At 34.3% G+C, this 71,629-nt stretch overlaps 5 protein-coding genes across 8 annotated transcripts in view; 1 reads left to right on the top strand and 4 right to left on the bottom strand.

The window, feature by feature from the left end:
- The first annotated feature begins 22,569 nt into the window (after positions 1 to 22,569).
- Positions 22,570 to 24,033, top strand: LOC133298888 (cyclin-D5-1-like). Its single transcript, XM_061498274.1, has 5 exons — positions 22,570 to 22,812; positions 22,945 to 23,031; positions 23,146 to 23,437; positions 23,573 to 23,706; positions 23,800 to 24,033. Exons 1-5 carry the CDS (start codon positions 22,570 to 22,572, stop codon positions 24,031 to 24,033), a joined length of 990 nt encoding a protein of 329 aa, XP_061354258.1.
- A 2,475-nt stretch (positions 24,034 to 26,508) lies between these two features.
- LOC133298883 (calcium-transporting ATPase 1) lies at positions 26,509 to 39,332 on the bottom strand. Of its 3 annotated transcripts, none has more exons than XM_061498268.1 (8): positions 38,863 to 39,332; positions 32,579 to 32,633; positions 30,547 to 32,495; positions 30,019 to 30,177; positions 29,383 to 29,554; positions 28,993 to 29,291; positions 28,249 to 28,519; positions 26,509 to 27,704 (listed from the first exon to the last, which is right to left on the bottom strand). In XM_061498268.1, exons 1-7 carry the CDS (start codon positions 39,037 to 39,039, stop codon positions 28,280 to 28,282), a joined length of 3,051 nt encoding a protein of 1,016 aa, XP_061354252.1. In that variant the 5' UTR covers positions 39,040 to 39,332; the 3' UTR covers positions 26,509 to 27,704; positions 28,249 to 28,279. The 3 variants fall into 3 exon arrangements, with proteins under 3 accessions (XP_061354252.1, XP_061354253.1, XP_061354251.1); XM_061498269.1 differs by having other exon boundaries at positions 26,509 to 28,519; positions 30,547 to 30,605; positions 30,825 to 32,495; XM_061498267.1 differs by having other exon boundaries at positions 26,509 to 28,519.
- A 22,065-nt stretch (positions 39,333 to 61,397) lies between these two features.
- Positions 61,398 to 63,840, bottom strand: LOC133298897 (U-box domain-containing protein 4-like). The gene is made up of 2 exons (XM_061498284.1): positions 62,416 to 63,840; positions 61,398 to 61,739 (listed from the first exon to the last, which is right to left on the bottom strand). Exons 1-2 carry the CDS (start codon positions 63,382 to 63,384, stop codon positions 61,662 to 61,664), a joined length of 1,047 nt encoding a protein of 348 aa, XP_061354268.1. The 5' UTR covers positions 63,385 to 63,840; the 3' UTR covers positions 61,398 to 61,661.
- A 3,000-nt stretch (positions 63,841 to 66,840) lies between these two features.
- LOC133298887 (transcription factor RSL2-like) lies at positions 66,841 to 68,487 on the bottom strand. The gene is made up of 5 exons (XM_061498273.1): positions 67,920 to 68,487; positions 67,662 to 67,795; positions 67,482 to 67,547; positions 67,052 to 67,117; positions 66,841 to 66,939 (listed from the first exon to the last, which is right to left on the bottom strand). The coding sequence occupies exons 1-5, from the start codon at positions 68,485 to 68,487 to the stop codon at positions 66,841 to 66,843; spliced, it is 933 nt and encodes a 310-aa protein (XP_061354257.1).
- A 2,968-nt stretch (positions 68,488 to 71,455) lies between these two features.
- Positions 71,456 to 71,629, bottom strand: part of LOC133298889 (uncharacterized) — a 12,389-nt gene continuing 12,215 nt past the window's right edge. For both annotated transcript variants that reach the window (XM_061498275.1, XM_061498276.1), the window contains one exon: positions 71,456 to 71,629. This exon is cut by the window's right edge and continues 1,554 nt beyond it. The gene's annotated coding sequence lies outside the window, so the exon portion shown is untranslated.

The raw sequence follows: 71,629 nt of genomic DNA, 5'->3' as shown, positions 1-71,629 counted from the left end.
TAAAGGCATTGATTCTCATTTTTATATCATATATGTGCTAATTTTATTAATTAAAGATATTATTCACGGTAACGTAATAATTTTAAATATGCGAGAGTGAAAGTTCAAATTTAGGAGATATTTTATTTTATATATACACATTACAAAAAAACTATATAAACTCTATAAATAATATTCTTAATTAATAAATCTAACACACATATACATATACTAGGAAACACGGACACGTAATTCTACTAATAGTGATGAACACAGGCCCACCCTAGTGGGCCAAAACTTTTCGCGGGATCCGACCATGTTGCATGTAGAAATAAAATCTTTAATAAATATAACTATTGTTAATATAAATATTGTTAATATTAATAGAAGAATATTCGTATGAAACATATCTGTGTTAATTTAGGAATTGATTCTCATTTTTATATCAAATATATGTGCTAATTTTATTAATTAAAGATATTATTCACGGTAACTTAATAATTTAAAATATGTGAAAGTGAAAGTTTAAATTTAGGAGATATTTTATTGTATATATACACATTACAAAAAACTATATAAACTCTATAAATAATATTCTTAATTAATAAAGTTAACATATATATATATATATATGTTAAATTTATTCATTGGGAATATTATTTACGGTAATTTAATGATTTAAAATATGCCAAAATGAAAGTTAAAAAATTTTATTAATTGATTAAGGATATTATTTACGTAACCTGTGACAACTGATCGAAAGTTCAAATTTAAGCGATACATATATTATATATACTAATGAAAAAAAAAACAAAGCTATATATGTTCAAGCCCAGTCTGACCACATGTGATGTATATGCTTACAACTTTGATCTGGTGATGCTAAAACAGTTAGAAGTATTAGAGCTAAATCTTAAGCTCCAAAGTAAAGGACCATAGTCTCCACTTACATGAAGAAAGATGACTTATAACCAATCCCTAACCCCTCTTGTCACACAAAAATCCTATCAGGAAGCATAGAATTATAAAATTAAGTTTCACCACAGCGATGTGCTAAAGTGGAACAAAGAGTTAATTATGGAAATAGAAAAAGATCAAAATTTGACCTGTGATCCCTGGAACAAAGAAGCTACTATACCAAGTCAATCATCAGTTGAAAATTAGAAATATAGATTAATTTGTCAAACTCTGAAAGAAACTATATTCCCTCACAAACCGAAAAGAGAACCAAAAAAAAAAAAAAACCAGCAACTTCCATATAAAATTAAAAAAAATAAATCAAAAGGAGTTTCTTTTCTGTGTGTGTATAATAAGGAGGGAACTAGTCCAGATAAAAAAAAAAAAGTCTAAGAAGGATTAGCCTTATGAAAGCTTAGCATTACATCTTTATTTAAAAAGGAAATTAAACCCTAAAGGAGGAGTTTGAAAAAATATGATGATTGTTTCCTATCTTTGAAACTAGTTTAGCTAAGCAATGAGCACATGAATTGTCTGATCGCTCAATGAAAGAGCCTTGAATATATCAATCCTTTTCTAGCCACTAATCAAAATTAATAGATAATTTAATTTTAAAAAGGGAAAGAAAAGAAACCTGAACAAAAGATGATGGTGGAGGAAGGTGCTTGCAGAGAACAGAAGAGAAGAGCTTGTTCCTTCGAGGGATCGAAGTGATTTGAGAGAGAAACTGTCGTTCTAGCTAGGGTTTCTCAAAAGCCAAACGTACAACATCATTTAGGTTCTCCGAAAAGCTCATTGTCAGATCTCGCTGAACACTCACAGCACCACCTTCGTAAGGAGAGAGAACGGTAAATAGATAAAACGGTTGCGTTTCAAATTCAAGAGAAAATGGAAGAAAGCCCACAAACTTAGGGTTTTGATTGAGAGAGAAAAAGAGAAAGAACAGAAACGGAATATGAATGGGTAGGGAGCTTGATTGAAAAAACTGAAATAAAAAAGATCGCAAAAATCGGGATTTGATTCAGGATATGCAATAACTTATACGTTCTTTTGTTGCTTTGGACGTTTGGAGTTCCTGCATTGACAACGACACCATTAATGTGGTTAAATGATTGTGGTTAAATCCCGCGTTTTCTGTAATGGGGATATGATTATTATTTTTTTGTAAGCGTAATGGGGCTATGATTTTATTAATTAAGGATATTACCGATTATATTTCAATACATTTTATTTATTATATATAATTATATAAGTAATTATAATTGGGCCTAGCTTAAGTTGACCCTAACTAAAATTGTAACAATAGTAACAGACGAAGATTTAGAGCTGTTTTGCGTGTATGACCATATAACAAATTGCTTTCTTTTTTCATTTTTTTTCTTCTTATTTGCACTCACAACCCAGAACCCAACCATTCTGCGATAAGGTACGATGTTTTGTTCCTTTCTCAAGATTTTAGGAATACATGTTCTTGAAATATGCATTGGTAATTATATTGTCCGCTTGGGAAAAAAATGATATATATATTTTTTAAACCTTGTAAAAGAGAAATTCTTTGTCTTTGCTGACCATAGTTGTTTATTGGGTGTTTTTAACATGAGTGAAATTCATGTCCTTTTTTTTAACAACTTTTTTTTTGTGTGGTTGTATTTATTGATTTTACATTTATCTTTTTTTAAAAAAATTATTTTAATGTAGAGCTACGGTTGCTATTTGTAATGGAATTGAATTATTTCTTGGTGTTATTTGTATTTGATTTCATAACAGGAATGAGAATTTTGGCGATTAATAATTGAAAATTGTTAAAGAAAAAAAATCAATGAAGATATATGTATATATATGGAGTATGAAAATTTCTTGTACATATTCATTAGCAACTTCTTTATTTTTTTGTATTTTTAAAATTTTTAAAATATCTAAACACTGATTAAATAATTTACGTGGAACGAATGTCATTTAAATGATTTTAGACATCTGTCGCTGATTGTTTCATGTTTCTTTTTAATTGTGAAGTTTGTTGTCCCTCTACGTTGATGTTCTTCACAGATCAGGATTAGGGGTATAAATGGGCCAAGTTACGCTAGACTTTCGCTTTGCTAGCCTAAATCTATCTAAAATTATTTTACATTGTTTTTTAGTTTTTTTCTTGAAATAAAATGATTTGATTTGATTTTAAATGATTGAGTAATTGTTAGTGTTAATTTCCATATATTATGATGTGTTCATTTTTTCTTATGTTACATGAAAACATGAGAGAACAAAAGTAGAGACAAATTAAATGTGAGTCTCATATTTTATATTAAAAGAAAAATTAATTGGCACGGAATTGTGTAGGAAAATTTTTTGCTCTCGTATTGCATGAGAGTATGATTTCCCTATTATGATACTGATTGAGTAATCGGTCTTGATTTGATTAACAGATTAACGGCTATAACATGTCTTCTACCCTTGATTTATTAAGCGGCAATATTTTTCTTTTTTTCAAATTTTACCTCCAACTTCATAAGTTTAAATCATGTAGCCATTACCTTGGAAATAACAGTACTTAACCGTCATCCCCCTTCCAATATTTTGAGCAGTTGATTATGAACCCAAAATCAAATATGTACAAATATGTTTTTTAAATTATATATATAATACAAAATAGGAATTAGATCAAATCATAAGAGAAGAATTTATAATGTATTCTTATAAAAATAGAATAAGATAAAAGCATCGAATAAATCATATATTACCAATAAATCATAATGGTTGATTGACGAAAATCAAAACGGTTAAGATTTAAAATGATATAAAGTTAGATCATTTAAAAGAACTAATATTTTTTCCTAAAAAAAAATAACAAACAGCCAAACAATGATGGAAAGAGAGAGAATAATAAAAATAAAAAATTTAAGAGCATAGCTTGGCCAAATAATTTGGAAAATTGAGGAGGAATAAGGAACAAAGACACAGAGAAATGAAGGGTAGAACAGTGGAAGAGTGCGAGTTTGCAAAGGGGAACAACCAAAAAGTTAAAGAAATCAATAGGAATTGGGATTTAAAAAAAAAAAAGGATTATCCTGTCTTTGCCCATTCAAATCCCTTATAACTCATATTTTTTACAAGGCCAATTAGGTGGGGCTGGTAGATTAATTTTATAACCAACCTATGTATTTCCAAAAATAAAAAAAAATTTCTTTCCTTGCTATCCAAAAAAAATAAAAATAAAAATAAAAATAAATAACCATTCTATTAAATGTAACAGGTTAAACGAGATAATTCCACCGGTCAAACCCGTCTTCTCATCCCTATTTGCATGATATATAAATACAATACCCCATTATAAGGATTTTGGATTTTGTTGAATAGTTTCTTGCACTTCCCCCCATTTCATATCAATGTTGATGCAATAAGACTACTCAATTACTTCTCACCATTTTTTAATTAAATATCAAATTTATTTAATCATTTCATTAACTATTTAATTATCTATGTTTAAACACAACTTTTACCATAAAATCCTTAGTTATAAATTTAATATTTGTTGAGGAGAACTAAATATGGAATGTGTGTTATGAAAAGCGTGGTCATACATAATTACGTACAAAGAACTTTATCATCTTTGTAGTCTTATCCAATGTTGTTAAAATCAAAATCTTAAGAAAAATTGGAAGAGAGTTAAAAAATTGTAAAATATAAAAACGTAATGTAAAAAAATCGTAAAAAGTCATAAAAACATAAAAGCGTTTGGAATATTAGTAAAATCGTTTTGATGAAAAAAATCATAAAAATATAAAATCGTGGTGATAAATCGAGACTTTAACAATAATAATCTTATCATCGAATTAATTGAGTAATTTATGAACGAGTGATAAAATTTAAAATAAAAGTGTACCTACTACCTAGTATTAGAGAGAAAAAGACAATTGGTCACAACTTACTATTCAATATGTTTGAACTATGGATAATAAATATTTAAGTAAAAAGCATTCAAAATTTGTTTTTTCTTCCCCTCCACTATTGTATTAAGTCATACGTGCAGTAAGCACATTAATGTATGGGAACAATTTTTAAGAACATGACATTTTCATTTTTCATTGTTTTAAAATTGGATAAGAGCAACCGACGAGGAACAAATCTTTGGTGCTATTGTAGTCTCAAAGATTCAGTATATCCTACCAATAAAAATATTACATGTCAGCTAAAGTTTTATTTTTCCTGACAAATTTTTTCTATGATATGTAATGTTCTCATTGGTAAGATGTACTGAATCTTGGAGCAACAGTAGCACCAAAAATTTATTCACCGACGAGGTGGCAGCAGACTTAAATAAACATCACACGGGTGACGGATTGAAGACAATAGGGATGTCATTCTCAGGGACTCAGTCCCTCATGCTATTGGTCTCCATTACGGCTCTTCTTTCCCCTCAATTCTATTAAATTTTTAAAAACTTAAATGAATTGTATTTCCTTAATTTTGGAAAAAGAACCTAAACTTCACGTGCTTGAAAATGAACAGTTAAACTGTGTCTTTTTTTCATCTAAAAAGGAATAGTAGACAATTACGTACTCACATACAATGTCTCGTCAATTTTACATGCCAAGAAAATTAAAGAGTGTTTCTGGTGCCTAACCTTAATAAAAGGAATTTTTCAAAATACAGCTTTTAAAAAAAGTATTGTAATTTATCCCTCCTTTAAAATAATTAAAAAATATTACTTTTATCTTTTACTTTTATCCTTCTCTCTGAAAGTTCTCATTAAATAAAATGTAGAAGAGAAAAAATGAAGAAGTTATAATATTCCAAATATTCCAAAACATAGATATAAATTGTTATCTCTAAATCCAAAGCCAAAAGTGCCATCTTCTGATACATTCTCAATCACATCAATTATGAACATAGAGCTATAATTATGACTCTAATTAAAAGAGAAAAAAAATCGAAAATAAAAATCTAGAACTGACCTTTGGGCCAATTGGAGACAACCCTTTGCTTAAGCATATCGACGGTGGCTGTGGATGAGTATCTAAAGGGTCCCATATCGGAGCCATCGTAAAGACTGAACTTTATCTCACTTCTTTTTTACCTCAATTCCTAAAATTTTAATTGAAGTGGATTTGTTTCCATGAGACAAAAATCACAAAATCTTCAGAGATTTAAAATTGGATCATCCATGTCAATATTTTAAAGAGTAATTAAACCAAATAATAGGAACATAAAAAAAAAAAAAAAAAAAAATTGAACAGTAACTTCTAAGATGTGAAATTCCCAAAATTTCTTTCGTTCTAAACAAGCTCTGTCTTTTGGGAAATCGAGTTGTGGACAGTGAGGTTTTGGAGGAAGTAGATTTTTCCATACCTCGTATATAACCTTTTTAATTTTTATGTAACACTCATTTTTATTTTATTTTCAACTATTTCAGCTTATTGCGTTGTACCAACCAACTAAAACAAAACGATTTTTCATTTGAACAAACTCCAATCAAAATTATAAGGATTTCATCCCAAAATTATTAGAGATAAAGATAATGACGTGAAAATCAAATCCTATCATATTACGGGTAAGCTTCGTATTAGGGCTTGAATCTTGATGACCAAATCATTCTAAATCGTATTTCTTTTCTTTCTTGTTATTATCATATCAAACTTTGCTAGATCCTTTTTTTTTTTTGTAACCCTTACACGTTACAAGAGTTAAAAAGAGTAGACCTACTTTATTATCCTTTACCAAACGGCACAAATTCATAAATATCTTGTTACCAAACGGCTCAGACTTATTTTTAGTTTGAGCTTTAAAATAATTTTAAGATAAAATATTCATATAGTCCATGACAACCAAGCCTGCGAAGAATGGGCCTTTTTTGAATCACAAGTCATGGTCTGGATAAGTGGTTATTCTATTGGGATAGTTATTGGGCTCCCTTCCAAAATTTTCTATTCACTGCATCTGCCAGTTCGATCGAATAAACCGAAAAAAGAATTTCAACTTCAAGTCACAGAAGCAGCTTGATGTGAAGAAAAGAGGAATCGATTATTAATTACCTCAGAAAATAGAGGGAGAGATAGGAAGAAAGAAAGTTTGGAGGCATAGTTTTGCCTTCTGGTTATGACATATAAAATCACAAAGTTTTAATTTTGATCTTAGATATAAAGTAGTTACTCTATTATTACTAAAACTAGACAAGAGAAAGGGGTGTTCATCAACCGATTCAAACTGCGGTGACCGAACCGAAAAATCGATAACCGAATAAACCGAAAACTGAAAAAAAAAAACCGCAAATTTTAATTGGATTGGATCGATTTTTTTATTTTTTATTTTTGATAACAAGATTGGATCGATTTTCGAATTGGTAGATGAATACCGATCCAATATATTAATTTCCTTCTACCTACCCAATCATAACCCAATCCAAACAGATAAACCCAAGACCCATTAACCCATCAACTAAACTCAAGAAAAATCTAGTCACATCTCATCAACAAAATTTCATCTATGTAGAGCTTTATGTCTCATTGTCCAAAAAAAAATTATATTATCGATTATTGATGATTTTGTATTTAAAAAAGAATTACAAAGTCAATATATACAAAAGATGTTATTTGCACAATAATCATGAAACAAATTTTAGGATTTTCAAAACACCCAAAACCGATCCAATTCAAACCGACAAAAAAAAATTAGATTGAATTGGATCGGATCGGATTTGAAAAAAAATCTAAATCGAATGGATAATTACATTATCAAACCGAAAGGATTGGATCAGATGATTTTTCTTTCAAAATCGATCCAATCCAAACCGCGAACACCCTTAAAAGAAACTACATGTCATTAAAACAATAAATTTTGTTCACGTATAACTAGAGATGGCAAAACGGGTTCAGCCTACCAAATGGGGCGGGGTGAGCTGAGTTTTTCAAACCCGCTGCCCACCAAGCCCGCCCGGGCTGGATTTTTAAATTTAATTTTTATTTTTTTAGTGTAAAATCTGACAGGCTTGGTTGGCAGCTAGTCCCGTCTGTCTAAACGGGGCAGGGCGGACTGAGTTTTCTTACCCACTTTCAAAGGCGGGGCAGGACGGGCCAGCACGTTTTTTGGCGGGTTTATAGCGGGTTGGGGCGAGGCAGGCAGCCCGCTTTGCCAACAAGAAAGTTTGGAAACATAATTTTGCCTTCTAGTTATGTCATATAAAATCACAAAGTTTTAAATTTGATCTTGGTATAAAGTATTTAGTCTATTATTACTGAAACTAAACAAGAGAAACGTCATGTCATTAAAACAATATATTTTGTTCACGTAAAATTTATTTTTTAATAATTTCTTTGAATAGTCTATATTTCCAGGCCGGATTATTCAAGGAATACATGTGAAAAAGTGGGGAAAAGGGTAGGCTAGTTCACATCCCAGTGAAAATCTTTGGTGCAATTGTTGTAGGTACATTCATACTAAAAGGGGGGAAATTTTGAGACTTAAAAGGAATTATACAAAAAGTATGGATTAAAATGAAAAAAAAAAATTCCATTTTAATAAAAGGGAGTAGTATTAAAGAAATTTCACACATCCCAAACCATTGAACTTACGTTTTCTCACTATACATTTTTCATTGAATGATCATATCACACTAGATTAAACAAAAAAAGTTGTCCCTATCTAAAAAAAAGAAAAAGAAAAAGAAAGAAAGGTGACTATATTAGACACGGGTAGATGAATTATAACTAAATCATATGGTATGGGGACTTATTAGAGGGATTTGTACTTTCTCTTATCCGTGTTCAAAAGGCCCTAAGCGTTTGGAAATGATGCTGTTGTCACAACGTGGTTGTTTTGGGGTGTGACAAAAGGTGCAAACACGTTAAAATATAAAGGCCCAGGTGTTGCAGTTGGACCTGAAAAGGCCAAGCCCTGTGGCTCCAGGAAATGATTTTATTTGGAGGAAATGGCATGAGGGGATGGTCATGGTGGGTGGGGGGGTACTCGCTGGTTCTAAGTTAGCCATGTGAGCACACTGCCCGGTGGGTTTTGGGAGTGGCAAATTTGAATATGAAGAGAAGGAATAGGGACAGTCAAAGCATTGGGATTTGTGAAATACCAAACTCCTATACCTTCTGACTACCCTGTGAAATACAAGTAAGATGAACAGGCACTTTTGTTGAATGAAATGGCATGGGACTTACTGGCTGTGGGGCTTAACCCCCTTTGTGTGTCAGAAAATTTATAAGGCACCCACCACAATCATGCTTGCTTATCCTTCCCATATTCACTGCTGCCCCTACCCCTACCCCCCGGCCCAAAAACAAAAAAATTTATGCATCATTGAGTTTTGGATGTCATTTTACCCCCTGCATGCCAGCTCTTTCCACCTTCAATTCTACATAGCTGGTTCACCAAACTCCTAGTTGGAATCTCTAGCCTTTATTCTTTTTTATTTTATTTTTCTCCAACAAGTTTATTTTTGTGTAAAAGATTCGTGACGTTACTACTGTCACCAATGTGACTTTGGGCGCATAAAATCAGTTGTAAGATGTGCAACGTGATACATATGTTATAATATCTTGAATATCTAAATGAAAATTTATCTTTTAAGATTAACTTTTTGTATTTTAAGCATTTTTTTTAATTTCTTCATTAATTATTTGATTAGTCTAATTGAATTAGGCAAAATCATAAGAACAATAAAATTCTCCTTATTTATTTTTTAACCGTATTTTTTGCAGTTACTGCAGATAAGTTATCTGTATTTATTCTCAAAATGACGTCGTTTTGAGATTGAAATATTAAATAATTATAATTATAAAGACTATAATAATCCTAAAATAAATTAAAATTACAAAAATACTATAATTTCGGTTCTAAAACGACGTCGTATTGGACTTACTGCAGATAACTTATATGCAATAACTACACAAAAAACGAACCTTTTTTAACACATCTATATATTCATAACTTGAACTCAAAATTAGGAATTAACCTAAAACCACCCTCTTGTAGTTGATTTAGATCCTTGGTGGTGAGCTTATATATTAATATATAACGAAGTCTTTCGACTCTTTATAAATAAGGATTCTATACTTTAAATGATAGGGTTTACATTCATCATGCAATAAAAAAAATTTCTTACACACACAATATTTTATGGATCTCTATAATATGACAATTTTATTTTTTCTACAACATAACTTTTATAAAATCTTTAAATGATAACACAATATAATTTTTATATTATATTATATCATGTAAATACCTTAAATATTATATTCTGACAATAAATTAAAGTAATTTACTACATCCTTTGCGGCAATCAATCTCCTCTCATAACTTGGTCAATTAATTTATCATTATCTCTTTTTTTATTTTCCTTCTGAAATCGTCCAACCAGCGTCATTGATAAGACAATGGGAGTAATTTAAAATTTGAAATATTTAATGTGTATTTTTCGCAATCTGACAGATTTATACGTGCTGCTGCTTTCCTCAGGAGAGTAATTCCAAATTGGGCTGTTTGTTTTGGGCTTGCAATCAACTTTTTCTGCAGCGTTAATATCTGCTCGAAATCCAAGTTTGCTTTTGTAAAATAATTAACTTAGGTAGTGTTTGGTTGAAGGTTTATTTTAGGATTGATGGGAAAGTGTAGGTGGATATTGGAAAATACCACGTTTGGTTCAAGTTTTTTCAAGAAATACCAGACAAATAGGATAGATGAGAAAATGACTTTTGTGTTGATTTTTGGATGAAATTCACTGTTACAGAATACCACTTGAGATGTGGTATTGTGAGATGACTGAAGAAGTGAAAAAACAGGTGCAAAGTTTCTCCCGAACATAGATTTTGCATATTTAAATAAATTTCCCTGGTAATATTTGGGTCAACCAAACAACTTTTTTTATATTTTCCTATCAAACTCACTTTTCAACTATTTTCCTATCAATTACATTTCCCTAGTAAAAAAAATTTCTCCCGAACCAAACACTACTTAAGAATAAAAGAGAACAATTCTTTATTGCACAGCGTAGGAATTGAAATGAATAAAATTACAAAGAGTGGCATGTTTTTCGAAATCAGCACCTGCACTCACTAGTAGCCCCTTTCCATAATTCAACTTCAGTCTATTGTGACTTTTTTTTTTTTTTCCTTTTTACATGAATTATATATGTGCTTATCTGCTTCATCATCAACTAGATTAGTTCTATATAGATGATTAGCCATGCTGTAACCCCAATTCTCTTGCTTTCTGGAAATTCCACCAAATCATTGTGGTCAAAGGACTTAACTTTTTACGGTATCACTTCTTCAGAACAATTATTATACTCTACTACCAATAAAAAAAAAAAGATTATTTTCTAAACATTCACATGTGATAATTAGGGGAAAAAAACTCAAACTAATGGGGTGGAAAACATATTTTCACTACACATGATATTGATGAGTGAAGTCAATGAAAGGAGAAATAGGCGAAATGGCATGGGCCAGGTATGTAAAGTTGGCAAGATGCTATATGCTGCTCCATCGATCCGTACCTAATGCATTTCCTTTTATGAGGGTGACTTACAGACATGTCATCAGTCCCATATATGTTCTCAGAGTCAGAGTATCGTGCATGCCTTTCCTTTTCAAAGCGTACGTAAATCTTCTAATGTTCACTATCATCACCTCTATGCTGTGCCCGGTCACTTCATATCAGGCATATAATGTTGCTTAACTTACTTGGTGGCTTCGCTAAAATTAGCTACAATAATGATACATAATATTAATAGGTAATATACCTTCATATATATGTACGTAGTATATGCTGCTTTTTTATTTTTCTTGTTTATTCTTCAGGTGTGAAGCTGTTAATTACTCTATTCAACTTTGTATTTTTTCGCTAGATTATTCCTTGAAATTTTCATTTTAGAAATCACCTCTTGAATTTTAAGTGTTTAGCTATTTACAATTTTTATCATTCATTTTTTACATGTTCATGTCAAATGTGTTATTATGCATATTTTTTCATTTTCCTAACTAAATACTTTCTAGTATCGAAAATAAAAATGGTATGAAAATCAATTATAATTTTTTTTCTTAAATATGTGACTTTGGTAACAGTTACGGAGCCACTTGAGAGGTAAATGTTCTCTTGGCACCACCTAATTTTTTAAAATATAGTACAATTTTTTTTAAAATTTTTTTTGATACAGTAGTCTTAATATTAGTTAAATTTTTAAAAATGATATAACATTAGTACCACCTGATTCTATCTATCTTTTAGCACTATTTGACTTTTTTCTATTGCTTCGCCACTGCTTGTTAAGTGCTTAAAGATCAAGTAGGTAAATTGTAAATTTTTTAAAATTTAAAATTTCGAAGGATAATTTAACTTTTTTTTAACATTTATAAATTATTAATGTAAATTATCAGCTAAGTTACTGGCAGATGTCTACTTACAAAATACAGTAATATATTACCAATAGAAACATTTGTATACATTTCATACACCCTCAGAAGAGAGGTGTGTGCGTATATCTTGGCATGTGCTATCCTTTAAGGATTTTAATTTTTATTGTTGAGTATTGAATAAAACCGCACTGTGAACTTATTAGATGTTGAATTGTAAATAATACGCATTCTTCATCTTATTATATCGAGTTCTAATTTGTTATTAAGTTAAAAAAAGTAAGACTTTCAAAATTGGCTATAAATCTATTGTAAGCAATCCTGCTTACACCGATTAGAAGAGTGAAGTTACTTTTAGCCGCAATAAGGACTAGAAACAATATAATTTGATCAAATAAGGTATAACCAAGAAAGAGAAGGGAAAAAACACAAATAGCAAAATTCAAATACTATACGACAATGATGGATTCGATCTCCACATATTATATTTGTGAACAGTCTTTATTTCTAACTCGTCCCGCACTCCGGATTAATTTTATAATCAGCTTAAAGAGTCGAAACTTGTAGAGATACTGGAGGAAGCCTACTCGCCTCAAACAAATAATTAGGGTATGTTTCAAAATAAAAATAAAAAACTATATGACAATGATGCTATTTATCATAATACAAATGGGATCAGAAAGAATGCGTAAAATATATAATATAGCTGTCCCTTTCTCTGCTCATTGAAGCTAATTTTGCTTAACATAAGTTTTTCACGCCTATCAATTGTTTCTCATTAATTAGTCTTCACTTTAGCTCAGGTTTTCATAGTCCAAAATGCGACCATATCAATGGATTAGCTCGTTTATTAAAAATTTTTTACATTTGTTTTTTACTATTTGATAAATTTTATGATAACTCCAGGAACCAACTTAATTAGTGGGACTCCATATTAGAGAGATATTTGTAAGTATTCTTCACAAAAAAGTAAGGCAAGAGACTTCTGATGTTGTTACAGAAGAATATTTTTGCAGCAATACATAGAAAGTTAATATATGCATATGAATTTTGGCTTCTTCTTTTTTTAAATATCGGAATCCACGTGTGGATTGTAGTGTAAATGTGATTGCTGCAAAAATTTTCATCTGCAACAACAATAAACTTAAGAGAAATGTTATACTTATAACTTTTTTTTTACAACCTCTTACAACCATATTTTAACACCGTTGATTTTCGCCAATCAAATGTTATCATTTATTGAGAATTAATAATTAATTAATGAGTTTAATTTGCGAAAATCATAACCGTTGATTGGCGGAAATCAACGAACGATGTTAAAATATGGTTGTAAGAGGTTGTAAAAAAAAAAAGTTGTAAGTATAACCTTCCACTAAACTTAATCCAAAAAGTAATTGTGATAATAATATGAGAGATACTAATAAGTAGTAACTCATTCCTAGACACTCTTTTTTAACATCCCCTTTGGACAAAATCTCGTGTTAACTTTACTAATAAAGGGTGAGCCCAAATTATTCAGTGAATTTATCAGTATTAAATTTCATCCAATAAAAAATATTGAAAAAAATGTTAAATAAAATATTGATAACGTCGCTTAAATGATATTAGTGTAAAGCATTGAATTAATCTCTCCCTGAAAAAGAAAACCAAAACCAAAAAATAAAAATAAAAATCAAGTATTAATTTTTTAAGAGTTGGGATATATAACTCAAAAGCACATCAGGTTGTGAGGCAAGTCGTGTAAAACATTTTCCAATTTCACCATGCTGTTATGTATTATCAGTGTCACATTCACATTAATTCGTAATTATTTTTTCCATATATGTATATGACTCCATTTTGGACTTATTTTGTTTCCAGCTGTTATTTGAAAAAGAACAAAGAAAAGTAAGAGCACGTTAAATATTGCAGATAGCTAGACTTTATTGTCATTATTAATTGCAGAAAAAGCTCATCACATAACATCAATGGGTACCCAACCATCCTAGCTGTTTTAAAATACATTGAAATAAAAAGGTATACGTTTTAATTTATCGTTTTCTTTGCATTGCTTCCGGCCTGGGAACAAAATGCATGTGGGTGCTTATAATTTCAATTTTTGCTATCTCTGGGTGGTAATATCCCACCAAGAACTGGGAAACAGACGAGGAAGGATAGCAACATAACATAGCATGACCAGAACACTGTACGTTTCCGCAGAGAGGGAGGAGTTATATAATTAAGTTTTGTAGTTAAGTGAACGAAGCCCCCACTTGACAGTGACAAAAACTTATCTATCACATTTCACAAAGCTCAGTATGGACCATTCTGGCTGGTAGTTTCTCATCATTAAATTATTCTTCCAAACTATACCCAGCTAGCTAGCTGCACGTTAACAATACTAATGGAGTAGCATGATTACTTCAACATATATTTCCATATTTAGTTTTTTTTTTTTTTTTTTAATAAACCACGTGTATTCTACACCGGAGTCAATCTTGTTCGGGACAGATCTAAGATTAAGACTTTAAACCCCTTCCAAATATGGTACTAATGAGGATAAAACACATGCTCTCACCCCCACATGCTCACCTCTCGTGCGCCAACTGAACTACTATCATTTAGTTATATTTAGAAAAAATTATAAATGAAGATCAAATTGTAAGTGTATTATATTTTATAAATTATAATTATTTATGTCACAAAAATAAAAAATAAAACTAAAAGTTTATACGAATTTAAAAGTGAGACGATAGATATGTATAAGGCTTGCTACGTAGTAAAGTTTTGAATACAATATTGCTTCTCATTTGCTATAACACAAGCAATTAGTTATTTAGTAAAAACAACGTAATTAACAGAAGAACAATTTAGTAAAATACAAATATTTTGCTCCTGTTTTTAATAATAACACTAAATTTATACTCAACAATAAAAACGCACGATTGAAAAGAAGTTGAGAAAAAATTAATAATTATATTACAATTGTGTTATAAGTACCAACAGATTTTTCGACTGCCCGCATTGTATATGATCGGTGCAATTGGATACATATTGCATTGTTACAATAATGCAATATGGAACTAATTAGACGGCACTTCAGTCGAACTACTGTCTTCATGCCACGAGAGTCCAGAGGAGCGATCACATGCTTATACATTTACATTTTTATGTTAAATATACATTATACTCATATTTAAGTCCTCCAGATATATAAATCTTAACATGTTACTTTTATAAAGAATTCTAACATTAATTTAGCATTTAAATCATTGAATGTGATATCAAAATCGTCTTTTTATATACAGATTACATGATTAATTAATAGACTGAATGATATTATTTTTTATCATTAAACTGTTAAATTGATGCTAAGTTTTTTAAGAATCAAACTAATGTCAATGTTTTATTTCTAAATAATTAAATTGATGCCAAAGCTATTTGAATGATAATTTTGATGATCATATTTATATCTTTAAAAATTAAAATAAGAGTTTAGTCTTCAATCTGTTGACATTTTACTCTCTTTTCTGTTAATGTGTTTTTTCTGATTTTTTTTTAAATTATAAATACCTCTAATGTAATAAAACAAATAATGTTTGTTGGTGTTTGTTGGTACTGTTCACATGAACAGTACCACTACGCAAAAATCGCCCGAAAATGGTGCAAGATGCGCCAGGAACAGAAAACTACAATTTAGTATAAATTTTGATGCTGTTATCGAAAAATAACAATAAAATTAAAAATAAATAGTAATAATATTATAAGAATAAATCAATAGATATTAAAATATTAAAATAATATATATGTATATATATATTTGGGTAGGAATAAATATATATATATGTAAGTAACAAACTAAAAATAAATAAATAAAATAATATATATTTATATGATAATAATAAGTCAATAACACGTGTAGGCACCCCAACAATTTAGATGACGATTATATATATATATATATATATATATATATATATATATATATATATATATAGCACCTGATAAAAAAAAAAAAAAAAGGAAACAAAGAGTAGAAAGAAAAGGAAAAAGAGAGTAAACCGATAAGAGAAAAGAGATGAGAAGAGGAAACAAAAGAACGTGGAGAGAAAAATAAAATAAGAAGATAATATTGAAAAAAAATCTCATTATCATAATGTTATTCTTCTTATTTATTTTATATTTATTGTTGGTATTTTGAAGTTATTTCGATACTGTTATTCCGCCAAATTATTTTCTTACGGATTTATTCTTCTCTTTTGTTTTATCTTCTATCTTTGTTATTATGTATTTGTTGAATATGCACATATTGATTATAAGAATGATGAGAATCAAGACTACGTACAGAACTAAATAATTATTTTGGTACCAAATAAATATTATTAAATATGTAATCTTTTACTGAATAATTCTAATGTGACTGACCCCTTAGGGGATCATAATAATTATAAGATAAGGGACGTCTTGTCATGGCTTGAGCTCCGCCATACAAAATCTTTCACATTCAGAAACCTATAGAATTTGAACAGTTTAGTTAAATATTACACAATTTATTATTATAAGTATTTTATTTTTATGAAATTACTTGAAAGAATGATATTTTTCGTTATTATGGTTATAATTAGAAAACCTAAATATTACTGAGATTTTTTTCACGTATGTTTGTGTTTATGCTAACCTTTTTTAAAAGTAAGCATGACATTATGTGTGTAACATTGGAGTAGGATAAAGCATTATGGTTCAAGAGTTTGAAAACTGTACGAAGCTCAGTGGAGCAACTGATAGAATAAAATAATATATTTATTTTGATTTTAGATTATGATGTATTTCAAATGTAATAGTGAATTTGACTTCAGTCTAATGTATAATTAAATTTTAAAAATATTTTATTATATGCCTTATTTTATATCTGCTACGTTTGAATCTTATATTCTTTAATTTAAAATAAGAATTAAGGATGTTACACCTAATATTTTTTTTAAAATAAAAAAAATGCCCCTAACAATTTTTTTAATCAACAATGTTCCTAACATTTAAAACACTCATACCCCTATGTTAATTTCAAATAACATTATTAAATTTTAATATATTGTGATTATTTTGTCCTCTAATTGTCTCAAAATACAAATAAACATAGTTTGACTTCTACCTTAGTTTTCCCTCAAATATTAGGGTTCTTCTATGCAACAGTTTCTACATTCATTTGTTCCCAGGTAATTTATACTCTCTTCAGACTTCTGTACGCATAGAGAATGAAGAAGATGACCATACACGAGCCAGATTAATGATACTCTTTATTAAATTAGGATTTTGCTTCTTCTTTTTTTGGCTTCTCATGTGTGAGAAGACAGGTAAAGGAAAAATTCCATGATAAAGCTCTGGCTTTACTTTATTTTTTCATAGAATGGTACCAAAATGAAAATTTCTCTTTCTAAGAATCACATCTTATATATCTTTCATTGATTAATCGTAAATGTATTTTGTTTATTGAGTTTAGTATAAATTTTGCTTTTTTATTTTTTATTTTAATTTTTTTAAAGGGGGGAAAGGGGTAGTTCCTCAAGTTTTTAGTAATTGATTTTGAACTCTTATTGACAAACAACTAGAGGATAAAACAGTCGCAATATTATAAAATTTAACCGTGTAATTAATTTAAAGTTAATTTAGGGGTAGGAGTGTTTTAAAACATTAGGGATATTATTGATTAAAAGAAAAAAGTTATGATTTTTTTTTTTTCACATTCATCAAACTTAATTTTTAAGTCACTAGAATTGGTCTAGTGTTGAGAAATTATAGTAGGTTATATTAGATTATGTATTTAATTTCTATCAATGTGTCCAACAAAAAAAAACTTAATTTTCCCCCCCTTTAAATGGGAGAGGAAAGAGGAATTTTCCAAGTTGCAAAATAAAAGCAGGTTGGAATGCATTTACTAATTTGACCATGGGTCTTCAACTGTATATCTCTACATGTTCTTTTCTTTTTTTGAATTCAACTCTATATGTTCTTTAAATCACCACTTAAGCACTTACCAGTATTTTTATCCTTCCGGTCAATGGACTTCAGTTCTTTATTCTGCTCTCATTGTCATCATTAAATGCTTTGTGTAGAAGAGGCTAAAGATATGAAAAGGCGGGAGGGGGTTTAATTCATGCTGCTAAGTTATCTATTTGTATCACTCTTATTGTTAAACACTGAAGCGTACAATTGTTGGTTTTTAGACTTGCATCACTTAATATCACTTTGTATGTCTGAGACAGTCTTTCTATCATTAAAACTTGAATAGAAAATATTGAGATAGTAATTAAGTATATAGAACTTCTGACATGAAGACCCTATCATTAAAACTTCTGAAGAAAAAAAAATTGAGACATAACGAGGTATAGTAATTTTTCTGTTGATTTTTAGACATGGATTTCATTCTTAAATATAGGTGTAAGGGTGAATACAAAATTAAATTGTAAGGTCACTAGTATTTTCACATTTTTTAAATGTGATCAATCTTTTTAGAGGTTGAATTGACCCTAATTTTAAAGATAACTTGTAATATATTTCAAATTCTTACAATATAAATAAAATTTTCCCATATAAAGTTCGTGATAAACTGGGTTTCAAATTATTCGGCAAATAATGTCTGTCCGCGTGAAGCTCATTTAAAACTCGCGATAAATAAGTACCACGGTTGGTGACTCGGCATGGTTACTTTTATGGCGCAGACTTCGTTCAAGTCTTTGCTTTAATTATTTCTTTACAGTCTTGATTTTTGAAAACCGATTACCTGATACGATTTTCTTATCTGAATATTTTTGTTTTAATAATTAACGGCTAGCTTTTTTGTCTCATGTTTCTCACAGGCGTATGATGGTACCATCACCGGTACAAGTGTTTAATTATGAGATTCAAACTCTTAAAAAGTGTAGGTAAAGTTTGCCAGTCAATATTTAATATATATATATATATATATATATATATATATATATATATATATATATATATATATATCCTTGCTGATATTAGAATCTGAGGAAATAATTACATTTTTTTTATAACTTTTTGAGAAACCTTTTAAGAAAATTCCACAGAAATAGTGGTATAATTATTTTATTTTTTAAGCTTTCTCCAAAAGTAATTAAAAATTATTATTTATTAGACTGAACAAACAAATCCCGTTTCTTAGTAAACGGTAAGATGTGTGTAACGAACTTTGGGATACACCACTTCAAAGTTAGCTCAAAAGGTGAAAGTGTTCAAGGCCTTATAAAGGCCACTATGAGACTAAACACGCCCCCTCACGCAAGAGCCCTATGGGCTAGAAGCGTGGAATTGCATATGCTCAATTTTTGGTTTACCTTTTTGTGCTTTTATATATTTATTTTAATTCCACTTTTAAAGTGGGAGGCGGTGAGGATTGAACTTGTGATCTTATAGTTACTCAAAAGCTAGCTCAAAGAGTGTAAGTGCCCAAAGCCTTATAAAGGCCACATTAGTCATTTAGTTACTCATACAATCAATATGAGACTATATATCTCAACAATATCATTAAATTTCCACAGAAATAGTGGCATAATTGGATCTTGCGCCATCAGCCATGTATCTTAAATTAGCTATCCTTTAGAGTCCACTTTTTAAATGAGTATAAAACGAAAGAGTTGATAAGTTTGTGACTATGTTGTAAAATGTTAGCTGCTACCCATAAAATATACAATGTGCTGCTAAATATTAGTTGCAAAATTTCCATCTTTGTCAAATAAAATTGCATGGTTTACAATATATTAATCTACGGCATCCGCCACTAACCATTGTTCTATTTTTGTGACAAAAAAACAGAGGAAGCCAGTTTATGATTAATCAAAGGTAAGTATATATTACTTCAACTGTTTTTTATGAGTAATTAAATTGCTTTGAATTTATTTAAAAACCAGTCAAATTTTTCTTTTGATAGAGAAGTTTATTGAAAAAAAAATTGAAGAGATTTTCAATGCATGATGTTACAACTTAAAGGAAAGTTGTATATATTTTCAAAAGAATTAAAGTTTACACGATTAGAATAAAAAGAATAATCAATGGATTCTTCTTAAATTGTCCTCTTCTTAGCAAGGTATGAATGTAAGATTAGATTAGATCCTAGGTTCTTATACTCACTATAAAGGACTGTCAAGTGAGTAGAACAATATTTATTTTTTTTTTATTTTTTTTTGGGATAACAGACGAAGATAAGTAGAACAATATTTTTATATAGAATGTTATATTTAGTGGATAAATTTTTAACTCCTGTACTATTAATTTCCTTCTAAATTTGTTGAGATGAACTGAACTACAAAATTTAGTTAAAGGTGAACTGAACTATACCCTAATATTATATACTAATTTATTGATTGCATTACGTGTTTGTTTATTCACATTTTATAAATTAAAGATAACAAGTAAACAAAAACATAATTTTTTTGAAGTAAATTATTATAATTGTATAATAAAAAACTGAGAAAAGTTTTGAAGGCATTTGCTATTTTCAATTCGATCGACGGTTTATCAGATATTTCTTTAATAATATAAACAGAGTGTAAAAAGCAAAGCAAAATAAAATGTTTAAAATTAACTATAAAAAAAGTTTAAAATTAATTACACCCCCTCCCTCTTTTCTTTATGCTCTTAATTTGTTTGACCATTATCTTTTGTAGATTGAATATTTTCAAAATTTTGGTTGAATCATAAAATACATGCCTCTATAGTAGGGTAGGGTGTTAGGCACGTATGAATCTGTTGCTACGAATCAGTTTCGCACGGTATAAACGGGTAGAGCTGTCAAAATGGGCTTAATTCGGCGTACCAACTCGCTCAACCTGTCAAATGAGGCGGGACAGACTGAGTTTTTCAACCTATCTCAAAAGTGGAGCGGGCTCATTTTTTGGCATGTTGACGGCGGACATAGGCGGGCCGAGGCGGATCAGTGTAAAATAGGCTCGAGCTGGCGGGCCAACCCGTCAAACGGGGCAGGACGAGATTAGTTTTTCAACCCACTTTCAAAAGGGCGGGACAGACTGACTCATTTTTTGGCGAGTTGATCGTCCCGCCCATTTTGCCACCTCTAGTCACATGGCATAAATGATATAAAAGGGATTTACCTTCTAGTTTATATTAGATTAAGTTCGACCTATCATATATAGTCAAATAAAATATATTTAAATTAAAAAAAATCTATTTAGAAAATAGATCTATAAATTTTTTTTTACATATCGGGCCTATAAACCTTTAAAGTCGATATATATCATATTATTTATTTTACATAAATTTTTATTATTATTTTAATAATTTTAAATAATAGAATAATATATTCTTAATATTTAAATGCCTAATAAACTTAAACAGACTAACGAGTCTAAGTTAAGGCTTATGCTTTTTTTTTTTGGATATTAGGCTTATGCATTTTAAATATAGATCAGACCAGACTTCCAATTTGGATCTACATAAGACTAACACACCAAGTCATGTCTAAAATATTTTATACAAACCTAATTTATTTAAGGCAAAACCGAGCACAATCAATCTATTTACACACTTAATTATCTCGTGGTTATGGAAAATCGAGCGTATTAACGGATAAACAATTTTTATCAGTTTTTTTTTTATTATTATTATAAATGAGAAATGGTTATATTTGACTGGTCATGGGATCAGGTTCGGGATTTTCTTCTCTTCTGGACCCTCCACCATGCAAAGCCCGGTCCGCTTCATAGAATTAAGGTGCGGTTAGGTTCGGGACATGACCCCACGTACGACACCCTGCTCAGCTCAACAACAACAACAAAAAAAAAAAAAAGGTCGACCCGACCCGGGACATCACAATCCACGCGCCACAAAAGCTCGCGTGAGTAAGACAGTGACACTCACTTGTTTCCCCAAATGCAAAGGCTTTTTTGGTCAAACTCAAATCAAAAACCTCATCATCCTCAACACTTACCCAACCCAACACCCCAAAGTCTATGAAAACACACAGAAACCGTAGGAACAAAAATCTCGCCACATTTTGGAGTACCCAAGACAAGATAATCAGTGTTTACAAACTGTAACCGCTACAACAGTTTTAAGATTTCAGCTAAATCATAGCCTTGCCTCAATAATAATTTCCAACGCCCCCCCCTCTTTTCTTCCTTAATTCTAGACTCGTTGGTAAGGTGGTCAATCATATCATATAATCATTATAATATAACGCAATCCGGAGATTATGTTTTTTCATTATTGTTGATTTGGCTGCTGAAATCTCTTTTCATAGCGAGAATTGGAAACATTGTTTGAAACAGAAGATATGGATGATGATCTTTCGTCCAGCCTTCTTTGCCAAGAAAACCAAACATTCTTGGAAGGAGATGTGGGAGATGAAGAATACTCATTCATTCAATTGCGTCAGGATTGTGGTGTTTCAGAGGATGAGCATGTGGGTGTTTTGATTGAGAGAGAGATCAGTCTTGGGTTCAAAAAGGATGAAACTTTGGCATTTGGGGACTGGGTGAAACGTGCACGCTTGGATTCAATCAATTGGATTCTCAAAGTTAGTCCGCTAACCCATTTTTCTTGTACTTTTGATTCACCTTCATTAATGAAACTGCAATTGGGAAATCCTTTATTTATCTTTCTTCTTCTTTTTTCATTTTTTCATTTTTTGATTGTGAAATGAGCCCAGACAAGAGCAACATTGGGTTTTCGCCTTCAAACGGCTTATTTGTCTGTCACATACTTCGATCGATTCCTTTCAAGGCGGTCCATTGATGTAAGACTCAACTATCATTCTTCTATTGGCATCATTGGTCTGTTTGTTCTTCACTTTTGAGTCTTCATCAATCTAATTCCTTACCCTTTTGTTTGAATTCTTCATTTTATGCAGAGTGAAAAGTATTGGGCAATTCGGTTACTATCAGTTGCATGCCTTTCTCTGGCTGCAAAGATGGAGGAGTGCAATGTGCCGGGGCTATCAGGGTTTCGATTGGAAGATTATTGCTTTGAGAGCAAAGTGATTCAAAAAATGGAGCTTTTGGTGCTGAGCACATTGGAGTGGAATATGGGTGTTATCACTCCCTTTGCTTTTCTTTCTTATTTCATCACAAAGTTCTGCAACGAATCCCCATCAAGTCCTATTTTTTCCAAGACCATGCCACTCATCTTCACCACAATGGAAGGTGAATTATGAGCACTGAAATGTGCTCACATTTTCTTTCTTTGTTTTAAACGAAATTCTTTGTCCAAATCTGTGAGTTTCTCAATGGATTCTATTACCAAATGCATTAAGCTAATATTTATTCTCTTGTGTGCAGAGGTCAATTTGATGGATCACAAACCATCTGTTATTGCAGCAGCTGCTACTTTGGTGGCGCTGGATCAGCAATTGACGGTGGAAGCTGTAGAGTTGAAGATGAGTTCAATTCCTCAACATTGGTTTCCTGAACCTGTGAGTTGTGTAATTATAATTTTTTTAACTTACCATGCATAGGAGAAAATATTAACTATTTAGTTTGGATCAATTTTGGGTCTTTCTTCACAGAGAGATGTATTTGTGTGCTACAATCTGATTCAAAGATTATACGTGGAGAAAACTAGAAGAGACAAGCTTTTACATACGCCAAATTCTTCACTCATCCGATCCAAGCCAATTGACATGATAGAGAGTTCTCTAGTTACTTCTTCTGCTATGACAAAGAGAAGAAGACTCACATTCATTGATGATAAAGATAGTCCTGATGGGAAGGGACTCCACCAGGGAAATCCAAAGTTTTGATCTTTTCGAAGTTTTAATAATTTATTGTGAAGATTATGTGTTGTCCTCTTTGGTTACTTTTTGCTAGTTTCACCCAGAGAGAGGGGAAAGAACCCAAAAGAGAAAAGCATTGATTGTTACTGAACGAAAAATTATTTAGGATTGATTCGATATGTCACCCTGAGCAACCAGCAAGGAAAGGAGGAACAGAGGAAGAAACAAGAATAAAAATTCAAGCTTTGGGCTAGCTAGATACACAAGTTGAAGTGCTCACATCACCCACCAGATGGACGAAGGCTGCAGAAACAGCCAGTTAGGCCATAGTTTTCCTCTTTTACCCTTATAATTACTTTTATTTTATTTTTCCCATTCTTATTATTATTTATTTGTTTCCATTAATCTTTAAAATCTTCTTGTCACTTTCTTCGTAACGGATTTTGTTTTTGTTTTTGAGAGTGGATCCTCTCATGTTAAAATTTCACATGACTTTAAAAATTTTGTATCTATTTTTTTTTTAATATATTAAATTGGTGGAGTCCAAAAAAAGATATAGATGCAAAAATTTCATATTACCAAATTATGTGAAATCTTAATATGAGAGGATCTCCCAATCTCTTGCGACCTACCTTTTGATGGGTGCATGGGATGATTTAGTAATGTCTTCAAAAAGGCTGAAAGTGGGACGAGAAAACTGTGTTGGTGTGATTGGATGCATGGTCTGTGTTGCTTATTGGCCATCACAAATGTTTTGTAAAGATGGACATGATTTTATTTGTTTGAATGTTTGGGACTGCCTTTAAGGCGGGACCTACCCTTTTGCCTGCAAGTTTTATTGGCTTCGTTGTGTTCATGATGAAACCCAAGACATTGCTTGTGGAATCAAAAAGATTTCTATGTTGATTATGCTTTGAACCAATAGATTTTTGTGCACTGCCAGGTTCATTGCATAGCATCCTGCACTTGGCTTACCCTTGTTTAGGACTAAACAAGAGTAATCCTGGTATCTTACAAGGGAAAAAAAAAAAAAAAAACTGAAATTACAAATTAGTGATTCCACCGATTTTAGCCCAAAAGAAGTTCTTTTTTCGCTTGGCTGATATTGAGAACATCAGAAGAATACCATTGCCGATCACTGATTAAGAAAAACAAAAAAATAGAGTGCATTTGCATACGGAACTTAATTTTTTTTTTTAATTTTTTTTTTTGTAATCATTTTTTTTATTTAATTTATTTAATGATTAGTTGGGAGGCTTTTGGCCGCACTTGAAATTGACTCTTCCACATGAGTATATGATCATAAGACGGGTATCAGAAACCTAGGCCTGAATACTATTTCTAAAATAGTTTTTCGATTTTCGAAAAAAAAATAAAAATAAAAAAATTGGTTTGATAAGGCTTATTTTACAAAAAAATCTAAAAATTATATTTTTTATTTTTAGAATTAAATTTAGAAAATATATCTGATTTATTTTTATATTATGTTTTGACATTCAACTTTAATTTTCAAAATACAAAAAATATTTATTATCATAATTATTCTACCAAATAATTTAAAAAAAAAATCAAAACACAATTAAAGAGACTCTAATTATTATCTCCTCCGTACTTGTAAGTTGTAACTTGTAACAATAATAGAACGAATTTAGAAATGTTGAAGTGTCAACTTGAAGTCCGTGACGCGAGAGATGATTGTGGTCAGCGGTCAGAGTGATACTTCTACTACTGAACAACCTGCTGGAGAAGCATCTTGGATACAGAGGAGCCGAACAACAAAGTACTCTATTCATCGTCACCCTGCTTTGCTAACTCGACTGGGCTTGATTTGAGATGACACAGATGCTCTCAATGCGTACGAACGAAATTTTTTTGCGTATGCATGTACTCCAAGTTTCTAGTTTTTTTTTTTTTTTTTTTTTTTGAGAAAGTTGTTAGGGCTTTATTTGATTATATTATGATTTTTTTATTCTTAAAACTGTTTTGTATAATAATTATAAAAATAATTATTTTTTATATATTTTTTTTGAAAATTAAAAACCAAACCAAAAAAAAAGAAAAAAACAATCCAGGCATGTTTTTTAAACTAGATTCTAAAAATAAAATAAAAACAATTACAATTTTTAAATTTTCTTTTACAAAACAAGTTTTACCAAACAATTTTTTTTTTTTGTTCTGAAAAAGAAACAACTGTTTTTAAAAACTGACGTCAAACAAGCCCTAAGTTTGTAAGTTTCTAACTCGCATGAAATTCACTGTGAACACAACAAAAACCAATATGGAGCTGCCTTTTTCTAAAAAGAAAAAAGAATTTACTAGTGTCTATCATTCAGCGCAGAAGACAAAATATGTGGTCAACAAAAGGAAGAAGCTGGTCTGTTGCTTTTTTTTTTCTTGAAAATATATTTGTATTGTAGATTTCATTCTTAATTCACTCTTCGTAAAGTATCCATCAAAGTTTATTAGGTAATTGCAATAGATAGTCATTTACACTAGGTTTGGAACAAGGTAATGAAGTGAAAGTTAGGAAAAAGAAAGGTAGGCCTTGTAATGTGGTGTGCTAGTCTCTCTTGGAACTCCATCCCCCTACTTTTGTTTCAACGGCCTCAGCAATGAAAATTATGAGAGGGTACCGAAGCAAAATCGATTAAACAAGATACATTAGCAGGAGTTGCCCATTTGACAGAATAGTGTGGATTGTGTAGAAGTCTAGCAAATGTAATTAGTTATCTATTCTATAAAATAAGTATGTCCATGACAAGAGACACTATGGCATCCGCAACTATCAGAGTGACCAATCAACCTTTCCATCCATGAGTACCTGAAAAGCCTTAGTTTGCTTCTACAGCCTCTGATATTTGGGATTAAATTGAAGCACTTTCTACTTCTGCATAAAGGACACTGCAATTTTGGTCTCCACCAATAAAAGGTATAAACGAATATTCCTGGCTAATTTGTGATCACAATGAGAAAGCAAACTACGTTTAATTGACAGGGCTTCACCTAAACTCCAGTAAATGATGGGAATATGTGCATGTAAAGAGTAAACGTAATTCTTTTCCCACCAGATACATTCCATAGCCACATGCAAAAGTTAAAAGCAGTCTTTCTTGATCTATGCCCAGTGGACAGTAGACATTCTGTTTCTAATAATAGAAAGATGAACCACAGACAAGTGGAAATATCTTCAAAAACTTCAAGATGGATACTCCATTCACAGCTAAACCAAAATATTGTTGAGACTTGAGAGTTGAGACATTTAAGGATAAATGATGATCGGTTTCCTCCTCAGTATGACAGAGACCTAGCAGTATCACGTATATTCATAATTGAAGCTACCCTACCTGCAGTTGATAGGCAAAATATCCAAGCACATTTTCCACCATGGAAGATGCCTCCCCAAGATCTCAAACATCAAGAACTTCCCCAGTTCAATTGCTCATCAGTAACTCTAGTAATTACATACTAGTAGATACAATATAACTGAGTCTAAAATGCCTAAAAATACCAAGTTGCTTTCACCATTACTGCTAGCTTAGAGGATAAGGCTATTACATAAATTCTCTTTTTCGTTTGAATTTTTGATACACAGTCATCCACAACGAGTTCAAACAGAGCAGAAAATCCTAACTGGGATCATCAAAAGCTTTGAACTCCAATCTTAATTCCAGTAGAATCCGACCTAGCTGACATATCTCCTGCATTTGATATATTGACAGCCACAATAAAAACTTAGCCCTAACACTATTTCCTCGGTCCAGCCAAAAAAAGTCTGATGGCCCCATCAGCAATTCAAACTCAAGAAGCAACCCATGATCCAATTAGCATGCATAAAGAACACGCGCAAGAAGCATTTTGTAAACAACTCATCTGTCACTTCTTACAGAATAAATAGAGAGAAACTGTAGGTCGACATCATCATAATTCACAAACAATAATAATAATAATAAATCATTCAAATTTTAGAGAAATTAAAACCCTCTTGCAGACTAGCCTCATTATATGTAATGTTTTAGTTATACAATATAAATCACAACTTTGAAATTTCACTGACAATCATGCAAAATGTACAGATGTTATCCTCTGACACCAGAATCAAGTACCAAATCTAGCCTCTAATTTGTTAGCCTATGGAACTTCACGCTAAGAAAACTCTTCATTTAATTGGCTTTTTTTAAAGAGGTAAGGAGCAAACAAGACCCTTGATTTACGTGTCAGAACAAAAGTTGAGCTAGAATGTACCTAATTTATCTTAGAAATGGTTTTGGACAGATCACACGGGGATCATCTTTAAAGCTGCTGCAATTGGCATGCCAAGGACTCCGAGGAGAATGCTACTAAACCACTGCTTCAAACTAAGCGGAGATGTGTTTGCATAGGTGCCCAAGAATTCGACAATTACGATTTGGAAGATGATAGTGCAAGTGAGGACAGCTACAAACACATAATTCTTCAGTATACCTTCAAAAACATTTATCCTCTCCATATCTCTAGAACTGATCTCATTGAAAACCTAACAAGACATTTGAATAACAGCGAACTTAGTAAAGGGCACAGTCAGAAAACACATTAGAAGGAATCAAAGTCATAACATTTTATACAGTAAATTTCAATATTCATGCACTCAGTTATTGTGAATATTTTATTATTGAGGAAGAGAAAAACCAACTTCTATTATGTACAAACTACGAAGGCAGGAAAGAAGCAAAACAAACTTGTCTAATCTGAACATGAAATCATACCCACAGAACAAGCAACTAATGCAGATGGCACAGAATTTATATTTTGCTTAAGTTATGAGTTTAATAAGAAAAAGAAATGGATGAAGCATAAGAAGTCAGCAACTTCAACAAAAAACAAATCTCCAAAACCAGCTCAGAATTTGAATATGAATGTAACTTCTGTCGTTTCAATTTCAGGACTATATTAGTGCTCAAGAAAGAGCGACACTGAACTAAGTCCAATGCGGTGATGGTTTAACTTTACCTGACAGAACACAAATGAGTTGAAAATGAGTGTATTCAACGTCAGATCAGAATCTGGGCCATCAAGATGAAAAGCTACTTTCCCTCTTCTCTGGAGGAACCAGATTACGACAAATTGATACATAGACTGCCCCAAGATATTCCTCCACATCACATTACTGATGAAGTTTCCTTTCCTACCAACAGGTGGTTTTTTCATCAAGTCGTCATTAGGAGGTTCGGTGGCTAGCGCAAGTGCTCCAAGAGTGTCCATAATCATGTTGACCCATAGAAGTTGAACCGCAGTAAGTGGAGCATTTCCTAGGAATTTGTACTTGTCATGAGAAGGAAAAAAAAATAGAACGAGACACAAACTAAGGAAAGATAACAAGAAGGAAAGTATCGTGATTACCGGTCAAACAGGCAGAAGAGAAATTGACGATCAAAGCAACAATATTTACAGTTAGCTGGAACTGCACAAATTTCTGTATGTTTATGTAGACTGAACGGCCCCATTTGGCCACTGTCACAATAGTGGAAAAGTTATCATCTAGTATTATTACATCGGCACTTTCTTTTGCTACCTGAAATTGGCAAAAAAACAGCTTTACAAAATTTATCAACAAGTACAAATTTAGCATTACAATAATTCCAAGGACCAAGACCTTCCGCTAGCCACCAATGATAAAGGTCGGCAATTCAGATAATGAGTATTATAAATGCAGTGCGAAGCATCCCTTTGACGGAAGACTTCTCCACTTGTTTTATAGACTAAATTACTGAGCGTCAAATTCCATTTTATATATCGTACGCACTTCACCTTCATTAATACATATCAGAGAACTCAAACAAGATTTGATTTTAATAGATTCATGCCGCATTTGGAAATAAACAGTGAAACATTACCATTAAATCCAGATATATAATTCCCCATGGAAATTAGGACTGAATATAATATCTCAAAACAAAAAATTATTCATGGTTTCCAAATTTCTAGAAAAGAAGAGCTTCACTGAGGTAAGATCAAAACAGAGTTGTCTTGGCATACCTCAGTTCCAGCAATGCCCATTGCAAGCCCAATATCTGCTTCATGAAGTGCTGGAGCATCATTTGTACCATCACCAGTAACTGAAACAACCTCTTCAAATGTTGTCCTTAAGTATTTCACCAGGGCATGCTTATCCATGGGTGAAGATCGAGCCATTACCTGCAGAGATAGACATAGCACATGTTGATCACTAGCAAAATAGATAGTAGTTTCGAATTAATTTAATGTGGTTTGCAGTATATATGAAGGAAGAATATGCGGAACACTAATTTTGCATAGGCTGCAAAAGGAAAAAAATTCAAATGAGAGTTTTCATGAATCATTCTGGTAAACCTGGAAGATATTGCCATATTTATAGGAACCTCTAACTAGGCTTTTCAAGTCCAGGACAGAAAGTGCATCCATGTATCCCCACCCCTCCAATTAAACAATAATAATAAAAAAAAAGAACGCTGAAACTCAAACTCTGTCAAACACATTGCTAAGAACACAGAAAATTGATTTAATGACATGATTATTGCTATGTACCTGAATTTTTGGAATGATATCAAGCAATTCCTCCTCACTCTTCTCACGGAATTCAGGGCCTTCAATTGCTATACCATCCGTTAGAATTCCACATTCTCTAGCAATAGCCTTTGCAGTGTCTATGTTGTCTCCGGTAACCATCCTAACAGTAATACCAGCTGACCTACAAATGGCGACAGACTCTCGAACACCAGGGCGAACTGGATCTTTAATACCCACAATTCCTATGCATGTGTAACCCCTGATAGGAATAGGTCCTTCAACTAAAAATTCATCACAAATGTCCATGTAAGCAAGGCAAAGGGTTCGGAGAGCTTCACCAGCAAATTTTGCAATTGTATCCTTCAAGTGATTGATGGAGTCTTCATCAAGGGGAACAATCTCACCATTTGAGTCCACAACTTTGTCACATGCAGCTAGAACTATTTCAGAGGCACCTTTGCAGTGTGCTCTGAAACTACCATTAGGAAGCTGTAGAACCACACCCATGCGCTTCTTTACAGAATTAAATGGTTCAACTTTCACAAGTTTTAACACTTGTCGTTCCTTAAGGAAATCACCACCCAGTGACAGCCCAAATTCCAAGAGTGCAGTCTCAGTTGGTGATCCCAGAATCTCAATCTTCTCATCTTTGTTTTTTACAACTTCTCCTCCAGTGTTGTTAAATATTGATTCAAGTAGAATTGCCAGAGCAGAATCAGGAAGATCAGATGAGAAATCAGAAGAGACCTTAGAGCTATTCACTTCTTTAATCTTCCCACATACGCAAGCTTTTACAACAGTCATATGGTTAGTAGTTAGTGTGCCGGTCTTGTCACTGCAGATAGTAGTGGCAGATCCCATTGTCTCACAAGCAGCCAAATTACGGACAAGTGCCTTATCATTCATCATCTTTTTCATGGCAAAAGCAAGGCTCAATGTTACAGCTAAAGGTAAACCTTCAGGAACAGCAACAACAACAATAGTAACAGCAATAGCAAAGAATTCCACCATTTCCATAGCATCATCACCAGACCACGTCCATTGGGATCCTTCTCGCAGCTTGCGGCTAAATAGCCCTTGGACCAACACAGAAAAAGTCACAACAGCGAAAAAGAGGCCTATTTTCCCAATAATGGTAGCCACACCATTGAGTTTTACCTGCAAGGGAGTCTCATCATCTCCCCCTTCACTCAAAGTAGCCATTAGTTTACCCCATTGGGTCCTCATTCCAACAGCAGTCACAAGCATCTTACATGATCCATCCTGGACTTTGGTTCCAGAGAGAAGAAAGCGATTACGGTCACTGACATTCACTGGTTCACTTTCTCCTGTCAAACTTGATTCATTTATCAACACAGAGAAACCGGACACAAAAAGCCCATCAGCAGGAACCTGATCTCCAATATTAAGATGGACAACATCACCAGGAAGTAGATCATATATTGATATCTTCTGTCTACAGCCATTTCGTGTGACCTGAACTGTAATTTTTTTCTTCTCTCTATCTAGATCCTTAAACTGCAACGATTGTCTGTAATCACTAGTGGCAGTGACGAACACTACAAGCAATATGCTTGCAACAATACCAATTCCATCCTGTGCACCCTTGGGCCACCCTTCCATTATTATACCAACCACCAAAGAGATCAAGGCACATAAAGCAAGTATCATGAGGGTTGTATCTTGAAGGGCTTCCCATACAAAAACCCAAAATCCCCGGATTGGGCTTTCATTGAATTTATTAATTCCATAAATTTCTTTTCTCAGATTCAGCAAGTGCTCAGATGTTGATATCCCATCATTGACTGAGGTACTGACTTTGTTTGCGATACCCTCAACCCCATCATGAATTTTCAACTTCTTCACATCACGTCCATCAACAATTGACCCCAACTCATCAGCACAAATTTCAAAACCTGCAGCTTTAACTTCCTCCGGTACAATGTACTCACTAGACAACTTTAGACCTGGAGGAAGCAAAGACTTGCTTATTATTGAAAAGCGAAACCTTTACAACAATTTTAAAATGCATGTAGGTTGATTTTCTTACCATTGATAAACTGAAGTGCAGCTTGTGAAACCAACACTGCTACTCTGAATTTCTCCTACAATATATAGCGGGGGCAGGGTAATTAAGAGATTGTAAAATTATTTTTAAAATTTTAAATGATGAAAATCCCTTTTCTCCACACGAAGTTAAGCTATTATAGGAATCTTGCTAGGTGCCAGGATAGTGAGAGGACACATATTCCAATCCTTCCATGACTCAATTTTTTAATTCAAATTTAGAAAATCGATTTCTCGGAATTTGAAATGTTCAGCTCAAACTTAAGCAGGATTGCTGGGATATGTAAAGAATAACTTGCTATGCAAGTTTAAGACAATTTGGTAATTTATCAGATATGATATAAGAACCAGCCAGGCATGAAGGGCAGGCTGTTCTTTAACTAAAGATTACACTCTATAACACTGTTCATTACTGTGATTATTTCGCTACAATAATAAAAGTCAATTCTACTTTTGTCCATTAATCGTAACAGAACCTTTAAAGCCAATAAAAATGCTAGACAGGTTAGTCTTCAAAAATTCGAAGGAAAGAAAATATTGGATACAAATACTGCTGCTGATAACGTGGAGAAAAGGAGCGTTGACAGCACAGAAAGAAAAGGTCATGATGTGGAGCAACAAGCAAGTGACACAGCTAAGGGAAAGTGCCACGTCACCTCTTCTGATTCAGTTAGATAGTTAGATAGTTGAACTAACTCTGAACTAACTATTATCTGTTGTATATAAGCGATGTACACATACAGATAATTATTCATTCATTCAATAGATCATTCTTTGTATTTACATGATGAGCTTCCCTGTTTTCTCTGTTCCCATCTCCATGATTCTTGATTTCTGATATGGTATCAGAGCTTATAGCTCTGGTATCCGCCATTTTTCCGCTGCAGAATTCTTCGATCTTTTTCTCTTTTCTTTATCTGCAATGGCAGATCCTGTTCCTGATTACTTGACCAATCCAGGTCACCCGTTTTTCTTGCATCCAAACGAGAATCCCTCTCTCGTTCTTGTGAATCCACCTTTGAGTGGAAAGAATTATCATACTTGGGCAAGGGCTATGAGCATGGCACTGTTATCCAAGAATAAGCTTGGATTTGTTGATGGAACCATTGCTCCGCTCACCATTGAAGATCCTCTTTATGTTGCTTGGCAAAGATGCAACACTATTGTTCTTGCTTGGATCCATAGATCAATAAGCAGTTCAATTGAGAAGTCAATCCTATGGATAAATCGTGCTTCAGATGTGTGGACAGATCTGAAAAATCGTTTTAGCCAATCTGACATCTTCAGACTTTCTGAGATTCAAGAAGATTTGTATAAGCTCCATCAAGGAGAGATGAATGTGACAGATTACTTCACTGAGTTGAAGACTCTTTGGGATGAGCTTGATAATCTCCGTCCCTTACCTATATGTCGATGTGCTATTTCTTGTAATTGTGGTCTCATTGAGTTAGTACGAACTCATAAAGATCAAGATCAAACAGTGCGTTTCTTGAAGGGATTGAATGAGCAATTTGCTCATGTCAGATCTCAGCTGATGATGATTGATCCACTCCCTCAAGTTAGTCGAGCCTTTTCTTTGGTGGTTCAACAAGAAAGGCAATTCGAAACAACATTGCAAGGTGAGTCTTCTCTATCTCGTGTTCTTACTAATAGCACGAATTATGGTAAAAGAATCTTTACAGATAATAAAGGAAAGCCACGACCGAATTTGGGAAGCCAAGGGCGTGGAACCAAGATGTGTACTCACTGTGGTAAACCTCACCACACAATTGAAACCTGTTATCAACTCCATGGGTTTCCACCTGGTTACAAGAATGCTGGAAGATCACGCAATGCTGACAATGGTGGAAGGCAATATAGTGCAGCCAATTTTGTCCAGCAAGATTCTGATGAAGGAAACTTTGCTTCTGCACATTCTGATGGAGGAAGTTTTACTACTGCCTTTAATGATGAGTCAAAGATAGGAGTGTCTTTATCTCATGATCAATATCAAAAGTTGCTGAACTTACTACAAGAACCCAATTCACAAGAACAGAATGCTCACTCTGCCAATTTAGTCACCTCTTTGGCCTCAAATGCAAGTTCTCTGCCTGCTGATAACCCTTCAGGTAAAATCCGATGGATCATTGATACAGGAGCCACGGATCACATCTGTTCAAAGTTACATCTTTTCAATTCAGTTCAAAAGATATCACCAATATCCATTATGTTGCCCAATGTAGTTCATGTAATGACTAATATATCAGGAACCATATTTTTATCTAGTTCATTGCAGCTACTAGATGTTCTTTATGTTCCTGAATTTAAGGTCAATCTAATATCTGTCTCAAGGATTGTAGCATCTGTTCCTTGTTATCTGACTTTCTATGAGTCTTCATGCTTTATACAGCAAGCCAATACCAAGAAGATGATTGGTATAGCTGATAAGAGGGGGGGACTCTATATCTTGGAATGCTTACAAGACAGTACGAAGAGTATTGATTCTTTCAAGAACACTGTTTCTTTCAATAAAGCTTCTGTTCATGTAACTAAGAAGTTAAGTGATGCCAGACTTTGGCATTTTCGTTTAGGCCACTTGTCATATGATACTTGTAAACAGATGTCTAAAGATTTTTCTTTCATTTCTTGTGAAGATGTAAGGCCTTGTGACATATGTCATTACTCAAGGCAGCGCAAGTTACCCTTTTCTAGCAGTAGTTTCCAAAGCAATAAAGTCTTTGATATGATCCATGTATATATATGGGGACCATATGCTATCCCTTCTATTAATGGACACAGAATTTTTCTTACTGTTGTGGATGACTTTAGTCGCTTTGTATGGGTAATTTTAATGAAAAATAAAGGAGAAGTACGCCCACGTTTGCAAAATTTCATTGCATATGTAGAAACCCAATTTGAGACCAAGTTAAAGGTACTGCGCAGTGACAATGGAGTTGAATTCCTTATGGACGAATTTTATCAATTGAAAGGCATTATTCATCAGAGGAGTTGTGTTGAAACTCCTCAACAAAATGGGAGAGTGGAGCGTAAGCATCAACACTTGTTGAATGTTGCTCGAGCCTTAGTTTTTCAATCACAATTACCATCAAAGTTCTGGAACTTTGCCATTATACATGCAGCCCACTTGATAAATCGTCTGTCTACACCTCTACTTGGTCATAAGTCTCCATACTCATTGTTGTACAACAAGTCACCAAATCTTACTCACCTACGGGTATTTGGGTGCCTGTGTTTTGCTACTACATTGTCTAATCATCGAGGAAAGTTCTCATCCAGAGCAAGAAAGGCCATTTTCATTGGCTATCAAGAAGGCATAAAGGGGTATGTTCTTTATGATGTTGCTTCACATGAGATCTTTGTATCTCGTCACACTGTATTCTATGAGACTCATTTTCCTTTTAAAGACAAAGCTGCTGCATCTGATCTTGGTCTGCATAATACAGTTTTCCCCATATATGACATTCCTCAAACCATTAGGCAACACATTGACCATCCTTTTAACCAATGTACACATGACTCACCTACTGCCCTTAACCAGTATACCACACAAAATAGTCATCAACTCATAAACACTGAACCTATAAATCCTGCCATTACCCAGAATCTCAATCAACCTGATCCTACCTTTATAGAACCTGATCCTACCTCTATCCAACATACACTTGAACCTAACCATACAGTTCCCACCAGACAATCCGAACGTGTCAGAAACCAACCAACCTATCTTAAGGATTGCCATTGTTATTTTTCTTCTCGAGCATCCACTCCTATACCAAGCAAAAACACACACTTCCCTTTATCCAGTGTTTTATCCTACTCCAATTGCTCTCCTGGCTTTACCCGATTTTGTTGCAATTCCATATGTCTCACAGAACCTCAAACTTATCAATAAGCTTCACAATATGATCGCTGGAATGAAGCTATGAAGGCTGAACTGTCTGCCTTGGAGCAAAACAACACCTGGATCCTAGTTGATCGTCCCTCTGACAAACACATTATTGGGTGCAAATGGGTGTATAAAATCAAACTTAAGGCTGATGGGATGATCGAAAGGTATAAGGCAAGGTTAGTTGCCAAGGGATATACACAAATGGAAGGGGTTGACTATCTTGACACATTTTCTCCAGTTGCTAAAATGACAACCGTGAGAACTCTTATCAGTATAGCTGCTTCTCGTGGATGGCATCTCCTTCAAGTCGATGTAAATAATGCATTCCTGCATGGAGACCTCAATGAAGAGGTCTATATGGCTCTGCCAGAGGGATTTCCCCAACATAAGCCACCCAAAGTCTGCAAACTCCAAAAATCCCTCTATGGGCTCAAGCAAGCAAGCCGTCAATGGTACTCGAAGCTTTCTTCTGCTTTACTCTCCATTGGTTATCACCAATCTGTTGCAGATCATTCCCTTTTTGTTAAGCACACATCTTCATCCTTCGCGGCTTTGCTAGTTTACGTAGATGACATAGTTCTTTCTGGTGATGACTTGAATGAAATAAATAGGGTCAAGGCTTTTCTGGACTCCAATTTCAGAATCAAGGACCTGGGTAATCTTCGGTTCTTCCTTGGCTTAGAAGTTGCACGCTCAACAGAAGGTATAATTATTAATCAACGAAAATATGCCTTAGAAATTCTATCTGATAGTGGGATGTTAAGCTGTAAACCGAGTTCCACTCCTATGGACTCTTCTAATAGACTATGTCGAGCTAAAGATTCTTCTGAGATTTTACATGATGCTCAGCCTTATAGACGTTTAGTTGGGAGACTCTTATACCTAACAACCACAAGGCCTGATCTTTCCTTTGCGGTTCATCAACTCAGTCAGTTCGTATCTGCCCCTACATCATCCCACATGAATGCTGCACATCGTATACTTCGGTACCTCAAGGCTTCTCCAGCCCAAGGTCTGTTCTTCTCTTCAAACAATACATTGCAGCTCTCAGGTTTTACTGACAGTGACTGGGCTTGCTGTCCAGATACAAGAAGATCAGTCACCGGTCTTTGTGTGTTTCTGGGCAATTCACTTGTGTCATGGCGTTCGAAGAAACAAACAACTGTCTCCCGTTCTTCCACTGAAGCAGAGTATCGTGCTTTGGCTTCTATGTCATGTGAAATCCAATGGTTGACTTATTTGCTCACTGATCTTCGTGTAACTTGCTCCAAACCAGCCTCTGTGTTTTGTGACAATGTCTCATCCATCTACCTTGCAAAGAATCCAGCTTTCCATGAGAGATCCAAACACATCGAGATCGATTGTCACATCACACGTGAAAGAATCAATGATGGCATTCTCCATTTGCTTCCTGTTCGTTCTTCATCTCAGTTGGCCGACATCTTCACTAAGCCTCTTCCTTCCCAACCGTTTCACCTTATTGTTAGCAAGCTTGGTCTTCGTGATGTGCTGCGTCCAGCTTGTGGGGGGGGTATTGGATACTAATACTGCTGCTGATAACGTGGAGAAAAGGAGCGTTGACAGCACAGAAAGAAAAGGTCATGATGTGGAGCAACAAGCAAGTGACACAGCTAAGGGAAAGTGTCACGTCACCTCTTCTGATTCAGTTAGATAGTTAGATAGTTGAACTAACTCTGAACTAACTCTGAACTAACTATTATCTGTTGTATATAAGCGATGTACACATACAGATAATTATTCATTCATTCAATAGATCATTCTTTGTATTTACATGATGAGCTTCCCTGTTTTCTCTGTTCCCATCTCCATGATTCTTGATTTCTGATAGAAAAGGAAAGGAGTGAACATTGGTAATGGACCAATGTAAGAATGGTGTCTAGATCCATAGCCAATATTCATTCCTTTCATTCTATTTCCCTCTTTTTCAGACAAATCATGTTGCCGATATTCAAGTTAAGAGGCATCATTCCATCCCAACCAAGCACAACAGCATAGCACAGTCAGTTTTATAAGTGCTTGAAGAAGAGGATAATATCTGCCACTCTGAAAGGAGAACCACGCAACCAGAACGATCATAAGCATTGATTTTCAATTTCTGGATCACAGCAACCACTACTCTATCCATTGGTGTTGAATTAGCATCAAGATAACTTAATAAGGAATTATTTAATCACTGACATTCCATTAACCAAAAAATGATTGGCTCAAACTCAAACCAGATCTTCCTTTCATTTAAATGGAGATGTGAACTATTCATTAGTGTATTTTTATTTTTATTTTTATTTCTTTGAGCTTTGTCTTGATCTGGCAAGAAAAAAGAGGAGGGAAGTGAGGGAAAGGTATAAAAAAGAAGAAACCTGATTGGAGCGTCTGATAGCTTCAGCTTCAAATCGCTTGGAGAGATTAGCAGTGAAGCGAAACCTCCTTTTACGGTTCTTAACAAGCCAACAGAGCTTCCTCCATCTCTGAAGCGCTTCTTCCGATGAGTTCTTCGCCTTCACATCCCCAAAGTTCTCATTCAGATAACTCTCCATCTATTCTCTTTCTCTTGCTTTAACTTAGCTCACTCAACCTCACAACTCAACAGCAAAATAAAGAGCGTTAAGTAATTTTTGGAAACGATTTCAACGGTAAGATTGAAGTATGCTTATTCCCTTGGTGTAAAAGCAGAAGAATAGAAAAGACACAGTAAGATCCTTCCAAGACACAAAAGCTTCAAAGTTGAGAAATCTTCTCTTGGCTTGAAGTAGCATCAACAATCATCGCAATCGTCACCTTCACTAACCCACGAAATGCACGCTTCGCTATGACACAAACAGTTAGCGAGGTAAAGTAAAACAATGGAAAAAAAACAAAACAAAAAACTTAAAAAAAGTGGCGTGTTATATTGTGGAACATTGGCCGTACTGCTACTTTAAAAAAAAAAAATTTACAGAATATCACGTGGAAATTTTTTGGACAAAATGCCATTGTGCGTGGCAGCAGGTTTCAACGAGCAGAACCAGAGAAATTTAAGTGGCAGCGTGTATATGGTCAGATTAGCCAATTTATTTTTATTAGGACATAATTTTTTATTTAGGTCTTTTGATCGGATAATTTTTTTTATTTTACGTTTTTTTTTTTTTTTAAATATTATACTTATAACCTATTTTTATTTATAATCTCTTATAATCATATCTTAATCGTTAATTTTTGTCAATCAACGGTTATTATTTTCGTAAATCAAACTCATTAATTAATTATTAATTCGCAATAAATGATAATCGTTTATGGGTAGAAATCAACGGTTAAAATATAATGGTAAGAGATTATAAACGAATATAGGTTGTAAGTATACTTTTTTTCTTTTTTGACATATATTCATTGGAAAATTTATAAAAGATTATTTGTTAATATTAAAAATAAAAATAAAAGTAAGAATTAAATAATGTTATTGTTCGGTCCTGATAGACCGTATTGCTATACCGTAAGGTATGTGCTCAGAGATATTGTATAATCATGTGTATACTGGGCTTATAGCCGATGTCTCAATCACTACGCACAAACAATAGGCTTATAACTGAGGGGTGAGTCTATGCACAGTGTGGGCAGTATTCATAAATAGGTTAAAAGAGTGTACCTGGAGTCCTTAGGCTCTTATTTATAAGGATTACCTTACTAGGTCTGAGCCTTTTGAGATCTCCCAGGTTGGTTGCATTAGGATTCAGCTCCCTTTCTGTTGGGATGAGATCCTTATCTTCAGTGCTTTGACTCCTTAAGAATGTTGTGATACTCATGTATCTATCTCTTAGTAGATTCTTAGGTGAGTAGTTGAGATATGATATTAATAGTTATTAAGAGGAAATTTTTTTGCTAAAATGTCACTCTGACAATCCCGTTGTGCCTAGCATCGGGTTTTAACTGTCATATGGCAACACCAAAGAAATTTCAGTGATAGTGAGTGGCCAAATCAATTAACTTATTTTCAGAACTCAACTTTTGTCGGAACAGTGACCATTGTGCCACTGTTTCAAGGTTATTTTACCTAAATGTCACGCTAAAAAACAATTTTACCAAACTGCCACGAGGACAAGTTCGTCCAGAGCAGTAGCGAACTTAGTATGCTGACCTGTCAGCTTCCTGGTGGTGTCAGAGTTTGCTTCTGACACAGGCGATCTCTGCTGCATGCAAGCCACGTGGCCTGGCAGGTGAGGCATTAATTTCAACTGAGGTCGCCTCCACTTTTGTCTTGGGTGTTCTAATCGGATAAAAGAATTTATTTCACATAATTTTTTAAATTTATGCATTGGCAAAATTTCCAAAAGATTATTTGTTAATGTTGAAAAGTAAAATAAGAATATAAATTAAATAATAAAATATGTCAAATGGAATATAAAGAAGTATTTTTTTGAAAAAAAAATTGCGAAGCGTAATTTTTGAAAAGTTGTATGAAATCAAAACACAAAAATCACATGATTCGGACACCCAAATCAATCAAAAATTATGATTTTCTAAAATTGTATAGTGAAATTTTTAAAATTTTGTCCAACATATTATAATCGTGTGAGTCTAGAAACTCATTGTCACTAACTATGAGTTCATGACTAGCTGCAATGTGTCCCTAGCACAACTGAGCGTTCTGACTCGTTTCACTACAACTCAGCAAATTTGTTAGCCAGAAGTCGTATCAAACTCAGCCGCCACCTAGAGCAAGTTTACCACGAAAAGAAAAAAAAAAATCCAAACCGTAAATTTTTTAAAATACCGTGTCGGTCAATTTCCTATATATTATTGACCTGTTGTGAGTTGTGCAGTGAAAATATCTAGTGGGTGTGGCCGTGTGGGCCAGTCCGAGAAACGAGAGAGAAACAGTTTCCGGTGATCTGTTTGGCTACTCTACGGGATTGCCGTTTGTGATGTCTGCACGTTAATAGAGAGCCCATTGTTTACGGACAGCGCGTCACATGTCGAAGGGGGACCCACTCTTTAGTTAGGAAAACTTTTCTTTTTTAGTACAAAGTTAAAGAAACTTCATCGAAAATTATTTTCTCAGTTTTTTTTTACCGTGAGATATCAAAATTTGTATTTTTTTTTTTTAACAAATGATAGATCTCATCACTTATTGTGTTTATGACATGAGAGATACTACCTCATATATATAACGAGAAAAGAAAAACTCAAAATTTATATGCATAGATAATATAAAACACAGACAACAGTGGGATACGGTATAAATTTAAAAATATTGTTTATATTTCCAAAGTCTTCAAAGACTATTACATCTTCTGAGGGAAATTCTGAAGTCCTTAAGTCAAAGATTAGTTATTTTCAATTGATTTTAAATTTAATAAACACAAATACATTCAATTAGTAAATATTTGTATAAATACAATTTTTTTTTAATTAAATAGCTTAATTATTCAATAATACTAACTACAAGGAAATCAATTAAAAAGTATTAATTTTTTTGTTTAAATAATTGTGGAAAATTAATTAAAGTTTAATGATAGAAAAGTTCAATTTAGTTCATGAATACAACCATTCACGTACTTTTTTTTGTGTACTTAGAGTTCATACTCAAATTAGGAAGAAAAAAAAAAATCGGTACAACTGTACAAGGACTCAAATTAAGAATTTATTGATTGAACTGGTTGACCAGTTCCGAATATTTATATATATTTTTGCTAATGATATTTTCCCTTCCTCTTGCTTCAGTAACTCAATTGATGTTGTGGTCCACGAGCAGAACGTGCCGGAGTCAGATGCTTGTTGATTGGTATCACATGGCATGACCATTGGAGCTTGGAGGGGATCTGCTTCACATGATGGCCATTCCGCATATGCTCAATGCGCGGAGGCAAGTTTTTCGCACTAATGAACTGCACTAAACTTTCTAATTATCTCCTAATTTCACCTCACACTCTCACAGGTTGCCAAATACAATAAAGTCTACGAACCTAATGTTCACATATTTTTAATTTTTTAAAGTAAATTATACTTAAATAATGTGACAAGTCAAATAATCAGTTTTATAGAATTACGAATATATTTTACACGAATTACAACCGTAATTTGAAAAAAAAAAAGTAATTAAAAATTACTTGTTTAAATGTGGATCTATTATTTCCGTTTTCTGTTGTTTCTAGTTTAATATTAATAAAATGATAGTGCTGATTTCAATCATCACATTTAAAAGGCAAATTTTTATAAAATGATGAAATATCTAACATTATACCCAATTTTATCATTCAAAAAAAAAATGTCAGTGTAATATTAATTAAAGATCAAGATCGTTTATTTTATTTTTTTATAATGTACAAGATCTTGACAATTAAAAATATTTTTATTTATAATTAAAAATAATCTTAAATGTAATTAAATAAATTTGAGCTGTCCATTTGGACAAGTGTTCGTATTTGGACAATTGTGTCTATTTTTTTTATTAATGTTTATAAACTATAAATGAAGTATATATATATATATATATATATATATAAAGAGAAAAATACATAAAAATGTAACATAACAAGATCATATTAAACTTTGTAAAATATAAGAATCGTGTTGCAGGAATTCCCGCAACAAAAAATAATTATGTATTATGAATAGTACATAGTTATAAGGGGTATAAAAAAAATTTAATACTATAATTATATATTATTTGTAATATATAATTATAAGGGGTATAGAAAAAATAATTATATATTATCTATAATACATTATTATTATTATTATTATTATTATTATTTTGCAGAGAATCCAATCAGGTTTCATGTTAACGCACAGAGAGTTTTTCTTTTGTTGTTCCCTAGGTTGAAATCCCAGTCTCCATTCTTATGGTACTGAATTGTCCAAATCACTTAAATTCGGAATTGGGCCACCGTCATTTCTAATCTGGGCCTCCTTGTTCCTCAAACTACGGTAGACATATTCTGGGGCACTTACCTTTGCTTCTTGCTTCTCCAGCTCTATTGCCACGGGCAACAGCCTTCCATGTGAATTATGTAGAAAATAAATATTTCATTAGTTATGCATTCTGATCAGTCGACAAATAATAACTTGACCAGTCTAACGATTATTGGCTTAGATCACATATGGTTGAGTAAGATATATCAGGCTGGCGGGTGTTATGCAAGATATATGGGCTAGAAGGGATATTTGGAGCAATTTGAGTAAACTGGGATGAGATACTGGTATGATACTCTAATGCTCAAGTCAATAGCTATTCAAGGAAATCAATTATTGATGGAAATATGATCAATCTTAGGCTTATTGCCCATATATATATATATATATATATATATATATATATAGTAGATAAATATCCTGGTTATGTCGCCTTAATATGACAATATTCATTCTCATTGTGCAATAGTCTTAGCATGGTATTTCGTGAATGGAATGTTTATGGTCTGGCTAAGTATAAGTTTTGTAAATGTGGTTGCAAGCATGTGCCTATCTTCTGCCTATTGGCCATATAAGGGGTAGTAGTACTCTGACCAACTGATGTCATGTGACAGCAATTAGTTGATATTTTGTCAGAAAATTGTGGGATCGTCAAGATATATGAGATTATTGTGTTTCCTCCCTCAGAAAACAATAATATTTGAAATTTATGGATCTTTTTCACTAGTTGGACCCTACAATCCCTTGTAAATTGGGTTCAGATCGTAACTCAGCATAAGTGTGAGATATATTAAAAAAAAAATTACATTTATTTTCTAGAGTTACTGTAACATCAGCAATTCAGGGAAGATATAGAAATGTCTGTTTTCAAGCGGTAATGGATTAAAAAAAATTCATTACCGGGTCAAGATGACTTAGGATACTACAACACAAAAAGATATGTAAAGATTTGTCAAATATTTATGCTACTGTTTTTACATAAAAAAAATGAAAAATAAATTGGTCAACATATTCAAAATAATTTAAAAATACGATATATCAAACTGATAAAATTATAAATTTTAAAGTAATATTTCTCCCTAATATCATTTTTGGAATGGGTTTTGATCTGAAATAATATTATAATAACACAAGACTCAAATTAAAAGTCTTCACTACTAAGAAAGATGACAGTCAATGAAGGCTGCAACCCCATCTCATCAAGCTCCATAATATTAAAAAGTTACATGACAACAAGCTCCCAATGTGCTCATCTCTCCACTATAAATACATTGTTAACACAAAGGTACACATCTTCTTCTACATAATAAAACCTGCTTGAATTATATCTGACTTGAGCGTCAGAGTGTCTTGCAGGTACACCACATCTTGTTCCATTGAAGAACCATGGCTTAAAGCTGCTCCAACTGTAAGATGCTCTGACCTAAGGCGGTTCCAGACCATTTGAGTAAAGGAAGATCACATGGTCGGCCCAGTTGTAAAATCGGTTCTGATCAGGTTTAAAGTCTTAATCTTGAACCCGCCCCGAATAGAATTATCTCCCATGAAAAATACCTGTGGTTTATCCAAAAAAAAAAAATACGATAAAAATATGAATTTTAAAAGTTCAATTATTCATGAGCAAGATATAGAGGTCGTTTGTATTGACTTTTGAAGAAAGTCTTTTTTATCACTTCCTTATTTTAAAAGTACTTTTTATTAAAGTTACAACTATTTAGATTTTTAAAAAATATTTATTTTTTGAAAAAAATATTTGACTTTTGACTTCTGCTTTTTTTAAAAGCTAAAATTTTTAGCTTTTGAAAAAAAGTAAATTTTTGGCTTTTTTTATGATTTCTGCTTTTTTAAAAGCAGACATCCAAACAGACTTTTTTTGAGAAGTACTTTTTTTTTTTAAAAAAGTAACTTTTGAAGAAAAAAAAGCTCATCCAAACGGGCTCTTTCTTTCTTATTACTTCTTTATAGATAAAATATATTCTTATATACCACACTAAACATAAGTAAAAAGGATAGTAACATTACCACGAAATATGTAAGTCATTACATTAATGAAAAAAATGCTTAATATTATAACTGCGGTATCATATTAATGACACGCTTGATATTTAATTTATGGGGTTTGTTTTTCTCATGTTGCATGAGAAAACAAATCCTTTCTACACACTATGAAAATGTGTGTCACTCATTTTTTTTTTTAAATAGGTGGGTGACACTTGATGTATCTATAACATGAGATTAAAATTCTCCTATAACATAAAATTTATTTTTTCCTTAATTTATACAGTCATTGAATAAAATGTGTATGTTTTACAGTTTTAGGATATGTGGCTGATTATTGCTGTCCATTTTTTTGACATGGTCGTAGTTGATTATTACCATGAAATTATGATAATGTGCCGGAACGAAATGGTAGCTTACATCAGCAACATACAAAAATTATTATTAGCGTTTGATAATAATATGGGACTAGTAAAGACAAAAGAGAGAAAAAGAAAATATAATTCTCCCATATATATATATATATATAGGAGAATGATTCGTTTATAATTTTTTTTTTTTTACAAATTACACTAATTATGATTGGTCATACACTCTTGATTAGTGTATGATCGGTCAGACATAATGTAGCTTGAAAGAATTTGTAAACAAAAAAATTGTAAATATAACATTCCCTATATATATACATATGAGAAATATTATATTTACTAATTTTTTGTTTACAAACTCTTACAAATTACACAATGTCTGACCGGTCATACATTTTTTATTAAAGTCTGACCAGTCATACTCAGTCTAATTTGTAAGTTTGTAAAAAAAAAAATTTGTCGATATAATCTCTTCCTATATATATATAGAGAGAGAGGTAAAATCATTTTTGCAGCCACTTTACGACAGCAACGACATGTGTATGGTTATGATTCCCTACATTTAATGCTTCCAAGTATATATATGGCAAGTATTTGATTGTTGCACATACAACAGCTGCAGAAATATAAACCCCATATATATATATGGGTTGGCTTTTTCTGCAGTTACTGCAGATAAGTTATCTGCAGTAAGCCCAATACGACGTCATTTTGAGGCGAAAATCATGGTATTTTTGTAATTTTAACTTATTTTAGGATAATAATAATTTTTATATTTATAAATTTTATTTTTTTTAATTCAAAAAGACGTCGTTTTGAGAAAAATACAGATAATTTTTATATTTATAAATTATATTTTTTTTAAAATTAAACGCATTTAATATTTTATACAAAACTTCAAATCAAAATTATTTTAAGACAGTGAGAACGGGTCAAAGTTAGGATCACTAAAAAATTATAGTCCACCAGCAAGGAAGTTAGGAAGGGACCCATACATACGATCCTAATTCAGGATGCGATCAAACGACCAACGGCTAAACCCATACATACGACCCATACATATTTTAATGGAATACTTCAACGTGTCAAATGGATGCGTGGTTTTGTTTCGCTTTCTGCAGGAAAAAAGAACAAGGAATATGAATTACCAAAACAAAGCTGCTGCTGAACTCATTTTCATTCTGATTTTGGTCCACATTCAAAGTTGAAACCGTCAGTATTTCTTTTTTCGGAAATCCATTTCTTTTTGTTACATAATAAATAAATAATTATATTAAGTTCACAACTTTTGATAAATAAGAGAAAAGAAGAAGAAGAAGCCGAGAGTAAAAATTATAATGGAACTCATCAAAAATTGTGTTTATAAGATACTTATTCGTTTGTCATGAAATATAAAATATGATTTTTTTTTATAAATTACATATATTTTTTATAGGAAGTAATTATATATATATTTTATAAGAAGTGATTCTGTTCGGAATAAGTTCAGAATTAAGAGTTTAAATTTTTTTTGCTCACATGCCTGAATTGAAATATATTTTTTGAAACCGTCGGGTATTTCTTTGAAACCAAAAACCACTCAATAATCCTCCATCCGAAAAAGCAGGGGTGGTGTTTGGTTGGAGCTTTTTGTGAGGATACTTAGGCATATGAGATTGGGTTTTTGTGTTGTCCATGTTTGGTAAAAAAAATTACAAAATTTTCCTAGCTAACTTGGTTTCCCAGCATTTCAAAATTGTGTGGAAAAATAGATGAAAAGCACTGTTCAACATACTCACTTCTAACATGGTATTTGACAATTGCAGGAAAAATGCAAAATAGAGGATGAAAGATGAGACAAAAATGCCCTCTCTTCAATTGAAAGAATAAGAAGTTATTTCTACCAGTTCTTGTTTTACCTGACATAGGGGACTGCCATTACTCTCCTTTACCACTTTTGTAATTTTATAGTTATATAAGTTATTGATATTTTACACTCCTTTACTGCTCTGTCAATTTTCAAAATTTAAAAAGGGTTACTTTTGTCATTTTATACCACTTTCCCATCAATATTTTACACTCAACCAAACATAGACTTACAAAACTTTAATCAATTTACCTGATAATACTTCGTCTAACCAAATAACTTTTTTTACATTTTTCTACCAAACTCACTTTCCAACCATTTTTCCAGTAATTACATTTCCCTAGTATTCAAAAAAATTCTCCTCAACCAAACGCCCCCTAAAAGATATTTACCAGCGAAGTTTGGAGAAACATCAATACTATAAGGGGACGTTTGGTATGAGAGATATTTTTTTTGTCCGAGAAATAAAGATTTCTGATAATATGGTGGAAAATAATTTAGCTCTGAAAAGTAACGAAAAGTTGTTTGGAAGGTCAAAATTTTACTGGAAAAATATGCTTAATTTTAATGATGATGCGTTTGGTTGATTGTAAAATATTAATGGAAAGGTTAACATAAATTACAAATTACCAATTTTCATACCTGAATTCATTACAAGAAGAATCATAGTATACGGGGAAAAATAAATACCATAGATTGGGGGAGATAGTTTTTTTTCCACTTCTTAGTGCAAATGGGGATTAATGGGATATATTTTTTGCTGACAATAAATCATGATAGCTTATGCCAAACACAGACAAAAAACATTCCCCACCCCACTTCCCCATCATTTTACACAAAATCTCTATAACAAACACTTCCTAAGATTTAGTATTTGATTCGATAATATTTTTACCGTTTAATAAAAAAATCATTGTACAATTAAGTATGTGCTGCAGTTAATTTTGTCGATTTAAATAACATAAATTATATCATTTTAGGAAAGAGATAGACACAAAAAATAAAAATCATAGGGAAGAAAGTGGGTAATTTTTTTTAATTTAAATTTTAAATAATTTTTTATTTTATATCTACCTCTCTCTTAAAATGATATAACTTTATGTCATTTAAAATGAGAAATATTTTTCCCTTAATAATTATCACTAAAAGAATAAATAGGAATACATATTAAATAATGCAATATGAGTGCAAATTTCTTAAAATATCTATGTTAGGCATTGGGTTGTTTTTTTAAAATTGGGATAAATTAGTGAAAAGTTATATTTATAAATAGGAATACATTCATGCAATAAAGTTCATTTTTTCTTGATCCGCTGGGTACATTGGGATCTGGTTGTATCCCGAATAGGCATCCATGAAAGACAACAGATGAAATCCAGCCGAGTTTCTACCAGCTGATCTATGTTAGGCATAGGATAAGCATCCTTTGGGTGAACTTTGTTTAAATCTGTGTAATCAGTACAGATTCTCCATTTCCCATTTGGTTTTTTCACCATCACCACATTGGCAAGCCATGTCGTGTACTGTATCTCCCAAATGAACCCGGCATCCAAGAGTTCTTTAACGTGTCCTTTCTGGTCCCAGTTTTCTTTTCTTCTGGGAAACTAGCGTGGACCCCGAATAAGCTGCCAATTTGTGACAACAAAATGAGGGGTCAATGCCAGGGATCTCTGACGACTTCCATGCAAATACATATGTGTTGCTTTTAAGAAAGTCAGCCAAAATTTGCTTAATCTGGGGGTCTATGGTCTTACCAATGCGGGTAAACTGGTCGGGATCTTTCCCGAGTGCCAGGTTCTCTAATTCCCCATCGGGTTCTGGTCTCGGCACTACTTCTTCTCTCATGTCAAGTTCGACCACATTGACGGGTTTCCTGGAGTGGTGCTGGATTGCATTCTTTCCCTGTTTATCCCCTGCATGAATTCGGGACGGACTTGTATGTCCATCCTCACTATCTTTGACAGTGTCAAAATAGCATCCCCTGGACTCTTTTTTATCTCCGCAAACAGTAATTATTTCGCCTTTACTGCTTAGCATCTTTATTTTTTGGTGTTTCGTGGAAACCAGCATGTCCCACTGGTGTATAGTTGGCCTGCCCAGAATTATATTATGCTCTGATGGAAAATCAGCCACTATAAACCTTACCCGTTCCGACTTGAACGCGTCTTTGGTTCCCAGTGTCAACCTGAGATCTATATAGCCTATGGGAGGTGTATGCTCTCCATTAAAGGCTACCAGCGTCGTTTTGCAAGGTTTGGGGTCTTCTTCATCCAAGTTCATCTTTTTAAAAGCGTCCCAAAGTATGATGTCGGCACAACTCCCTGCATCAACAAAAATCTTCTTAACCCGACAGTTTACCAAAGTTCAGGCTATAACGAGTCCGTCAACATGTCCAGGCAACACGCCATGCATGTCCTTCTTTGTAAAATATAGTAGAGGGGGATCTGGCTTGCTCGAATCCTCTTAGAATCTAGGACGGTCTCGAATCGAAAGGACCTCATTCAAGTATTTCCTTCTTGCGCTTATGGTGTCTCCACCTCCTCCAAGGGCTCCACTGATTACATTACAATCGAATTTCGCTTTTGGGAACTCATCAAAATTGGGATCATCTTTGCGATCTCGCTCATCTTTGTTCTTCTTTTCAGGAACTGGGCTTTTACTTCTCCTTATATTTCCTGGCTTCCTTTTGTTGCTTTTGGACCCTTGGGTTTTAATCACGTATTGTCGTAATCTACCATCTTTTACAAACTTATCCACCGCATCCCGGAGATCCCAGCATTGATCAGTTGCGTGACCTGGCCCATCATGAAAGGCACAGTATTTGGACTTATCTAAGCCTCCTTTGTCAAATATGGGTCGGGGTCTCTCCACCTTCTTCATCTCCGTCATGGCTACTTCTCTCCAAATCTGAGAACGCGACGCATTCAAAGGGGTATACTTGTCATACCTCCCAACGCGGTCTCTCATGTCCGGGATTCGTGGGCGTTGATCTTTCTTCTTATTGTCGATTCGTTCCTTTCCCTTTGGGGTCGGGCTCCACCTTCTCGGGCTGCCCCTTTTGCCCTCATCAGGCTGCGCATTTGCAATCTCCATTTGCTCTAATTCGAGATATTTTTTCGAACGAGTTATGAATTCCTCCAACGTCCTCACTGGGTCTTTATAGACCGACTTGGCTAGTCTGGATGCACCATCCAAACCCGCCACAATGAGGTGAACATAGACATTCTCTTGCAGCCTTGGGACCTGCAATGCAGCATCCTTGAACCGATTAAGATATTTCTGGAGGGTTTCTCCGGGTTGCTGTCGTATCTTTTCGAGAGTGAACTCGGACTTCGGATGTTTTTTGCTAGTTGCGAAGTTCAAGAGGAACTTCTGTCCGAATTCTTCAAACGACCCGATGGAATTAGCAGGAAGGGTTGAAAACCATGCCTGTGCTGCTCCAGTTAGTGTTATGGCAAATATCTGGGATATGAGAGGTTCGTTAATTCCTCAGATGTATATATCCGTGTCGAAAGCATCTATATGGACATGCAGATCTGGCTCCCATCGTACTTTAGCAGACGTGCTGAGTCAAAGTCCTCCGGGAATACAACGTTTAGTATTTCACCAGTAAAGGGGCTATTGTTGTACTGCCCCCTGCTGTACCTCCTCCTATACCCGTCGGGTTCTACCCGACCTCGGATATCTTGAGCGTTTTGTGCAGGAAGGATTCTAACTCGGTCCTCCTGACCATCAACTTGCGCCTGATGGTTTTGAGCATTTTGTCCATTAACAGCCTGACGATTCGGGTTTGCAGCGTTCACAAGATTGGGCCTGTTATGATCTTCTGTATTGGGAACTCGGTTTGGGAGAACTGTGTTTCGAGCTATTTCACGGCCATTAACAAGTTGGTCGTCAGCTTTAGTTGCTCTTGGTCCAGTCAAGTGCGTTAAACGCTGCTCCAGATCTCGCATTCTTCTGTTATTCTCCTCCCGTATAGCCCTGAAATCCTGCTGCCGTTGCAAGTTATTACGGTTCTCCATCTTCGTTATTCGTTCCATGATTGCAGCGAACGCGTTGTTGGCCAACCGAGTATCCGGATCAGCCGATTGAGCGATACGCACATCCAGATCTCCAGGATGCTGGGAAGGGTTGGTTCTTGTTGGAGCTACGTTCGCCCCAGCCCCCTATCTCGATGCGCTGAAGTTGAAGCGGTATCTGAGACATCGTCTTCGACCTGGACGTGGTCGTAATCCACGTTATTTCCAATCTGGTTCGGAGGCTGGTTTACCTCTTCCAAGACTGGATCCAATGGTTGATTCCTGTTCGGGGGTGGCTGCTGGCATTTGCTTCATTGTAATAGACAGTAACCCTCTCAAGTTGAAGATGACAGTTTCATACATAATTTCCAGTTGCATCTATCCCATGTTCATCACACATGGCCAGTAATCTGATCTCCATGGTCGCTTGTTTCTGTTCCTCAATCGAACAGGACTCGAGACGAAGAACCAACTGACGAATGAGATCGTCGGAATTGTCGGAAGCGCAAGCGATCAGAAGGCCACGGCTTAGGGAAGAAGCCGTTGGGAATTCGCCGGATCTGTCGCTGTTGCAGTCGCTGAAAGCCGAAGAGGAGTCATCGTTGATACTCCGTCCCATGTACGTGTAAGTCGCCGGAATATCTGTTTCCATGTCTGTAGCAATCTCTATCAGAATTGACAAGTAAGTATGTTCTTTGTTTTAGAGAGAGAGAGAGAGAGAGAGAGAGAGAGAGAGAGAGAGAGAAAAAAAGGAAAAGGCAAACGATGCCAAATATATGGGACTGGGAGTTGAGCCGGTCTGGTCTGGACTGACACGTGCACATATTGAATGTTGATTGTTGACCGTACCAAATCCGAGTTGGGAAAAGGAGTAGCACGTGCCGTTGGGTGGTATCTTTAAACGCGTGCGTAGAAACTAAAAAACATCGTTATTCGGATTCGATGAAGAGTTTTTCGAAGAACTGACTGAGTTCATTTCATTTCTTTTCCAGAGTGAATTTTGGTCACGGTAGTTAGGTTTTTATCATTACATGGGCCCTGGGTACTATTTACTTAAAATCTTTTGGTGTGGATGGTGGGTCGCCTGCACATGCATTCTATGATCAATCATGGGAATTAGAGTACAGCTCAGACCACGCCCATGGCCGGTGATCATGGACATTTTTTTTCAATACTCTGGGAATACCAAACTCAGTATTTCCTACTACTAAAAAGTAAATTTTTTTTTTTTCATTTTAACCTTTATTTTTTTTTATATTTCAAAAACATTCCCCTTATGATACGGATGTAATGGTTCAACGTTGGCGTCCCTTCTTTAACCCTCATGATGATGATTTCAAGAAGCTGGCTGTATGGCTACGTATTCCAGGTCTCCCAATTGAATTCTATACGTCTAAGCACCTATGTAACATAGGTAATCTTTTCGGGAGAACACTCAAGATTGATAGGAATTCAATTCGGAAAGATATCATAGGAGATAAGGAGTTCACAGATCGAGCAAAATTTGCCCGTATTTGTGTGGAAGTTGATCTTCGAAAAGGATTCCTGTCTAAATTCAAAATAGGCAACCGTGTTTTTCCAGTGGGCTATGAAGGTTTGCACCTTGTTTGCTTTGCTTGTGGTAGGTATGGTCACCGCCGTGATTCATGTCCTACCCTTGCTCCTGCTTCGACTAGTACTATTAATCAAAGTACTCAGATTCATACAACAATGGCAAACACCACAGTTCAGCATAAGGTGGCGATGGAAGGGGAGGCTTTTGGTTCTTGGATGCTTGTCCAGCGTAACCAGCGAGGAAGAAAGAAGGTCGTGAATTCAGCTATGGATGCTGCAATCAAGGAGAAGGCTCATGAAGTGCATTCAATTCCGAGCAAAAAATCCGCACCTGGTGTAATTGCCAATAATGGGGGAAAAAAATCTGGTGTTGTCATGCAAGTTAATGCCAATTTAGGAGGAGTGAATACAGGTGCTGTTAAGAGGGAGATTTTATCAAAAAAAAATGGTCCCTAATTATGGCCAGCCAATTGGCTCACGTTTCGCAATCATTGCTGACGTTAACAAAGTTTCAAAAGATGATAACGTTGCAAGGATGTCTAATCATCAGGATTTTAATGCAATTAATTTGCAGAAATCAAGCAACATTCCTGATTTGAATCAGTTAACCATCATGGATACGTCAGCGCAAAATATTCCTCAGCCAGCTAAGCATATGGGTGATCTAATTAATAGTCTGACTAAGCCTTCGATTCGGGCCCAAGAGAAAAAGAACCAAGAAGATCAACTCCTGCAGAATGGGAGCGTTAAAGTTTCTAGAAAAAATAAACAACAGATACCGAAGAAGACTGGGGCGGTGAAGGAATCTTTTGTTCTAAAGAAAAAACAAACGGGTCTTGCAGTATCTTCTAAGTCTTTCAAGCTTCCCTCTAAACCTCAATCTTTATCGAGGGAATCTAAGGAGAGAATTTTTTTGAGTTTGACTAAAGGTGATACAAACATGTTTCTCAATGATATAGCTCGTAACGTGAATCCTTCTCCAAGCTCGAATCTGGCTCTTAGTTCCATTTCCGGGAAACAGGAGAATGGTCAGCTTCTTGAGAGGGGCCAGCAAAATGGAAAAATCTTAATACCGGACGAAGAGTTTAAGGAGACTAATGAACCCCCTGATGCTTTGGTTAAATCGGTGTTAGGCAATCAGGCTCACAACAATTTGGTGGATTCGGATGGTGCTTCCATTTCGGGAGATTTAAGTGTGCAAACTGTTCCTCAATGATTGGTGTTCATACCATTCTTTCTTCTTCTCTGTATTTGTTTTTTATGAATATTGTTTCATGGAATTGTAGAGGGGCTGGAAAAAAGGGCTTTTCCCCCCCTAATAAAAGACCTCACAAGAAGATATCGTATTTGTATCTTAGTGCTTTTGGAAACCCGTATTGGTGGACTGCGTGCAAAGCAGGTGGCTAAAAGCCTAGGGTTCTCAATTTTTTTTATTTCTGACCCGATTGGTTTTTCAGGAGGCATATGGATTCTTTGGAATTCATCAGAAGTGAATATCCAAGTTCTGCATACTGATCATCAATTTATTCATTCAAAGATAAGTTGGCTTAATTATCATAAGCAGGAATTTTTCACCTTTGTTTATGCTAGTCCTCGGCGTCAAGAGCGTCATGCTCTATGGGATGCTTTGGAGAATATTCAGCCGCAAAATAATAATGAATGGTGCATTATGGGTGATTTTAATACTTACATTCACTCGGAGGAGAAGAGGGGGAGTTCAGTTCACAATTGGAGGAGCATGCAGGATTTTCAAGATTGTCTTATGTCTTGTCATCTTAGTGATCTGGGGCACCAAGGTCCGAGTTTTACTTGGAGAAGAGGTAATCTTTTGGAGAGACTTGATCGTGCTTGTGTAAATCAAAGCTGGAACATGTCATTTCCGAACAGAGTTATCTCTCACCTTCCTTTTTATAACTCTGATCATCGTCCAATCATTCTTTGGGATGGACAACCAAATTTTAGTAATGGAGGGGCTCGTCCTTTTCGTTTTCTAGCAGCTTGGTTGACTCATAATTCTTTCTCTGATCTAGTGAAGAGGTGCTGGGCAGGTGGTCACAATTGGAAAGCATCTAGTGAAAACTTTCGAGAGAAAGCCACATCCTGGCATAAGGATTGTTACAAGGAGGAGGAGAAGTTAAAAAATAATCTTCATTCTCGCCTCCGTGGAATTGATTATAGCTTAAGTCAACATCCTTGTCATTCTCTGGAGAGGCTGCAGAAAGAGATCTGGCAACAGTTAAATACTATTTATCTTAGAGAAGAGATTACATGGTACCAAAGATCTAGAACTGACTGGATTCGGTTTGGTGACCGTAATACTAAATTCTTCCATTCAGCAACAGTTGCCAGGCGTAGGAGGAATAGGATTGATGCCCTTCAAAATGATGTCGGGGATTGGATTGCTGACCCTTCTCTTCTCATGAGTATGGCAGTGGAATACTATGATAATTTATATAAGGAAGATATTCCTCTCCGGCCTAATTTTCCCATTAGGAACAAATTCCCAGAAATGGAAAGGAGAGTTATGATGGCTCTTGAGAGCTGCCCTAGTAGTCAAGAGATTAAAGGAGTAGTGTTCTCAATGGGGCCTTTTAAAGCGCCTGGTGTTGATGGTCTTCATAGCATATTTTTTCAAAGCCAATGGGATGTAGTGGAGAGCTCTGTTTGTAATTTCATTAAGGGAGTCTTCAATGATCCTAGTCGTATAGAAGAAGTGAATCAGACTCTTCTTTGCTTGATTCCTAAACTTGAGAATCCTCATACTTTCAAGGATTTTCGTCCGATTAGCTTGTGTAATGTTATTTATAAAACGGTAACAAAAATTGTTGCTAACCGTTTAAAATTGCAGATGGACAAGCTGGTGATGCCTAATCAGTGCAGTTTTATCAGAGGTAGACAAGGTACGGATAATGTCATAATTGCTCAAGAGCTAATCCATTCAATGAGGAAAAAGAGAGGATCTAAAGGTTGGATGGCGATCAAGGTTGATCTTGAGAAAGCATACGATAGGATCAGTTGGAATTTCCTTCAGGATACCCTATTTGATGTAGGGCTTCCTGAAAATTTGATAAGACTAATTATGTTGTGTGTTTCATCTTGCACTATGAATGTTCTTTGGAACGGGGCTTGTACTAAAGAATTTCGGCCAACTAGAGGCTTAAGACAAGGAGATCCTCTTTCTCCTTATCTTTTTGTCCTCTGCATGGAAAGACTAGCCCATCTCATTTCTCAGGCAGTGGATCACAGGAGGTGGAAGCCAGTGAGGATTAAAAGGGGAGCTCCACAAATTTCCCACTTATTTTTTGCTGACGATCTCTCCTTTGTTTGCAGAAGCTTCTCAGGAGCAAGTGTTAATAATTCAACAGGCCTTACATATATTTTGTGATTCATCTGGTCAAAAAGTCAATCATAGTAAGACTAGAGTTTTCTTTTCTCAGAATGTGGGTCATACTCAAGCAAACCATCTTAGTGGGCTTCTTGGTTTTTCTTTGACTGCGGATTTGGGAATTCCTTTGCATCATAAGCGAGTGGGTCGGTCATCTTTCTCTTATGTTTTGGATCGAATGAATTCTAGAATTGCTGCTTGGAATCATGCCAGTCTATCTCTAGCAGGTCGTGTTACATTATCTAAAGCAGTGTTATTAGCAATCCCATCATATCCAATGCAGGTGTGTTCATTACCGCAAGTCACCTGTGAAGAGATTGATAGGAAGATTCGAAATTTTGTTTGGGGTTCATCTCCACACTCTAGACGTTCTCATCTTGTGGCCTGGAAGCAGATTTGCATGGATAAAAAAAATGGAGGCCTTGGACTGCGGAGTATGAGGGAAATGAACTCAGCATTTATCATGAAGGTTGAGTTCAACCTCGTAGCTCATCCAGATGCCTTGTGGTCAAAGTTCTTACGTGCTAAGTACAATGTGGAGGCAGGCATGACACCAATTATTCATGCTCCAAACAGCAGCTCCCAGCTTTGGAAGGGAATTACGCGTCATTGGAATATTATAATGGATCATAGTCGGGTGCAGTTAGGCAATGGTCAGTCCACTATGTTCTGGCTTGATAGCTGGCTGCCCGATTGTGGTCCTTTGATCTCATATGCAGGTTCTCAGTTTTCTATTAGTGATACTCTTCAGAAGGTGGTGGACTACGTGGATGAATTGGGGCAATGGAAATGGAATTCTCTTCGACAATTGCTTCCAGATTCTGTGCTGCATCGATTTATGAATTTTCTTCCTCCTTCTAGTCAAGATGGCCAGGATCATTTAATTTGGAATGGAACGACAGATGGCAAGTTTACTGTTAAGTCAGCATATGCAATATTAGCCATCAAAGATACTACAATCCAACAGTTTCCTTGGGAAAATGTTTGGAGATGGCAGGGGCCAGAAAGAATTCGCTTTTTTCTTTGGTTAATGGCAGGGGAGAAGCTGATGACTAATGTTTGTAGACTCCGCCGCCATATGGCTCTTTCAGATCTGTGTCCTAGATGTAATCAGTCTAGTGAAACTATCCTTCATACTATTCGCGACTGTCCACAATCAAAGGAAGTATGGTGCATGATAATGCCTCATATAAATCAGCGTGAATTTTTCAACCTCAACCTGCACAATTGGATCATTTCTAATTTAGACAGCTCAAAGGATTGGGGGATGGGGTCAGACTGGCCTCTTTTATTTGGAATCTTAGCCTGGAAAATTTGGAAATGTAGGAATTCTTGGGTTTTTGAAGGTGATCGCCATAATGCTTATTCACTTATCCGTTCAGCAATTGGTTTCAGAGATAGTGTCGCTCTTGCAGCTAACCCTGTTTTTGGAGCGGGCAATCAACCAAGGAATCGAATAGAGAGATTGGTTGCTTGGTGTTGTCCTCCTGTGGATTGGGTTAAGCTTAATGTTGATGGTGCATGTGATGCTAATGGTACTAGGACTGGGTGTGGAGGAGTTTTTCGCGATGCCTCAGGAACTTGGATCGTCAGATTCTGTTTTTGCAGCGAACGCGTTGTTGGCCAACCGAGTATCCGGATCAGCCGATTGAGAGATACGCGCATCCAGATCTCCAGGATGCTGGGAAGGGTTGGTTCTTGTTGGAGCTACGTTCGCCCCAGCCCCCTATCTCGATGCGCTGGAGTTGAAGCAGTATCTGAGACATCGTCTTCGACCTGGACGTGGTCGTAATCCACGTTATTTCCAATCTGGTTCGGAGGCTGGTTTACCTCTTCCAAGACTGGATCCAATGGTTGATTCCTGTTCGGGGGTGGCTGCTGGCTACTGCTCCTCGTCTGAATTGCCATTCCTTCTCAGATTTGGTGGGAACTTCAAATTCAAAGAAGAAAGTCCCCACAGACGGCGCCAATGTTCTGTCCTTGAGACAGAGATGTCTAGCCCAATAGACTAGTATGTTAATCTTGGATCCGGTGCCCTCTCCAAGGTATCTATGGATGAGATACCCTTGAGTCAAGCAGATCACTGTGCACAGAATACTATAACGGCGTTAGACAATGGGGTGTGTGTGTGCACACAGTGACAACATAACAGTAAGAGAGAGAGAGCGTACGTACCTTTAGGATTTACCTTTGTATTTATAGAGGTTACCTGTAGGTAGTGTGGATGGGCCTTTGGTTCCTACGGTGAGGGTCCAGGCCTGATAGCTATGCTGTCGCATTGGATTAGTATCCTTGATGGATATCTATCCTTTATTAGCATCAATCCATATCTTCGATTGCCCCTTGTTGGGCTTGCTACTTAATAGGCCCATTATACGGGTCCATAACACCTAGCTATTCAGAAATGCATGTAAAAAAGGAACAATGTATTGTTGAAGAAGCCCTCTCACAACATGGTATTTGTGTGAAAATCTGGATAAATAAAAAAGGGATAAAAACGTGACAAGTTCACCCCTCCTCTTAATAACCACATGTGAGCAAAGTCTCTCTATACTACCCCAAATCCGAGTAGGTGTCTGACAAAGCTCCATCAACACAGCTCAAGGGACATATCGTCCACCATTTGCTTCATTGTAATAGACAGTAACCCTCTCAAGTTGAAGATGACAGTTTCATACATAATTTCCAGTTGCATCTATCCCATGTTCATCACACATAACCTCCCAAAACTTGCCTCCATTTTGGTTTCCACATTGACCAGCTTGAACGTGGAGGATTTCTCTCATTTTTAACAATTCCCCTTGATGATATCAAAAAATCTCAAATGAAAATAAGATGATTCAACAAAAAGCTTCAGAACTGTAACACTGAATCAGATCAAGTACAAGTTGAGAGGGGAGGGTTGGAATGAATGGCCTTTTGTAGGTGCAATGCAAGAGGAGATAGGATGATAAGATTGATAAAATTGGTACTTCCCTTTCTGTGAAAAAGAAAATATATTAATAGAAGTTAAATTAAATGTTCAAGTGGGTTTGTTGGCAAGGGGTCATCTCAAAGGTTACTTTCGTCATTTCCATTTTTACCCATCAAAATTTTATTTTCAACCAAACATACATCATAATTTTAAACCCAATTTTTTCAGTAATATTTTGCGGTACCAAACAATTTTTTTTAAACTTTCCTACCAAACTTACTTTCCTACATTTTTCCTTGTAATTTGTTGCGAAAAATCGGCAAGTGTACCGATCGTTCCAAGTAATAAAAGGGTAAGTAGAGTATTGTCTTCACGAGGATTGAGGCACCAAAATTATTTTAATTATTCCTCTCTTGTTGGATTAATAAAATTGGTTTGAGAATAATTGGGTTGTAAAAATTGAGAACAATTCAAAAACTTATGAATAATTCAAAGATGCTTTTGAAACCTTGAGAATAACAGATTAAAATTGAGAAAATATTTAAAAGAATATTGCGGTAAAAAATGCCAACACCTTTATGATCCCCACCTTATAATCTGAATTAACATTTACATTTAATTTATTTATTGATCAAACAATTCACCATATTTTAATTGATTAGTTAAGCCCTAATTCCTTAATGATCTTAACTTTTTTAACCCTATTAGAATCCTAATCCCTTAGAAATTCCTTTTCAAGTTAATCCTTTTAAACCAGTGAATGTTTCACGTTTGCAATTCATGTAGCTTATCCCTAGTGCATACATGAATTGTTATTTTACCCTTTGTCAGGTTCTAGAATCTCAATATTCTTATTGAAAACCCTAACCCTCGCAATCCTAATAGAGTGATCGGTTCTAAAAGAATTATAAGATGAAGAACAGGATAAAATAAATGCAATTGAAATAATTAAATATAAAAATTAACCAAACTACAAGGGGTTCACATCAAGGGTTGTGACCCTTACCACAATAATAAAAGACTAGCCAGACATGTTCATGTCTGACAATTTAATGTATGAAAAAGAATTCATGAATAAAATAATAACCAAAAAATTTGGGGAAGAAGAAAGCTGAAATCTTTAATCCAAGAGCTTGCTCCTCGTTCTTCTTTCGTCAATTTCTCTGTGCAAAAGTTGTGTTTTTCTTTAGGATTTCAGACTCCTTTTTATAACCATCAATTCAATCAGGTCATAATCTTCCGAGAGATTTGATTTTTCTTTCCGTTTCTATCCAAATTAGCAATCAGGATGCTGAAATCACGACGCCGGCGCGATCAGCGCCAGTTCTGCGCGATTCGCGCGGGCAAGCAGTAGAGCACAAAGTGTGGCGCGACTAGCGTGGCTTTCACGCCATTCGCGTGAAGAAGCAGCGGGTCAGCTTTTTTGTGGCGCGGTTAGCGTGAGTTTCACGCCATTCGCGTGAAGAAGCAGTGGATCAATTGAAAAAGTCACGCCATTAGCATGAAAGGCCCGTGCTCTTCTTCCTCAGTTTTGTTTTCTGCTTTTCCTTAAAAAAACATAAAATTAGAGTGAAAATGTGACTGAAGATGGATTATCAATAATTTTTCAAAAACAATAACTTTGTTACTGAATTACTGTAAAATCCTTAATCTTTTTACTCTGAAATATCTATATGCCGAAGGCACATCATAATTACACTTCTCTGGTAAAAATTTTATTTCTCTGAACCAAACACTACCTTAGAGATCTCATCAGTCATCAGACTCGCACAAACTTAAAAAAAAGGAAAAAGAAGAAATATAGTGGAGGTAATGGTGTGCCGCGCATATTTTCTGAAACCAATAAAGCAAAGCGAAACAAATTACAGTACAAAGCTGCTTCTTTACAAAAAGTATGTACAAGTTATGCTCTATCATGTTTGGAGAATAAATCTTTGGTATTACTTCTGTACCTAGATTCAGTGTATCGTATTAATGAAAATATTATACATCATAGGAAAGAGAAAAAATTTAACAGAAAAAAAAAATTTAACTAACATGTAATATTTTTATTGGTAGGATGCACTAAATCTTTGATAAAGCAGTCCCAAAGATTTATTTGTCTTGGGATGATGGATGTTGCTTTAACTATTTCACTGTTCGATTGTTGGGGTACATGGCTTGGCACAATAGCATGGGCGGTACGGTTTATGCTGACATTTCTGGGGTACGGGCAGCGGCGTTGCCGGATCTTGGTTGCCGCAGAAGCTCTATTAGTGTCTCCGCCTGTTCGCATGTAGAGGAACAATAAACAACCCGATAAAATAAGATCGAGCTCCAGTTTCGCCATAAGACACGCAATCAAGATATTAAACTAGAGGACATTATTCTCAGACCCACATACGTGGATATTTCTTAATAATAACTTCATGAATTATTACAACATTAATTGGCTGCTGTTATAGTTAATGAATTTTAAATTTATGATTACGAAAACTAATAATTAATAACGTAACAATTTCCTAAATTAAAGCTAACAGCAGAGAAAGAAAAAGAAGAAGTTTGTAAACTTCAATTATTGCTTTAGACACTAGACGTGGCCAGAAGTTAAAAAAAACACATGGAAGACCATGCTATTATGCTAGCTCAGGGAGCAGACATTCATATCGTGCTTAAAATATTGCCAAATTAGAATAATGCTGTAAGATGAGGCCATTTTAAGTTATAACAAAAGAAATTTCTGGTGCTATTTTGGTGTAGCAAAAGGTTCCGTTAAGAAAGAGTGCTGAGGTGGCAGTAGAAGTTACTGGAAAAGTTGCAAGTAGCCATTGCATTGCACATGGCATAACTGGTTTGGAAACTCAAAACACATTACATTGCCACGTCAGTAACTTAATTAGTGTGGTGAAACCGTGAAAGGATAGCATAGAGAGCACAATTATAGACACGATTACTCACTCACCTTTTGCTTGGCGCGATTGGTGCCGGATTGCGACAAAGCAACCAATGGAGGAATGGCTCCTTCGCGACACACCATCTTACGATTAACCATACTGTCCTCGCAAATCTGCAATAAAATTACGACAGCGATTTCCTTTTGTCTTTGAGACCCAACCTCCACGATTTCCACCAGCACAGGAATCCCTCCTTCATCCACCAACGCCGTCCTCGCCTCCGCCACCGACGCCAGCACGCTCAACACGTACGCAGACTTGTCCACCATGTTGGATCCCAAATCCGCCATCAATTCCACCAACGGCTTCATAATCCCCGCTTTCACCGCCCTGATCTTGTTCTCCTTCACCGAACACAGCGAGTAGAGCGCCGTCGACGCGTCCTTCTTCCCGCGGAAACCTCCGTATTCTAGAAGGTTCACGAGGAGCGGAATGGCTCCTGACCTTCCAATTGACACCTTGTTCTCTTCTACCTGCGAGAGACGAAGCAGAGAACACGCTGCGTTCTCCTTCGCCGTTGGAGTCCCTGTCTTGAGTGCTCCAACAAGAGGCTTAATCGCTCCCGATAAAGCAATTAGCTCTTTGTTCTCTTCGCACAGCGACAGATTCAAAATCGCCGTAACACCGTACTCCTGAAGTTGAAGGTCCGGCGATGATGTAAGTGAAATTAACGGCTTAATAGCGCCGGCTTTCGCGATTTTGAGGCGGTTCTCTGGTTTGTTCTTGGCCAGTAATCTGATCTCCATGGTCGCTTGTTTCTGTTCCTCAATCGAACAGGACTCGAGACGAAGAACCAACTGACGAATGAGATCGTCGGAATTGTCGGAAGCGCAAGCGATCAGAAGGCCACGGCTTAGGGAAGAAGCCGTTGGGAATTCGCCGGATCTGTCGCTGTTGCAGTCGCTGAAAGCCGAAGAGGAGTCATCGTTGATACTCCGTCCCATGTACGTGTAAGTCGCCGGAATATCTGTTTCCATGTCTGTAGCAATCTCTATCAGAATTGACAAGTAAGTATGTTCTTTGTTTTAGAGAGAGAGAGAGAGAGAGAGAGGAAAAGGCAAACGATGCCAAATATATGGGACTGGGAGTTGAGCCGGTCTGGTCTGGACTGACACGTGCACATATTGAATGTTGATTGTTGACCGTACCAAATCCGAGTTGGGAAAAGGAGTAGCACGTGCCGTTGGGTGGTATCTTTAAACGCGTGCGTAGAAACTAAAAAACATCGTTATTCGGATTCGATGAAGAGTTTCTCGAAGAACTGACTGAGTTCATTTCATTTCATTTCTTTTCCAGAGTGAATTTTGGTCACGGTAGTTAGGTTTTTATCATTACATGGGCCCTGGGTACTATTTACTTAAAATCTTTTGGTGTGGATGGTGGGTCGCCTGCACATGCATTCTATGATCAATCATGGGAATTAGAGTACAGCTCAGACCACGCCCATGGCCGGTGATCATGGACATTTTTTTCAATACTCTGGGAATACCAAACTCAGTATTTCCTACTACTAAAAAGTAAATTTTTTTTTTTCATTTTAACCTTTATTTTTCTTTATATTTCAAAAACATTCCCCTTATGATACGGATGTAAACACAACTATTGTACCGAAAGTTTCCTCGTGATTGATTATGAAGCTTGGCCGCCTTCTACTCTTCTGTCTATTACTTTTTGTGAAAACTTCAAAAACTCTCCCAATAACTTTTCTCGTAATCATTTATCCTCTCTCAAAATTTTTGAATCATTTACTCTCCTGCGTTAAAGTTTTTTTATCATTTATCTCCCTAAGTGAGGCAGGTAAATAATAAAAAAATTTAAAGTCAAGGGGATAAATGATAAAAAAAAATTAAATAAGGAAGTAAATGATTCAAAAATTTTGTGAGGAGTAAGTGATAATTAAGAAAACTCACAAGAAGATTTTTGAAATTTTCCTTTAGTTTTTTTTTCCTTACGTGGTGCTCCCGGTTCCTTTTTCTTTTCTAATATTTTTCCCCTTATGATCACTTAGCTTTGATATTATAATAACTTATACATACTAAATGAATGTAGCTCCACATCAGAAAACTGAGTAAGGGAGAATGGAAGTATGTGTTTGATTCTTTCAAGTGTCATTTTTGGAAGGAGTTTAAAGATTTAATCTCATGACCTGCTTCAAATTGCATTAGTCGCGAAGCAATGAATCAATTAGAATATCTCCAAAAAAATAAAATAATAATAATAACTTTTAAATTTAATATAGGAACGTTTATACATTTATTATACGAATCTTTCTTATTACATTAGTATAATTTCGTAATGAGATTTATTATGACTTATTCAAATTTTCTTTACAATATTAAATACATAAATTAATAAATAGAAAATAGAAAATTTCATCAATATTTATTTTAATATAATAATTAAATAGATTATTGAGTAGATTTATTAGGAAATTCAAAACTATGCATTCCTAAGATACATACACGATAGAATAGTGAATAGGTAGGAATAGGAAGACTGCGAGAGTAAGAGTCAAAAAGTAAACAAGGGGAAGCCGTTTGAGGAACATTTCTTTATTGACGAGAGGCAACTGAGCTGATGATCAGTTGAACTCCGAATATGTGGGCACAATACACCGTTTTCGTTTCACTAGCTTCGAGCTCAATCAAATACCGTGAACAAAGGTACCTTGATTTTCTTTTCTTTTTTGTTTATTAAGCTAATAAATATTTTATATTAAATCAATTAAAGTGGATTAAAGTATATCTAGATAATTACATATTTAGGTACAAGAACCTTTGACATTGGTGTCGAACTAAAAACGTAAATTTTCATCAATCTAATGATTATAATTTATTAAGAATTAATAATCAATTAATAAATGTGATCCAATAAATTATATCCGTTAGATTCACGAAATCAACAATCAATATTGGGTGTCAAACTTTTTAATTTGATATCGATGTCAAAAAATTCTACCCCGAATATTTATATTTTTTATTTAGGTGTTGAATACTTTTTTTTAATACTACAGTTATCTCGTAAATATTTATTTAATTTTGACAGTAAATTACAAATTACATACTGTACTTTTTCCCTTTTTTTAATTTTCCTCTCTTAAGTTTTCATTTTAATTTTGGAATCATATAAAAATATTAACTTTTCAGTCAACTATAACATATTTATTATTTATTTTATACATTACCTCTTTATGTTTTAACTCTTTTAGAATCTACTCTCCTAAAACTATTTTCTTTTTCTTTTTATTATCACTAAACTACCTAATAACTAAAAAGCAAAGGATACATTGTAAATTGTTTAAAAATAATAAAAAGGTCTGTCATTTTAAACACAACTTTATATAAATTTAAATGAGACAACCGCATTTTGGTATATATCTGTTAGCTTTTTATATTTTTTTCTACTCTATAAAATTAGGAGAAAGGAGAAATATTCTAATGGAGAGAAAATATAAAAAATCAATGAATATGCACCAAAACTATGTTGTTTAATTTAAAATAGCATAAAGTTATGTCCTTCACAATATTAATATTTTTGTCAAAACTTTAAAGCATCGGGTAAAATTATGTTAATAATTTTATATCTCTCTAACAAGATTTGTGTAACAAACCTATCGTATGTAGTTTCAAATATTGTTCTCTTTTTATTGGTACTTACCCATTTAACCATGTTTGCTATCATTGTTTTATCATATAATTAAAAATATTTAAGGATATCAAAATTTTAGAAACAAATGGGTAAAATACTATTTAGGAATATATGTATTCCACGAATATTCGAATTTATGCAATTTATCCACAATTTCAGTTACGAGTTGAATGAAGCGCGCACCGACACTTTAAAAATCCTAACGTGTCGTGTCTGACACTTCCCGACACTCTCCGACACTTCGACACTCCCCGACACTCCAATACGCGTTATAGAAATTCAAAAAAGGTTCAATGGTTGCGTTGGGTTGAGTTTTTAGTTCCAACTAGTAAATTCGTTGGATTACGATTACCATTTTATTGAGTTTAATATAAATATTTCGAATATTTTATGTTTTTTTGCAAATTGAAGAATATTATAAGTTTAGTTTCATTTTTTTGTTAAATTATTGAATATTAAATAAAATACACACTACATAAATTAAAAATATTATTTAATATCAAAACGTGTCCCAACGTGTCGAAATCTAACATTTTTTACAATTAACGTATCGGAGTGTCGTGTCACGTATCCCGTGTCAGTATCGATGCTACATAGCCCGCTTCTCATCTAAATACGAGTCCCATTTTTGACAATCATAGGAAAACGTGAGAATATACATTATTGGGTAAAACTTGAGAAATGGATAAAAAAATACTGAGAAAAACAAGCATTGTTTTTGTTGTTTTCTTAGAAGATGTTTTCCCGTTCGATTGGTGAACAACATTCTAAGTGTCACTTTTAGCTCATAGAGGTGGAGAAATCTTCTGGATGAGATTAAGTCCACTGTCAAGTTCATTATAAGCAATCGGAGCGTACATCCACAAATCATCAGAGCTTAGAAGCTACAAAAGAAATAATAATAAAAGGTTATTATGAGGTGTGTATATGTGTTGATCTTTCTGAGAAATTAAGGATACGTCAAACTTATGCGATCCATGTCTCCTATTATTTTACCTTGATCTGGAGCTGCAAAAATTTAACGTAATGGACTGCCTCTTCAAGCATTGTGCTTATATCAACCTATATGACCCATCCATGAGATTAGTATATCTCCAATACAGTTGGCATAATCCCACCAACCCTTTTAAAAATGAAAAAATAAGGGTTCAGCGTATGTCATTCAAAAGGATACAAGTTGTATCATTTTAGTGAGTTACATAGAGTATGATCGGTCATAGTCTTTGTAATTCTGAAAAGTTATTTTTTTCACTTTACATGTCAGCGATGTGATTGAGGAGAGAAAAAAAAAATAACTTTTTAGATTTACACATAGTATAACCGGTCATACTATACTTTGTGTAAATCATCTAAAAGAAAACAACTTGTGTCCTTTTAAATGATAGTTTTTTTGTCGAAAAATAACTATGCAAACAATATATAGTACCTTTGTTCCATTTGGTACAAGATTCTGTAGAATTCTTAGTCTCTCATTTATTCTCTCTCTTCTTTTCTACAAGATTCAAAAAAGACAATAAGTTTCGAACACATAGTATGATATACAATCGCATCCCATAATGAAAGCAACAAAAGAAAGAGAGACATTGTATTCGAAGAAAGTAATTACCCTTGCATAAAGGCTCTGAGGGTCTGTTGCTGATTCCCTTCTAGCTCTTTTGTTGAGAGCCGCAGGTGATTTAGATGCTGAAATATCTCCACCACTGTTTTCCTGAGAAGCATTATCTTCATGCATCTTTGCACCTGAATTAATTTGGAATCCAAACACAAGCTGTTACAAATTCTCAGCTCTAACTAATGTCGAGTTAACAGAGTTAAGATCATAGATTATACTTACGTCTTCTGAAAAAGGAGTTTTTTTTCTTACCATTCCCATATGATGAGTTTGTGTTTATTTTATCTTCTATAGACACCTCCAATTCTGGCACATCAAGTTTCCTCTTGAGCTGCAATTGCTTGGAAGAGAAAAACATTGATTCCACTGTACAGTAATCAGAATTCTCTGATTTATCACTTCTCTCATCTTCAGTCAATTTGACATTCTCTTTCATTTCAATGTCAGTGAGTGATTGAACAAAAGAGAAATTAGAGACAGGGTTTTTCTCATTCATCATGCAAAAATCCATGGATGTACATGTACTATTTGTCAGCACTTGATCAAGATAACCGAAATGGTAGTTTGTAGGGTCACGGCAATTGTTACTTTGAGAAATATACTGCAAATTAGAGTTGTGAGCATCAAAAGAGTAAAACATACTCTCACTTCCCCCAGCTTCAGGGGTGGACCAAAACATGGATTGTATTCCAATGTTCCCATCATCAAGTGGGCTTTCACCAAATAATTGTGATGAGTAATCAAGCTCTTCGATGGCAAGAGTTCTGCCAAACCAACCCCATTCTTCACCAGGGAAGGCTTCAGGACCAAGATGTTCCATTATTTTTTATTCCTGTGTGCTTGCTTAGAAGCCAAAGGGTACGTATTCTTTAATTTTGTGGTCTAATTAATGCCACTGCAAAGAGAAGCTAACTGGTGCTTGTCATCAGCAGAAGCTTGGGACTCATTTATACCCAATTCAAAGAAAGAATCTTAGTACGAGGATTGACTTCCAAGAAAGAATCTTTATTCATAATTATTGTCAGGGTGGATTCCACTGTGAGGGGCCAGTACCAGGCCCACAACAACTCAGGGGAATCAAAGTGTTCATACCATGATATATAACAATTTAGAATGATATGATTCTTCAATAGCCTTTGACTCGTTAAAACTGTCATCAAAAGGGCAATGGAGGTCTAAGTTTAATCATTGAGAGATAACTAACTGTGATTGATAAGTCTATTAATTAATGGCGAAAAGCTGATAGCGATATATCATGCGCGTTTCTTTTTTATGTTGTTGTTGTAGAAACGTGGGAGTCTCCATGAAAGGATAAACAGAAAGAATTGTGTAAGGAAATAAACAAAAGCAGTTCATGGGCTGCCACATTGTGAGGATGAGTCTGACATTCTTTAAACTACATTATAAGACCCACATAGCAACCGCGATGCTCGCTGACTGTCTCCTGAATATTGCATTATAAGATTAAGGATCAATACATACTCCATTCAACATTCCCACATCCTAATTAGTATATAACATGCATGTTTTGATTTAACTTATTTTGTATTTAAGATGGCTTATAATCAAAAGTTTGTTGAGAAATCAAAACCAAACATGTTTCTACTGCAATATCGCTGATTCAATCATCACATGGAATGATTTTTGTATTATGGATAGCAACTAATTTCAAAATTAATTAGGAAAAAAAGTTAATCAATTATATGTTTTTGAACTTCTGATTATTGTTTTGACATTTCTGAGTTCTTCAGACTTTCCAGCATATTGGCATTTCCATATAATTTGCATATGATTTATACACACTTGATATATTTGGAGCCTATCTCGTAGAAGTTATGATAACCAAAGAACAGAGTATTTATTTGAATTCTTTTGATGAGAATTATTGTAGCCAGAAGTTATGATATTAGCTGAGCATGCAAGTTGTATGTCTGCTTTCTTTGAATTGTCCTACCGTTTGAATACTTTTGTAGAGAAGTTAATTACTTCTTGTCTTTTTCTTGTTATAAGTAGTATTTTTTTGTTTCTAATCTATGTTGGGGGGGAAATATTAAAATACGTTATAATTATGTTGAAAAGATATTAAAAAAATAGAATACAATAAGTAGGAGCAAAATAGACGAGATTAAGTTAGGTTAGGCCCCTACGCAGGCATAAAATATCAACATGATCTGTCACCGATGAATCTGACCTAACCATTTTACGAAAACATAAAAACTTATTTCAAGATTTATATTATATAAAGGCTTTCAAATAAAATAAAAAAACTTATTGATGCACAGTTGACTAGAAGCAAATACTAATAGGGCCAAAAAGCAAAAGTTTTCTGTAAATAAAATTAATTCCAAGTGATAACCCACAAAATTTTTAAAAACATACCTATACAATTCAAAACTGATTCCAATTAGTATTCAAACAATATCAATTCTTTTAAATGCACTTTTAAAATATCATTCCTAGACGTATTACTTTTTAACATCAATTCTGTCAAAATTAATTATTTCAACATCTACTTTACCAAAGATAAGACCATAAATTGTTTTGAGATTTGAAGTGAAAATTAGTTTGTGTAATGCCAAATAGACACCGTTACATAATTATTGGTTAAGGTGTATATAATAAAGTTATTCATATGCACCTAGTTTAAAAGGAAATGTAGGCTAAAATTACATGCAAATAAGGATGTGAATGAGCCGGATCAGATTATACTCTAGTCGAAACAGGTCAAGTCTATACAAATTGTTTTCAGGCTGATCTGACTAATTAATTTGATATAAGCTACATATAGACTTGGTCTGTCCTAGGGGTAATAAACGAGCCAGGGGCCTTTGGCTCGGCTCGTGAAGACCTGAGCTTACATGCCTAATATTGGTTGTTGGAACCAGACTTGGACTTGTATAAAAGCTCGTTTAGTAAAAAAGCTTCATGCTCCAATTCAAAAGCTCGGCCTTAGAGCCTCTCAGGCTGGCCTAGTATATTATTTATTTTTATTTTTTTATACTATTTGTAATATCCGTCTCTCTCCTCTTAATTCATTTCACCCCTATTTTATTAGTTAAACAGACTTTTTAAATGATTTTGTTCTATATTATGTTGTTTGGATATACATTGAATTTATGAATATTTATAGAATTACTAGTGTTGTTGATTGTATATTCTGTTTGGATAAATTTTTGTTATCTTATTTTTTTTCTAACAGGCAAAATCAGACTTTTATATTTTGTAAATAAGGCAGGCCACAGGTCAATAATTATATTCGTAACAGGTAACAAACTTGGTAAGGCCGACACATTTAAACACAGGCTTAGCCTTTTAAGACCAAAACTCGGCTCGGCCCGTTAACACCCCTACTCTGTCCTATATTAAAAAATCAGAATATCTAGTAACCTGTTTAAATCTATGAAACCTTCCATTATTATCAAAATTATAAAAAAAATATAATTTTTTTTTATTAATTAAAATTATATAAATAATTATTTTATTTATTTAAATTAAAATAAATAATGTTATATAAATTATCATATAGGCTTGTTTTCTAAACTAATTTTTTTAAGACTCAAACCTGATCTATTTTACTAAATATATTAGAATTCTAAGTCAATTTTGAGGCAACTTTGTGATAATTAAACTAATCGGGTTTCGTGGTGGTGGAGGAACTATAATCACCAAGTTTCGGATGGATTTGGGATGGACTGGTGTGATTTCTCTATGCCTAGAGTACCATGATATTGAATCATGAACGAAGAAAGACATGAGATAAAAGAAAGCATATTGATTATTGACCCAAATTCTTGATTGGGGGGACACCAAATGCCTCTGCCCTTCCATACCCTGGATAGATCGAGAGGGAGCGCAGAGCTTTTGGTTTTTACATGCAAATACTTCTAAACAAAATTCGATTATAGGGTGAAGTAGCATCTACACCCATTTTACCATTCTAAATACTGTAGACAATGTTAGTA

The sequence above is a fragment of the Gastrolobium bilobum genome, unplaced genomic scaffold, assembly GCF_033153095.1.
Source record: "Gastrolobium bilobum isolate Gb01-03AN ecotype WA unplaced genomic scaffold, APGP_CSIRO_Gbil_v1 utg46590, whole genome shotgun sequence".
Classification (NCBI taxonomy): domain Eukaryota; kingdom Viridiplantae; phylum Streptophyta; class Magnoliopsida; order Fabales; family Fabaceae; genus Gastrolobium; species Gastrolobium bilobum.
Note: the sequence above shows the minus strand (reverse complement) of the source record. Positions and strands in the feature narration are given on the sequence as shown.

Coding starts and splice junctions, on each gene's coding strand:
- LOC133298888 (XM_061498274.1), top strand. CDS start 22,570: ATGGATGATGATCTTTCGTCCAGCCTTCTTTGCCAAGAAAACCAAACA. Junction 22,813..22,944: donor CAATCAATTGGATTCTCAAA/GTTAGTCCGCTA, acceptor AAATGAGCCCAG/ACAAGAGCAACATTGGGTTT. Junction 23,438..23,572: donor CATCTTCACCACAATGGAAG/GTGAATTATGAG, acceptor TCTTGTGTGCAG/AGGTCAATTTGATGGATCAC.
- LOC133298883 (XM_061498267.1), bottom strand. CDS start 39,039: ATGGAGAGTTATCTGAATGAGAACTTTGGGGATGTGAAGGCGAAGAAC. Junction 32,634..38,862: donor CTATCAGACGCTCCAATCAG/GTTTCTTCTTTT, acceptor TATATATTGTAG/GAGAAATTCAGAGTAGCAGT. Junction 30,178..30,546: donor ATATCATTCCAAAAATTCAG/GTACATAGCAAT, acceptor CTATCTCTGCAG/GTAATGGCTCGATCTTCACC.
- LOC133298897 (XM_061498284.1), bottom strand. CDS start 63,384: ATGGAAACAGATATTCCGGCGACTTACACGTACATGGGACGGAGTATC. Junction 61,740..62,415: donor CCAATCGCGCCAAGCAAAAG/GTGAGTGAGTAA, acceptor ACATGCGAACAG/GCGGAGACACTAATAGAGCT.
- LOC133298887 (XM_061498273.1), bottom strand. CDS start 68,487: ATGGAACATCTTGGTCCTGAAGCCTTCCCTGGTGAAGAATGGGGTTGG. Junction 67,796..67,919: donor AAACTCATCATATGGGAATG/GTAAGAAAAAAA, acceptor AAATTAATTCAG/GTGCAAAGATGCATGAAGAT. Junction 66,940..67,051: donor TTTTGCAGCTCCAGATCAAG/GTAAAATAATAG, acceptor TTTCTTTTGTAG/CTTCTAAGCTCTGATGATTT.